The sequence below is a fragment of the Chiloscyllium plagiosum genome, unplaced genomic scaffold (genome assembly GCF_037043375.1).
Source record: "Chiloscyllium plagiosum isolate Xiang-an unplaced genomic scaffold, Cpla_swu_hap1 HiC_scaffold_13, whole genome shotgun sequence".
Classification (NCBI taxonomy): Eukaryota; Metazoa; Chordata; class Chondrichthyes; order Orectolobiformes; family Hemiscylliidae; genus Chiloscyllium; species Chiloscyllium plagiosum.
In genome coordinates this window covers 70,072,275-70,144,363 of record NW_028270151.1, presented here as the reverse complement: position 1 = coordinate 70,144,363, position 72,089 = coordinate 70,072,275, and the positions used below count along the sequence as shown (strand labels likewise).

General features: G+C 41.6%; 1 protein-coding gene and 1 pseudogene across 4 annotated transcripts; both read right to left on the bottom strand.

Moving 5' to 3' along the window:
* Positions 1-35,351: 35,351 nt before the first annotated feature.
* On the bottom strand, positions 35,352-38,206 carry LOC148148334 (uncharacterized; annotated as a pseudogene).
* Positions 38,207-45,742: 7,536 nt separating this feature from the next.
* LOC122555802 (hepatic and glial cell adhesion molecule-like) lies at positions 45,743-62,369 on the bottom strand. Of its 4 annotated transcripts, XR_015759212.1 has the most exons (8): positions 62,133-62,369; positions 60,499-60,807; positions 59,530-59,619; positions 58,469-58,825; positions 55,282-55,572; positions 53,622-54,088; positions 52,520-52,615; positions 47,514-47,553 (listed from the first exon to the last, which is right to left on the bottom strand). XR_015759212.1 is itself a non-coding variant. In XM_043701947.2 (7 exons), exons 2-7 carry the CDS (start codon positions 60,515-60,517, stop codon positions 47,516-47,518), a joined length of 891 nt encoding a protein of 296 aa, XP_043557882.2. In that variant the 5' UTR covers positions 60,518-60,807; positions 62,133-62,369; the 3' UTR covers positions 45,743-47,515. The 4 variants fall into 4 exon arrangements, 3 of the variants coding, with proteins under 3 accessions (XP_043557882.2, XP_043557885.2, XP_087849860.1); XM_043701947.2 differs by lacking the exon at positions 53,622-54,088 and having other exon boundaries at positions 45,743-47,553; XM_087993734.1 differs by lacking the exons at positions 47,514-47,553; positions 53,622-54,088 and adding an exon at positions 48,616-50,931.
* Positions 62,370-72,089: the final 9,720 nt, after the last annotated feature.

The window sequence follows — 72,089 nt, the reverse complement described above, 5'->3', positions numbered from 1 at the left end:
TAAAAGTGAAATCTTCTTCACCTCAACAACTTTCTGTCACGAAGAACTGCATGCAACAATTTTCTCCCAATCTCTCTCTCCTGACCCTCTTAATGGTAATTCAAAATTAAACAGACCTTGGTCATTCACTCAGCATTTGGAAGGAATACATTCTCATTATTCATTTTGTCCAAATAATAAAGCATTTGTAAAACCACTATGAAATCTTCTCTCAGTCCTGTCTATTCCAGTGGGAATAGTCACTGAATCTCCATACTATAGTTTCCTGTACATTCCTAATAAAGGGTTTATGCCTGAAATGTTGATTCTCCTGCTCTGTGAATGCTGCCTGACTTGCTGTGCTTTTCCAGCACCACACTCCATACTGTAGTTTCCAATTTCTGATGTCATCCTGTTGAAGCTATATTGTGAATTGTCCTATCTACAATTGTGGGCCCTCATCGCCACACAACACTCTAATTACGTTCAAACTTGTGTTGTGTGCCAATTTAGCATGGTTGTACTTTGTTACTTTTACTTGTCTCACTTAGGCACATTAAATCCCTGGGCTTTCATAAACTTAGAAATGTTGGGAGTTGTAGAATTGAGTCTGGTACAGACTACTATACTTAATGAAGTTAAAAATTACACAAGACCAGGTAATAGTCCGACAGGTTGATTTGGAAGTACAAGCTTTCAGAGCGCTACTTTTTCATCAGATAGCTAGGACTGGCTACCTGACGAAGGAGTAGCAGTCTGAAAGCTAGTACATCCAAGTAAACCCTGTTGGACTGTCACCTGGTATTGTGTGATTTTCAACTTGGTGCACACCCATCCAACACTTGCACCTTCACATCATACTTAATGAAAAATGTAACCTAATAGCTGTATAGGATCTTACTAATACCACCTTGCCAAATGTAGATTTGGTAGCTTACCCACCGTCTAAATTCAATACCAGGCATTTGGATTTTCAAATATCCTGTATGAAAATTTGATCCAGAAGTTGACACTATCCTATATGTTGGCTGTAGCTTCCCTCAGACTAATCTAGTTTGAGTTATGTTATTGGAGTAAATTATTGCAGATGCTGAAATCTATACTGAAAATGAAAAAAAATGCTGGACATCACAATGGGGTCAAACAGCATCCATGGCGTGAGAGCAAGCTTTAAATGACTCTTCATCAGAGTTATACGGTTGCTGTGATGACTCAAACAAATGCAAATTGCTTTGAAGATTTGTGGGTCTAAATTTAAATTCCATGCACTACTGCCCTTGAGGATTCAGAATGTAAAACTGTGAAGAGAAAATATTATGGGGAGATTTAATTTAATTTTAAAACACTCTCTGGATGCTTGATTTCAGACCAAGATCAGACTGGTTCTCTATGTCTACTTTAGAAGGCAATTGGTTATTCACTATCTTCCTGGGTTACTCTACCTACAAAGACAAAAGCAATATAATTTATACTGGTAAACCTTTGGTGTTTGGTGAGGATTGAAGCATGAAAAGACTGCAGGAGGCAGTGGCAAATAGTAGGGGTTGGGAGCCATCACTAACTTACCCCTTTCCAAGAGGTCTCAAAAATGTAATTACACTAACAGTACTTTGGCCAAACTCAGTGAAAACAGTGGTTTCAGGTTGGGTCCCCCAGTTTAAACTCTGATGATCTTGTGTTCCTAGATTGAAGTCAGGGTTTCATTGTTAAGTTCACTTTACACTTGGTAATTTGCAGCAAATGGTCATCATGATCTAAGATTATACACATATGTAGTTCATTTGGGGAAAAGAACTGAGTGGACAAATTAAGTCAATGATAAAGATTTTTAAATTAGCTTATACCTCATTCACAAATTATGCAATTCAATCTTAGCCAATGGGGCAGAACGTTCTATTGTTTGAGAAGAAATGGAGCAGATGGCCATTTATTTTTTTGAAAACTATTATGTACTGCTATGGAACACAAACATGTCCAGCAGAGATAAGGTTTTTTTGTGACTGAATATCAAATATTACAGCAATAGGTAGATTGGAGAAGCATAAGTATGCGTGCAGTTGAAGGTATTTAATAAGTTTTAATGTTTAGAGAAATGTTAGAGATAGGCACGATGATACAATAGAATAACTTTAGCCCTTTAAAAAAACAAATATGGATGCTGGAAAACTGAAACAAAAAAAAGTACTGGAGAAACTCAGCATGTTTGGCATCATCAATGGGGTTGCGCAGTGGCTCAGTGGTTAGTACTACTGCCTCACAGTGCCAGGGACCCAGGTTCAATTCCAGCCTTGGGTGACCGTCTGTGTGGAGTTTGCATATTCTCCACATGTCTGCCTGTGTTTCCTCCAGGTGCTCCAGTTTCCTCCCACAATCCAAAGATATGCAGGTTAGGGTGAATTGGCCAGGCTAAATTGCCCATAGTGTTCAGGGATGTGTAGGTTAGGTGCATTAGGTGCAGGTGTAAATATAGGATAATAGGGTAGGGGAATGGGACTGGGTGGGTTGCTCTTTGGAGGGTCGGTGTGGACTTGTTGGGCTGAAGGGCCTGTTTCCACACTCTAGGAATTCTAAAAAAATCTTAGAGAGCGCCACTTCATCAGAACTGCAGCTGCAGCTGTTGAGAGATGGAGAGAAAGGAGTGGCAAACAAAAAGATTGCTGTTGATTAACCAGGAGATAAATGCTGGGTAGAGTGCTAACAAGGAGAAAGTGAGGACTGCAGATGCTGGAGATCAGAGCTGAAAATGTGTTGCTGGAAAAGCGCAGCAGGTTAGGCAGCATCCAAGGAGCAGGAGAATTGACGTTTCGGGCATGAGCCCTTCCTGAAGAATGTTTCGGGCATGAGCCTTTCTTCAGGAAGGGCTCATGCCCGAAACGTCGATTCTCCTGCTCCTTGGATGCTGCTTGACCTGCCACGCTTTTCCAGCAACACATTTTCAGCGCTAGAGTGCTAACAAGACAGGTGAATCATGGAAAATGGATTGGCTGTGCTGGAGCAATCCATACAAAACAGGACCTAGGGGTGTGGGCATGAGTAATGAAAATAGAGGAGGGTGTTCACATTTTGAAATTGTTAAACTTAATTGGTCTCCATGCTCTTAGCTCAAACCCTAACTTTCTAATCAACCTGCCTACAAGGGTGGTGCTATTGTTGTCTGACACACTGACCTTTACATTGTGAAGGATGAGTGACAGCTCTCAGACACTTCCTCCTATCTCCCCTTGGACCATTATCCCACTCTTGAGCAGCAAGCTATTGTTTCCACAATAATCACTCAACATGCCTCATCTGAGGATTTCCTGACAACAGCTTCCCACCTTATAATACCCAACCCCATATAGCACACTTTAACCTTCTTCCCAAAATCCACAAACTGGACTGTCCCGTCAGACCCATTGTTTAAGCCTGCTCTTGCCCCATGAAACTTATTTATTCCTACCATGACTCAATTCTTTCTCGCCTTGTCTAGTCCCCAGCCAATATTCATCTCTCTCCTGTCTTATTTTCAGAAATCCCTTTCTTTGCTCTCCATTTTTTCTCTCCTTGACGACACTGTTGCCATGTATTCTACATGTTGCCATGGTGGTGCTGGCTCAAAGGGCCGATGGCCTACTCCTGCACCTATTGTCTATGCACTCCATCACCCACCTCCTCGCCCCCTGCCAATAATAATATAAATAGCACCTTCTTCCAGCCACTTGCAGTTCAGACAAAGGTTACCAGACTTGAAACATTAACTCTATTTCTCTCTGCAGTTGCTGACAGACCTGCACTTTCTGTACTTAATTTCATAATATTTAAAGATTTGCAAGATTTGCATCTCTATGAAAATAAATGGGAGAATTGTAGGATTCTTTTTCCAGTCTCTCACTCTTCATACTCAGCTCGGGTTTCACTCCATCACTAGTTGCACTGGAGGTTCTTTGCTATGTACCTGTATACATGATGTCCTTCTCCATTGCCAAGGGCTAACGCCAGATCTGTCCCGTTCAACGCACCATCAATGGCTCTAAATAAGGATTCTTTTCTCCAATGAAATGTGACATCTGTTCTGTTAGTTGCTGAGCAACTCACAGCAACAATTGGAGATGTACAATTACCCATCATTTTCACAATAGAATGGGATATTGGTTCTAAAACAGAGTGTGCACAAAATCCATTCTTAACAAAATATGTTTGCTTTAAATTGCCACCATCTGTAATTTTTGTCATCTTATTTTTAAGTGAATTGATTGATTTAAATGCATTAAAATTACAAAAATGTTTTAATAAACGTCAACTGGGTGATGAGTGCTTATTATTGGAACTGTTCGTGTTCCAAAGCATCGTGTTACCATTCAGTGAGTGTATCGTCCTTGGTTTATTTGCATTGTTAAATGTCCACACTGTAATCATGGTAGATAGGGCTTTAGAATGAAAGGTTACACCACACAAACCTCCACCTTGAGGATGTACAGGGAACAGGACTTGTTCTCTGACAGCTACTTCATGTGGTTGTATTAGATGTAGACAGTGTCCCTATTGTACAACAACAGGTAAGTGGAACAATGGGAAAAATATGAATAAATATCTATTGATTAGTGGTCATAATCTCTGCTAAATTATTCAGTTATGACACAATTATTACCCGGAACAAACTCTTGATGTTAGCCACAGTTGTCAAATGTCTGGACCTCATGCTGCACTGAGCCGTTTTGCCCCGGCCCATGATTTTTTTTTTCATTTCATTCAGTTTTTATAATTGTTTCATCCCATATCTTGATCTGCAAAGAGACCATTCAGGGATTTTTCAAAGTCATGTTCCATAACTTTGTTCCATGCGGTGGCTCAGTGGTTAGTACTGCTGCCCCACGGTGTCAGGGACCCGTGTTCGGTTGACTGTCTTTGTGGCGTTTACGTGTTCTCCCCAGCGTCTGTGTGGGTTTCCTCCGGGTGCTCCAGTTTCCTCCCACAGTCCAAAGATGTGCATGTTGGGTGGATTGGACATGCGAAATTGCCCACAGTGTCGAGGGATGTGCAGGCTAGTTGGATTAGCCATCGGAAATGCAAGGTTACAGGGTTGGGGTGGGTCTGGTTGGGATGCTCTTCAGAGGATTGGTGTAGACTCTATGGGCTGAACGGCCTGCTTCCACACTGTGGGGATTATATGATTCTGCAAGTTATTAAATTTGTAGAAAAATCTGATTCTAGTGACTCTTGTTATAATATTGGGGTGCATTGGGTGTCAGAAGCACATGTTTGAGTACTTGAATATAAAATAATGCATATTGGAACAGGTACCAAATGTGCGTAAAATGGAAGGCAGAAAAAGAACCATGTCTTGTGCTAAATGTTTTCAGGCAGGCTGTTACAAACAAATCATCAATATGGATGTATCTTGGAGTTATCGTTACAAATTTGCATTTTAAATATGGGACATATTGGAAGAGAAAAAGAAGAAAGAGTTGTGAAATATAGAATGTGTTACAACCAAGTGAGGAGGCTCCTCTAAGTTTAACTGCTTCCCAGCCTATCGTAATATCCCTGCCTTTTTTTGGCAGACAGTTTTACACGAATTAGTGTAGAGTGAAGCAGCCAATTAATTGCATGATTTTCTTGAGTGATAAAAAGGGGATTTTATTATCTGCCGCCCCAAAAATGAAAAGAAAATGGAAGTCATGATATGAATCACAGACAAAGACATTAAAAAGTCAGAGCTGGAGATGTCCACAGACAGGAAGATGAAAACAGTTGCACTTTGAGATGTTAGATTTTAAATGTGAGTCACAGCTGTTTCAATGTTTTCTTGTTCCAAATTTATAAATGTTGAGTTCTCAGTGACTGGTTGTTAAATGGGGGCCCATTCAGTTATTGGACCCTCCTTGTACCTCAAATCCATGGAAATATAGTTTGGGTCAAGTAAGAGATGCCTTTGGTTTGTTTGGACAGAGTCAAACTCCAAAGTTGTTTCTTTGAGACGCTACTGCACAGAACTGAAATGCATTTGTGGCTAAGTTTTTTTTGTGACTTAAGTATATTTTGAAATAAAAGGTTGTTCCAAGTAGCTTTTTCACTGGGTATTTGAGGTTGACAGAGAGACAGGCAGAATGAGTGTCTTCCAGTTTACAAATCTACTTTTCCATGTCTCTGCTGCTCAGAAGCAGCTGTTGATAGAAGTGTGCTTTATATGTTCCTAAATCTGCTCATCTGCTCATTGTTTTTCCAAATTGGTTGCTGGTAGGCACGACTTTCATCCCCAGTGTGTAAAAAATTATCATGTACTTGTGGGTAAATCAAGAGATGCCAACTCCTTTTGTCTCACTGAGTTTCAGAGCCTCTTGATTGAAAGGGGAATTCCAACATAGTTGGTTTTGAATATTCCATTTGGGTTATAGAGTCATACAATCATAGAGGTGTACAGCATGGAAACAGACCCTTCGGTCCAACCGGTCCATCCCGACCAGATATCCCAACGCAATCTAGTCCCACCTGCCAGCACCCGGCCCATATCCCTCCAAACCCTTCCTATTCATATACCCATCCAAATGCCTCTTAAATGTTGCAATTGTACCAGCCTCCACCACTTCCTCTGGCAGCTCATTCCATACACGTACCACCCTCTGCGTGAAAAAGTTGCCCCTTACGTCTCTTTTATATCTTTCCCCTCTCACCCTAAACCTAATTCCTCTAGTTGTGGACTCCCCGACCCCAGGGAAAAGACTTTGCCTATTTATCCTATCCAAGCCCCTCACAATTTTGTAAACCTCTATAAGGTCACCCCTCAGCCTTCGACGCTCCAGGGAAAACAGCTCCAGCCTGTTCAGCCTCTCCCTGTAACTCAGATCCTCCAACCCTGGCAACATCCTTGTAAATCTTTTCTGAATCCTTTCAAGTTTCACAACATCTTTCCGATAGGAAGGAGACCAGAATTGCACGCAATATTCCAACAGTCGCCTAACCAATGTCCTGTACAGCCGCAACATGACCTCCCAACCCCTGTACTCAATACTCTGACCAATAAAGGAAAGCATACCAAACGCCTTCTTCACTGTCCTATCTACCTGCGACTCCACATTCAAGGAGCTATGAACCTACACCCCAAAGTCTCTTTGTTCAGCAACACTCCCTAGGACCTTACCATTAACTGTATAAGTCCTGCTAAGATTTGCTTTCCCAAAATGCAGCACCTCGCATTTATCGGAAATTAAACTCCATCTGCCACTTCTCAGCCCATTGGCCAATTTGGTCCAGATCCTGTTGTAATCTGAGGTAACCCTCTTCGCTGTCCTCTACACCTCCAATTTTGGTGTCATCTGCAAACTTACTAACTGTACCTCTTATGCTCGCATCCAAATCATTTATATAAATGACAAAAAGTAGAGGGCCCAGTACCGATCCTTGTGGCACTCCACTGGTCACAGGCCTCCAGTCTGAAAAACAACCCTCCACCACCACCCTCTGTCTTCTACCTTTGAGCCAGTTCTGTATCCAAATGGCTAGTTCTCCCTGTATTCCATGAGATCTAATCTTGCTAATCAGTCTCCCATGGGGAACCTTGTCGAACACCTTACTGAAGTCCATATAGATCACATCTACTGCTCAGCCCTAACCAATCTTCTTTGTTACTTCATCAAAAAACTCAATCAAGTTTGTGAGACATGATTTCCCATGCACAAAGCCATGTTGACTATCCCAAATCAGTCCTTGCCTTTCCAAATACATGTACATCCTGTCCGTCAGGATTCCGTCCAACAACTTGCCCACCACCGAGGTCAGGCTGACTGGTCTATAGTTCCCTGGCTTGTCCTTACCGCCCTTCTTAAACAGTGGCACCACGTTTGCTAACCTCCAGTCTTCCGGCATCTCACCTGCAACTATTGATGATACAAATATCTCAGCAAGAGGCCCAGTAATCACTTCTCTAGCTTCCCACAGAGTTCTTGGGTACACCTGATCAGGTCCTGGGGATTTATCTACCTTTAATCGTTTCAAGACATCCAGCACTTCCTCCTCTGTAATCTGGACATTTTGTTAGATGTCACCATCTATTTCCCTACAGTCTATATCTTCCATATTCTTTTCCACAGTAAATACTGATGCAAAATATTCATTTAGTATCTCCCCATTTTCTGTGGCTCCACACAAAGGCTGCCTTGCTGATCTTTGAGGGGCCCTATTCTCTCCCTAGTTACCCATTTGTCCTTAATATATTTGTAAAACCCCTTTGGATTCTCCTTAATTCTGTTTGCCAAAGCTATCTCATGTCCCAGTTTTACCCTCTTGATTTCCCTCTTAAGTATACTCCTACTTTCTTTATACTCTAAGGATTCACTTGATCTATCCTGTCTGTACCTGACATATGCTTCCTTCTTTTTCTTAACCAAACCCTCAATTTCTTTAGTCATCCAGCATTCCCTATACCTACCAGCCTTCCCTTTCACCCTGACAGGAATATACTTTCTCTGGATTCTTGTTATCTCATTTCTGAAGGTTTCCCATTTTCCAGCCGTCCCTTTACCTGCGAACATCTGCCTCCAATCAGCTTTCGAAAGTTCTTGCCTAATACCATCAACTGGCCTTTCTCCAATTTAGAACTTCAACTTTTAGATCTGGTCTATCCTTTTCCATCACTATTTTAAAACAAATAGAATTATGGTCGCTGGCCCCAAAGTGCTCCCCCACTGACACCTCAGTCACCTGCCCTGCCTTATTTCCCAAGAGTAGGTCAAGTTTTGCACCTTCTCCAGTAGGAATCAGAAAATTCACATACAGAATCAGAAAATTGTCTTGTACGCACTTAACAAATTCCTCTCCATCTAAACCTTTAACACTATGGCAGTCCCAGTCGATGTTTGGAAAGTTAAAATCTCCTACTATAACCACCCTATTATTCTTACGGATAGCTGAGATCTCCTTACAAGTTTGTTTCTCAATTTCCATCTGACTACTGGGGGGTCTATAATACAATCCCAATTAGGTGATCATCCCTTTCTTATTTCTCAGTTCCACCCAAATAACTTCCCTGGATGTATTTCTGGGAATATCCTGCCTTAGCACAGCTGTAATGCTATCCCTTGTCAAAAATGCCACTCCCCCTTCCTCTTTTGCCTCTCTTTCTATCATTCCTATAGCTTTTGTATCCTGGAACATTCAGCTGCCAGTCCTGCCCATCCCTGAGCCATGTTTCTGTAATTGCTATGATATCCCAGTCCCGTGTTCCTAACCATGCCCTGAGTTCATCTGCCTTCCCTGTTAGGCCCCTTGCATTGAAATAAATGCAGTTGAATTTATTAGTCCTACCTTGTCCCTGCCTGCCCTGACTGTTTGACTCGCTTCTGTTCTCAACTGTACCCGTCTCAGATCGATTTCTTTCCTCACTATCTCCCTGGGTCCCACCCACCCCCACCCACCCCCACCCCCCCCCCACCCCCCACCCCCCCTCACCTTACTAGTTTAAATCCTCCCAAGCAGTTCTAGCAAATTTCCCCGCCAGTATTTTAGTCCCCTTCCAATTTAAGTGCAATCCGTCCTTCTTGTACAGGTCACTTCTACCCCAAAAGAGATTACAATGATCCAAAAATGTGAATCCTTCTCCCATACACCAGCTCCTCAGCCATGCATTCATCTGCTCTATCCTCCTATTCCTGCCCTCACTAGCTCGTAGCACTGGGAGTAATCCAGATATTACTATCCTTCAGGACCTCCTTTTTAAATTTCTGCCTTACTCTCTGCAATCTCCCTTCAGAGTCTCAACCTTTTCTCTTCCAATGTCATTGGTTCCAATGTGGACAATGACCTCCTGCTGGCCCCACTCCCCCGTGAGAACATTCTGCACCCTCTCTGAGACATCCTTGATCCTAGCACCAGGGAAACAACACACCATTCTGCTTTTTCTCTGCTGGCCACAGAAACGTCTTGTCTGGACATGTTGGATAATCACACCAGCCATTTCAGGACAGTATTGTCATTTATTAAAATCATTTTTAGTCATCAAACTCTTGGGTGTTAAACTTAAATTATGAAATTCAGTAACAATTATCCATTTTCTCTACAGTCATAAAAAATAGAAAGTGAGTTCACTTCCACTCCGACTTAATGGCCATTATAATCATTTCCACCTTTCTGCTGACTCAAAATTTTAAGAGATTTTCCCCACTTGTTTGGTCATGTTTCCCAAGTGTTCCCTTTTGTGTCCTTCACTCATTGATTCAAATGTGTTAGGTGCTTCCATATCTATTGGTCCAGTGAGACAGACTCACAACAAAATTGTTGTCAGTGAGTCAAAGGAACAGAAAAAGTACTTGATTGGGAATGGGATTGGAAATAGTAAGGACTAACTAGATAGCGATCATAAATTCTGGTTTAATAGAACAGACTATGTCCTCATCATCAATAAATAAAAGTTGTACTCCCAGAGATTTCATATTTTCTGAGTTCTTTAGGATGATGGTAAACATCATTGTGAAGAAACATGGGTAATCTCCCATTTACTTTCAGGGAATTTTCACTTACTCCCAGAAGTCCAGAACTAAGGCTTCACATGGATGGGTGTGAGTAAATGGGTATGTGAGTGAGACTGAGCTGGACACACACCCACCCACCCTCACAATTCTTGCCTTTAGAAAGCAGGCTGGGTGAAGAGGAAACCCAGGCTGAAAGGCAACTTGCTTTTATGCAAATTCCACTGATGCTAACTCAGGGTGTGACCCACCAGAGGTGAACAAAGATCATTGCTAAAAACCAACTCTTTGATTCAGTCCTGGTCCCCGCCCCTTCCACAGTGATGAAGGGCCTAGTCACTTTTTTCTCTCTTTAGCTCTGCTTATTAATAAAAAAAAAGAAAGGTCTTGTTAGTTGCCTTTGCTGTTCAGCATATTTAAATGATTTTTAAAATTAATTCTTCATTTAAATTATCAATATTTTGCTTTGGATTTTTTTTTGCTGGAATTCATGTTGACTGTTAAGCCAAAACTACTCTTTTAGAAAGTTGTTTGTTGGCTCCTTTGGTGAGAGAAAAATTGAAGTGTGAAAATTCAAAAGTATTGGGCAACCCCAATCTTCAAGTTACCTGTGGAAACAAACACTGGTAGATCGACTGTGAAGCCATCACAGCTTCTGAGACACTTGTGCAATTCCGAAATCTTCAATTCTGTCAACCTCACAACAACAGGCCTGCACTGAGTAAGAAATGAGTTCTATGCAAAGTCCATGTGTTGGTTTTTTTCATCATCTGTAACTACTTTTGTGTGTGAATATATCACGTAATTTCTTCAATTTCTAAGACTAAGATATGAAAATAAACAAACCTTTCCTTTTAAATAAATTAAGGTTTTCTGCAAGGTTATTTAAAATGGAATCTTTCAGTCCAAGGCTAAGAAATAAACAGAGCTACATATATTGATCACAGGCAATTTTGAGGAAACATCTTAAAATTGACACTGTACCCCAATTTTTGAGAGTCTTGCATGATGCTTCAAAACAACATAATTTTCCTTTGTTATTTGTTCAGGAATAGTCTTCATTCCTGTACCTTGGCCATTGAAAAACCATTGATTCTTTCAAGGGCTCATGATTTGACTTAGTGGCTCCTTTCTGTTATGCTTTACATTAATCCAGTTGAGAGTTTTACGTAATGGATAGACACTGCAGCACAAAACTAGTAGATGTTTTCACTCCCATGTATTAAAACCACAAAACATTTAAAAAGCAGAAACTTACCACAGATGCCACATTGCTGAACATTTACACATTTGATTCTCTCAACAAACTTCAACACCAGCAGTAATGCTTTACACCTCAAATTGTATAGAACGCTGAAAATGGGGTGAAGTACCCCAAATTATTTTTTTTTAAAAATTAATCATTAGGTAACAAAGATGGATTGGAACTTCTAGCAGGAAACTGGGAGGATGATTAAGAGAGGTATCTTCTCCATAGAGCATGTGTGAGGTGGATGTATCATAGGTAAGACCATAAGAAATAGGAAGAGGAATCGACCACTTGACCCCTTGAAGCTGCTCCACCATTCAATATGATCATGGCTGATCTGACATGCCTTATGTTCACTTTCCTACCCTTTCCCATAATCCTTGGTTTTGCTGTTGACCAAAAAGCTATTTCAGCCTTAAATATGCACAAAAGCTCTGCCCAACCCCCCCCAGCTCTCTCTGGCAAGGAGTTTCAAAGATACATAACATTCCAAGACAAGAAAGTTCTCCTCATCTCAGTATTAAATTGGTGCCCCTTTATTCTGTGACTATGCCCTCTGATCTTAGATTGTCCCATGAAGGGAAACATCCTCTTAACATTTACCCTGTCAAGCCCCTTAAGAATCATTTGGTGAGTAGAATCCCATTCTGTTTAATCTTTGCTCCTAGGACAATCCCTCTGTAATGGTCTTCATGCTAATGACCCTCCTCCAAAGAGCCTTCAATGAAATGACATCTCTCCTTAAATAAGGGGACCAAAATTGCTCTCTTCTCCAGATGTGGTCTCACCAACACCTTGTACAGCTGCAGTAAGAGTTCTCAAATGTTATGCTCCAACTTACTTGAAATAAGGGCCAACATTCCATTGCCTTCCCTAATTAATTCGATCCTATTGCGGACTAATTTATATCCAACAAGAGCATCGTTGAACTATGGTAGAGAAGGGAATGCGAAAAATTGTAGAAGATGCAACCATATGGTTGAGACGGTTGCACATATTTCTGGATGGTGCCTGTTTGTTAAGCTATGTTCTAGCTTTCTGTGGTTCAGGTACAGGTGCCTGAAGTCCCTTTGTGTTGCAGCTTTCTGCTTTACCAAACCCGACACTAGGAATAAAGGTCACGTAAACAAGGAATTGTGAGTGTGAAACTGTACGCTTTGGCACTGTCACACCCAAATTTGATCGGTCATGCAGCCAAATAACGTCTAATAATGAATGCTGTTCAGGTGTAATTTGTTACAACAAACTGAAAACTGGTGAACATTTGTAAGGTTTATGGATATTTTATAATTTTGCAGGACAAAATTCTTTCCTTGCGAGAAAATAAATTATACAAGTAAATTAGTACCCATTTAACCAAAGAAGGTAACTACAGATAAATCCAAAGTCAAAATTTCTTTCTCCGTCCAATATTTATGTTCAATCCGACGACCTATTGAACCTGGATGAGAATTATTGTCCAAAAAATGTTAAGAAGTTTATAGTTTTCTTTAAATAAAAAGGAAATACAAGTTGAAAGGATAGAGAACTAATCAACATCATTACTTGTGATAAAAGATGAACCAGGAGTGTTTTGTGCCTTTTCACTATTCTGCTATTTTCATTTCTATTTTCAAATTTTTCTCTAACAGTTAATTTATAATCCATTTCTTTAGCATTATCGAAGTATTATTGTAGCTATTATTTTGTTAAGGATAGTTGTGAACTCTTCTTTGTATAAGACATATTTGGAGCAGATCATTTGTTGCCATGACTGATTTGATATTACTCGTTTCCTCATTATTGCCATTTTTCATTGACTCCTTTTAGATGGCAGGTCTGGGGTGTTTACACAGGATGGTACATGGTATGCAGTCATTGAGTTTACCAATTTGTGAAATTATGAACTGACAACTACAACAATACTGAATTAATTTGCTCTGTACAATTATATATGAATGGGGATAAACAAAAAAGGCGAGAGTTAAAGTAATGAATAAAATTCTGGGTTCTGCATCATTAATGCAAAGGGTTCATAACACATCAGTTCATGAGAATGATTACAGAGTTGGGAAACTCTGGTTATGACATTTATCTTTCATCAAGACTTATTATCGTTGAAGTGAAGAAAACTGAGAGGAGGTTTAATGGATGCTATATTTTAATAGAATAAACATTTCCTCAAGAGAAATTAGCAATTTAAAATTAAATTTAATTAAAATTAAAGAAATGTTTTCATGCATTAATCTGCCAAAAAGATTTGTCACAAGGAGTGGTTGAGAGAAAAATGGTTTGCATTTTTCAAAAGGGAATTGAATAAATTATTGACGTGTAGGAAGCTCCTAGCAATGGGCAGATAGCAGAGTAATGAGAGCTTTGGATTGCTCTGGCAAAGAGTTGCCTCAGACCTAGAAATACCAACACTTCCTATAATTGTGTGAAAAATTTGGTTTGAAACACAATTTGTTTTATTTATTATAACCAGTTATCCCTGGGTGAAACGGACATTTCTTTTTAAGGTTTAAAAGAAAGGAATAACTTTTATTTAAAGTTTTCAAAATCAAGAAAGAGATTCAATTCCTCATACTTAGATATTTGTGAAGCACGATTATATTACTGCCTGTGTGTTTATTTTTAATAATTATGATTGCATTACCTGGGAGTGGGATGACTAGCTGAGTTCCAGTTACATGACTGTACCTGTAACTTGTGGACTACAGTGGTTTAAGAAGGCAGGCACACCTTCTCAAGTGAAGACAGGTACTAAATGCTGGCCCAACACAATGGCACAGCAAATAGAAAAGAACATGAAACCAAGACCTACAAAGCGTTTAGAAAATGTTTACATTTATTTAAAATGTTGGTGGAGAGTTAAATTTCTGTTGAATGCCTCCTTAAAATCTAAAGTGAATCTGGTTGAAAAGAGATAAAGTGACGCAAGAGCAATTACCAGAACTCAGTACAACCAGCTTTCTATCACACTCAACAAGTCTGATCCTAATAACTGTGTGGCAATGGTATTACATTCAAGCAATTAACATTCCATAGCCCTCACTTCTGTAAAATAAACAAAATCATTAATTTTAGGATTAATCAGTAATAACATTAATCAGTAGGGTGTTACGTTGGCTCAGTGGTTAGCACTGCTGTCACACAATGCCTCCAATTTCCTGCCACAGTCCAAAGATGTGCAGCTTAGGTGGATTGGCCATGCTAAATTGGCCCAAAGTGTCCAGGCATGTGCAGGCTGGGTGGATCAGCCCAGGAAAATGTATGGTTACAGGGTTAGGATAGGGGGAATAGGTCTGGGTGGGATGTTCTTTCTGTCTGGATTTGATGGCCTGCTTCCACAATGTAGAGATTCTATGATTCTCACAGTGTATCTTGTCCATTTTGAATAAGAATATAATTAGATTCTTTACACACTCACTCTGGATGTTGTTTTAGTTTCTACTTGGACAGAATGTCTGTTGCTACACATTTAGTTATTGTTAAACTTCAAACAGGAAAACATTTCAATCAACTATTAAGCAATATTTCAGTCCCTAAATATTGAAATTGACTCCATATGATGTCTATAATGTATGAGATATTACAGTACATTTAAGCAGACTTAAGATGACTATTCCTTGGATAAGATGTTTAGTACAGAACTGCTGTCAAACTGAATTTATGATATTTGTTGGTTCCTAGATGATACCCCTGTACAAAGCCAACATCATATCTGCCCTTCCTTGGGATCAGATATGTATTATTGCCAACTAATTTAGTTATTTTTGTATTCTAGATCATGTAAGATGTGACTTTTCTCATGGTCAGGAAGTGGTTTACAAATTAAAGAGTCTGGATTCTCTGTTTATCAGAACATGTTATCACTTTGAGAGTTGAGTGATTCTTAACAGTTGCCAAGACTGAGAAATTTGCAAAGATCTCTACGACTCTATAATTTGTTTGTATGGTATTGATGTGCAATGTATGTGGAGGTTTAGGTGCAGGTCACCAATATCCAAAATATAAGTAGGTTTAAAGAAGAGCTAAAATCACCTAGTTTCCAGTTGCTTATTCAGCTCAGATCGCTCTATCTGTTAGGGTCCCATGAATGAACAAATCAAGTCAATCATATAGATTATGTTTGCAGGTGGAGTGCTTTACAGCTCTGTGAGGCTGCTTGCATAGATAACAGTATATTCTTAATAGTTTGAGGTGTTCAATATAAATTATTGCAGTTAAAACATCCTATCTCATCGCTGTGAAGGTTGAAGTTTTGATCTTTTTTGTTTTGGTACAACTGCAGGACATGTGTCATTTTCATAACCATTTTCTAAAATATTTATGTACAGCAATACTCATATATATCCTAAATCAAACAAACAGTTTGCAGAACTAAATGTTTGAAAATAGTTTACTTTTCAGTAATGGAAGAGTGTCATCACATTATCCATGAAATTGACTACTCCGGTTCCAAAAATACACTTAAACCTAATTGAAAAAAGTGAAATTATAAACAAAGACTGACTTATTTTTTGATATTTGATTGTTAAACAATGATTTGAGTTGGCCTATTTGTACAAACAAAGTTTCTGTTTAATAGAACTATTAGTCATTGAAAACAAAGAGTAACATTGCTTGGGCTCACCTTGCTTTGATTGTTATGTAGTTAAATTCCCATCTCCTCTGTAATTTAGTGCACAGTTTATTGAGCACCATGGTGCTCCTAACGGAGTCCCATGATACCAAATGTTTGGTGTGAAAAACGGAAGCAGTAGCATTATTTATATCTGCTACAGAAACATGTGTGATTTTTATCAAGTAGTTTGATCCATTTCCTCCTATTATTGTTAATATAAAGAGCTGAATGTTATGCCCATTGTTCCTCATAACACTTTAAGTAGCCTTGCTGGACTGTTGCTAAATTGTCTAGATTTTCCCTTCAATTGAGTTCAATAGCCTTAATAAGGAATCTTGGTATTGCAGCTATCCTGCTATTAGCAAACTTAGAAAAATTAAGCATCTTCATTTGTCCTTGCTCGACCCAGCATAGATTGCTATTTTGGGGAGTCAATCACCAGTGTCTTTTAAAAGCATTTTTCCTTTATTGAAATAGAAGCCTGTCCTTGAGGCTTATTATTTGGAATTAAAATAGCAAGTTATCCTCCTTTAACAGCAGATGACTGAACACAGGTGCTCCATATCTGATGGCTGAGCTTTCACTGCGTGGCCATGACCAGTTGACCATGGGATATCAAAAACTCTGAATACGCCATTTGTTGGATGTGTTGCAGTAATTTTGGAACAGGCAGATTGAATCAGGCCAATGTTTAGTTCCTCAAGATTATTAAAATGTGGAATTCTGTAAATAAGTGCAGATTTTGAAGTATTTCAAAGCCACCAACATTTTTCCCGTAATCATAACGCTGCTATTGTAAAATTAATAATACAGTCCTCCTGGTTTTTAATTCTATGATTCTCATAACAAACCCTAGTGGTTTTGTTTCTATTTCCAATCTTTTTAACCTAATTTGCTATTTTTAAAGTTGCGTGAATCTGCATTCCTTTGCCTCCCTTACGTGCTTTATATTCTTATTTTCTAAGGAGTTATTTTTATTCCTCCGTGGGTGTGGGCATTGCCGAGCTTGGCTAGCATTTATTCCCTATCCTTTATTGCTCTTGAGAAGGTGTTATTGAGTCACCATCTTGTACTGTGGTACACCCACATCGCTTTTAGGAAGGGAATTCATTTGACCCAGCGACAGGTGAAGCAACAAATACAGTATATTGTTCCAAGTCAACATGGTATGTGGCCAGCAGGGGGAGCTTGCTGGTCATCTTCTTATTCCTCCTATCAAAATGCACCACCAGATACATTGGAACACATTTGCCATTTGTATATCCATTCTCCAAGTCTATTAAAATCTTTTTGTATGTTATTGCAATCATCCTCTGTATATACTTTAGGACTACAGTTATAACCATTTCTAACAAAAGAGAGCCACCCAGTCAGGCATTGCCAGCCAAGACCTGCCCTTCACAATGCACAACTTGGGAGAGAAACAGAAAAGAGGGCATGTCCCAGCTCACATTCAGAAGGCATCACCTATTTGGTGAACTCCAGTGACAAGAATCAAACTACACAAGCTACCCATCCTTCGTGCAATACCATGTTAGAACCCTATCTCAGGTTCCTATTTCAGAACCCTATTTCCCTAACACCTAGTGCAACCTAACATCTTCTCATTGTTCAATATAGGAGCATCATATACTGGAAAGCCTTCAAATTGTTGAAAATATTTACTTTTACTCAGAAAGAGGAAAGTGAAGGGAAAGAAAACATATATCTACATTTGTTTCAAAGAATAAGTGAGGTTTATTTGTATTTCGAACAACAACATATTTATAAACAAGTGCTCAATCTTTCAGCTTCTCTTTTGCCTACTGGAACTCTGTGCCAGTTCAATCCTAAATGGCTCGTTGTACCCAATGCTACACTGCTCTCTCATGCTGAAGGTAGTCCTGCTCCTGCTCAATGGCGTCATCTTCCTGCTCAGAAGACTGCTGCCAATCACCCAGGTCTCCAACGCTCATCACATCCCCACAGCACGCTAGCATGATGTGGCTCACGCTCTCTTTGGGATTATACTGCAAGGCTTTTCCAAATTGATCCAAGCATCAGGACACCTATCATCTGCTTCACGATGGCATGGTTGAAGAATAGACAACATAGCATCTACCCTTAGCCACTACCAATGGGCTGTGTAGCAGAGTCAACAGCTAGGTTTGAATAGGGTAGCCCTTGACTCTCAGTAACTGTCCTTAGAAGGCACCCAGTCCTTGAAACGAAGCAGGAACATCAGAGTTCTTAAAGGTGCAGGTATCATGAGAGCTTTCAGTGTATGTTATGCAGGGTTCTAAGATGTGGTGTTTATGATCATAGTGGCTTGTACATTGTTAGATTGAAAACACTTCTCTATTGTGAAGTCAGTCACATGATGATAAGGCCCTCTCAATGTGACGCGTACAATCTGTATCACCCTGCCCAGTGGGAAGCCATCTACATTGGTAAAGCCTACTGCCCAGGTTGCAGCGCTGACTTCCTCACTGGGAAATGAGCTAAACTGGTTTGGACTGGTACAGAGTGCATTGGGAATAGCCTCGGTACATGTGCGGGTTGAGGTTTTGAGGTAGTCCCTTCCAGGTCCCCATTGGATCCTTGGAAGCACCATTTGCATTGCAATGTAGCAAAGTTGTCACCTTGTCAGCCACTAGGACTGACTGGTGGCTCATCCTTTCTGGTTGTTGTTCCCATTTCAGCAGCTGACACACTTCTGGTGACAGACTGCTGGATCTGTAGCAGTCGGAGACGGTATTGAAAATGGTCGACTCTTGAATTCTTGTACCTGATGACTCCTTCACATTTCTTCACATGGAGGCTGTTCAGCAGTAGATGGAGGTCCTGCAGTTGCTGACATATCTGTTGCTCCTCCATTTCTCTGTGCTTTCTTAGCACTGCAGCCACCATGACCATAGTACCCTGTTGTGGCTGGATCTATTGGTCACACTCCCAATGAACCTTTGTGAGGAATATAAGGAACAGAACAGGTCCTCCGTAACGTGAGCAGTCTACATTCATATCACTGATAAATAACAATTTAGAATAGTCCTTGGTATAATGGTATTCTGTCAAGGAGAGCCATGGAATGCCTCTACATCGACCTTTAACATAAAGGACCTCATTCTGGTGCATATAGTACAAATCATTTTCCAGTTCCAGCCCTCATTGAAGAGTGACTAGGCTCCTGACTGCTCTTTGTGCAGCTCTCAGACTGACATACTGAAAATTACTGGATGCACTGGACCTGCAGGACTGACCATGGGCTGCTCTCCAGACTGCAGTGATACTGAAGCTCTCCCCCAGGACACAGCAAGTGGCCCACTGACAACGTCTAGTCCTGGATGGAGATGGTTCCCGGAGGTAAGTCGTCAATAAACTCCATTTTCTTTCCCTTGAGAAAGCCTTGTCATATGGGTCCTTAATTTTGATCAAGTTAATTTAATTTAATTGTAGTGAGTGTTTAAAAAAATGTAATACCATAATTTCATAGAATACCTCCAGTGTGGAAATGGGCCCTTCAGCCCAACAAGTCCACACTGACTCTCCGAAGAGTCCCTATTATCTTATATTTACCCCTGACTAAAACACCTAACCAACACATCCCTGAACACAGTGGACAATTTAGCATGACCAATTCACCTAACCTGCACATCTTTGGATTGTGGGAGGAAACCCACGTAGACATGATGAGAACGTGCAAATTCTACATAGACAGTCACCTGAGGTTGGAATCAAACCTGGGTCCCTGGCACCTTTGAGACAGCAATGCTGACCACTGAGCCACTGTGCCACCCTCACTTCCGTCAGGTCGAACTTTTATATCTTCTGCCAATGAAAGAGACTATAATGGTGTAAGTGGCAATGCTTACCCCAAATAACACTATTCCACAAATTAGTGATCACATTAATTTTGAGCCTGGAGATATTGCTTTAACTGCTTTAGGGACCGTCTTGGTGAAGCAGTGCCAAGTTTCCAAGAAATTTGACAGAATTTGACAGTGGCACAAATCACTTGTCATAATTTCCAAGTAATTAAACAGATTCATTCATGATAATTTGTTGAGACAACTGAGAGGGGCTTAAAAAGAGGGAAGGTGATTCTCCCTCACCCAGTCATTATAAAAAAAGGGGGAACCAAACAGAAAATCTGTAGAGAAACTGGAAATCTCAAATACTGAGAAAGGTTGAGACTAATATTGATTTTTTACTCTCTCTGGTAATTACTTTGAATATTTGTAATACACACAGACTGATAACTGAATGCTGCACTTATGCAAATCATTGGAAACCCACAATGTACCGTGTAGAGAAATATTAAATAGTTTTTCTAAATTTGTAGTTTAGAAGGAGCATTGCCAAGAGTGGGAAATCGCTAAATGCTAATTCTGATTGCAGTGTACATATGGGAAGGAGTAAGTAGTTCAGTAGTAACAGAAGGGGAAAAGCAAAATGTTAAATGCAAATCACAAAAAGAGCATCAAATCATTTACATTGTGTGCCCAACTGCACAGGGATCTGTTCATTTGACTAGCTGCAAACCTCCTTCACAGTTGAAGGGCCATGCCCAAAACATGGATTCTCCTGCTGCTCGGATGCTGCCTGACCGGATGTGCTTTTCCAGCACCACACTCTTTGAACCTGATCTCTAGCATCTGCAGTCCTCACTTTCTCTTGGTCACTTCCTTCACAGTTAGGCAAGCAGAAACGAAGAACACCAGTCTAAACTTACGTAATTCTCTCTCTCGGAAACATCACTTTACACTTTCTTCTAGGCAACCTCCAACATGCAGACATGGAACATTCCACTACAAAGACTATTAAGATTACTAGAATCATACTATAAGAACTAAGGACTGAGGTCTGAGAAGTGTCACAAAAACTGCCTTATATGTCATTAATAGCCAAAAAACTCTTCTGATATATTTATCAACGAAAGTGAGAAGTATTAGACAGTTTAAAACTTTCTGGTATTAATCATCTCACAAAACTTTGTTGGTTCCAATAACGTTCTACAAATCCATGAAGCACCAACTAACCCGACCAACCAATGAAGTCTGTTGTTTTATCCCTATCTTCTAAGACTCATGTAGGTTTAGTCTTTATGTATCTGTTTACTGAGCCAGTAGGGAGCCTGTGGATTTGATGACATGTACAAGGCCTGCCCAAGACGAGGGGCCGCCACCTACACACAGATGGCCGGAGGTGGCAACACGAGCCGTGGACCGCCCAAGACCAGCAAGGTACCACAAAACAGCACGGGAACGGTGAGAACCAAGAGGTACCCACCGGCCCACAGCTCCAGGTAACTGGGAGCAGCAATCCTGTGACAGCCCCGTTGTAACCTACAGGACGGGCAGCGGGCTGGTAAGGGAACGTGGAAGCTGAACACCAAGCTGTTGACCCCGGGAAACATTGAGGAGCTCAAGAGGGACTACGCAGGTTGTAGAACCGTGAAGCCCCTCTTTGAGTCCCCAGCGGACTGGTGGGAAACAGTAAAAGGGAACATCAAGAGGTTCTTCATCCTCAAAGGTGTTCAGGAGGCGAGAGAGAGGCGGGGAAAACTGTCCCAACTCCAGGAAAGTATGCAGAACCTGCTCCTGCTGCAGACGATGGGGGTGGATGTCACGGAGGACCTCAAGGAGGTGAAGGGCCAGCAAGCCTCGCTCTTTGCTTCGGAGGCCTCCAAGATAATCTTCCGGTCCAGCCTGAAGAAAGAAGAAGATGGCTCGCTAACGTCATCTCAAGCTGACATCATGAGGATCAGTAAATCCTTCTACGCCAGTCTGTATGACGCGAAGCCGACCGACAGCGCGGCCTCCCAGTCGTTCCTGTCCTCTATCACGGAGGTCTTAGACGACAGAACACGGGAGAGGCTGGACCAGCCGCTATCTCTGGATGAGCTGACCAAGGCCCTCGAGTCCTTCGAAAAGAATAAAACTCCCAGAAGCGACAGCTTACCGGTCGAGCTCTATTCCGCTCTGTGGGACTTGATTGGCCAGGACCTGCTGGAGGTGTATGTCAGTATGCTTCGGGCAGGTACCATGAGTGAATCCATGAGGAAAGGCATCATCACCCTCGTCTACAAGCGGAAAGGGGAGAGGGAGGAACTCAAAAATTGGAGACCAATCTCACTGTTGAATGCAGATTACAAAATTCTGTCAAAGGTAATCGCCAACCGGGTCAGGTCTGCTCTAGGGTTGGTGATTCACCCTGACCAAACCTGTGCTGTGCCGGGCAGGAAGATCGCTGAGAGTCTCGCAATCCTCAGGGATACGATCGCCTACGTGCAGGACAGAGGGTTGGACACCTGCCTGATCAGCCCGGACCAGGAGAAAGCCTTTGACAGGATATCAAACACGTATATGAGAGATGTTCTCTCCAAAATGGGCTTTGGGGAGGGAATCTGCAATTGGATCAGACTGCTCTACACCAACATTGTCAGTGCAGTCTCAATCAACGGGTGGGAATCAGATAGCTTCCCAGTCAGATCTGGAGTCAGGCAGGGCTGCCCCCTCTCTCCTGCCTTGTTTGTGTGCTGCATAGAGCCATTTGCCAAGTCCATCAGGAAGGATGCGAGCCTGAGAGGGGTGACTATTCCTGGCAGCGGGGGCCTGCAGGTTAAGGCCTCCCTGTACATGGATGACGTCGCTGTTTTCTGCTCGAATCTGTTCGGAGGGGCTGGGGCATGCGCCAAGTCTTGGGAGGAGCGTATCAGCAAAGTGAGGCAGATGGAAGCTACGGTTGCTCTCAATCGCGGGAAAAAACCTGGTCATCAGGTGTGAGGCACTGTCATTGCTATTATACGTGGCACAGTTCTGGCCTATTCCCAGAACCTGTGCCGCTGCAGTCACCCGGGCCATCTTCCAGTTTATATGGAGGTCAAAGATGGACCGGGTCCAAAGGGACTCACTGTATAAAGATCTGGGCAACGGGGGAAAAAATCATCCAATGCCACCCTCACCCTGATGGCCACCTTTGTGTGTGGCTGCATCAAGCTGTGCATGGATCCCCGGTACGCAAACACCAAGTGTCACTACGTACTGAGGTTCTACCTGTCCCCGGTGTTGCGAAGGATGGGCCTGGCCTCGCTGCCGCGGAACGTTCCAGGTAGTTGGACCGTTCCGTATCACCTGTCATTCGTGGAGAAATTTATGAAGAAAAACACCTTTGACCACAAGTCCATTAGGAAGTGGTCAGCACGTAGTGTCCTTGAGACCCTTCGGGAAAAGGAGAGGGCGGATCCTGTCGAGCGGTTCCCTGAGCAGACTGTCAAAGCCATTTGGCAGAATGCCTCATCGCCAGAACTTTTCAACAAGCACCAAGACATGGCTTGGCTGGTGGTGAGAAGGGCTCTGCCTGTGAGATCCTTTATGCACGCCCGGACTCTCAGCCGCACCGCACGCTGCCCTCGAAGCGGCTGCGGGGGGGACGAGACTGTCACACACCTCCTTCTGGAATGTGCCTATGCAGAGGAAGTCTGGAGAGGAATGCAGTGGTGTTTGTCGAGGTTCGTCCCGAGCAGCGCCGTGACGCGGGACTCCGTGCTCTACGGTCTGTTCCCCGGGACGCACACCGAGACGAACATCAACTGTGCCTGGAGGATCATCAACTCGGTGAAGGACGCTCTCTGGGTGGTCCGAAACCTGCTGATCTTCCAGCTGAAGGAGTTGACCCCGACTGAGTGTTGCAGACTGGCACATTCCATGGTCCAGGACTACGTGTTGAGGGACGCGCTGAAGCTTGGGGCAGCTGCCGCCAAGGCGCGGTGGGGAAAGACCACTGTGTAAAGTCTGCCTGCCTAACGAAGAACAGGGGGCCCATGCAGTCATTTGGGCTCTGCTGACGCCTCAGCTAATTATATGGGCATATGATCAAAAAATGTACAGACCTGTATAAAAATGATAAATTCTGATCTCTGTATGTACATGTTTACATATGTATGGCATGACCAACTGTACAGACCATCAAATTATTTTATGAATAAAGTATATTTTTGAAATAAAAAAAGAAGTGGTTGCCTTTGTGGAACAAAAGCACTTTGATTGCATTAGACATTGAGCTCTGATTTCTACCCTGGAAGGTTCAGTGGCACAGGGTTGTTTGATGGGATGCCAATTCTTTCCCAACCATGTGGAGGGCCTGAGGCAGTCATGGAGAAGGACAAAGCTTTCACCCCTCAGAGGGCCCTTTTGGTTACATTTCACCTTGTTGGCCTCCCCAAGACAGTAGAAACATCAGTACAGCATGGCCCAGTGACGGAGGTTACCCCTGCAATGATTCAGATGGAGCAGCTGCTGGGGATCCCCTTTATGAGCACCTGCACATTGGGGAAAACCACTCCTAGTAACTCAGCTCAGCTTCAAGCTAAACCTGGCAAGCTGGCTGACTCCATCTCCTCTGAACTCACAAAAGGAGCACCATGTGGAGGTGGCTGATTGTGAAGCCACAACGTCACACAGCGGACTGAGTGAGTCACCGCAGTGTCATCATGAATACTGTGTTAACAATGACACTTCAAATCACACCAATCAGACTTCTTTTATACCGCAATTACGCCAGCACCATTCCCCACCTCCAACCGCACAGCATCAATGTGGATTTCACCACTTTCCTCATTTCCCCTCCCCCCATCTTATCCCCAGTGCCAACCTTCCAACTCAGCACCTCCCTCATAACCTGTCCTACCTGTCCATCTTCCTTCACACCTATCCGCTCCACCCTCTTCTCTGACCCATCACCATTACCCCCACCTCCATTAGTCTATCGCACTCTCAGCTACCTTCACCCCCAGCCCCAACCCTCTCCCCTTGACTCACAGCCTCATACCTGATGAAGGGCTTTTGCCCGAAACATTTATTTTCTTGCTACTCGGATGCTGCCTGATCTGCTGTGCTTTTCTCGACTCTGTTTAGAGCAAGTAGTCAGTCAGTTTTGAGGTTTCTGGTCAAAGAAACAGCTATATGGAAGAAGGTGTCCAATGCTGAATCTCTCTGACATCTCTCTCGTAAGGACCTGTGTTTGACTTTTCCTTTTTTGCCAGGGGGTGTTTATAGGAATTGTTGCAAGTATTCGGAACAGCATCATTAAGTTGGGATAATCTGTTGGGTTTTCAGATCGGTTACATTATTCCATATTCTGTTCTCTTTTGACGGGTTTCATTCGGTAATCTTTAAAATAAATACTGTTTTGTTTAAAATTGAGTGGTTGGGTCACACCTGGAACATCCACTATGCACCTGCTTAAGACAACTATCAAAGTTAAGATCCAGGCTACTTTCTTGAAACGTTTTGAGGGTGTCTGGAATGATCCATATCAACATGGCCTTCTGAAAGGCATGTGATTCAGTGTCAAACAGCAGACAATAGGCAAAGCTATAATCAAGTGACACCAAGCACAATGTTTGTCATTGGCCTCGGTACTCTTTAAGCTGTTACAGCTACCTGCTGGTAATTCCAGACAGCTTGTGCATAGCACGTCTATCCCACGACATCCCTACAACCCCATTAACAAGCTATTAATGAGTTCCTCAGCTATCTTGATTGAACTTCATCAGAAAAGCAGAACCATGATGTTCTTGTTCCTCCATCTCCCCACCCGTGGCTGGCATTGGGAAACCTGTCAGGCTGGCCCCAGCATTGTCGGGGCCTCGCCCATCCTTGGAAAATTCTTAAATTTTAGCCCACTATATGGGAAATCATCATTGCAAATCCTATGACCAACCTTCCCATATGGAAGTGCAGATAGCTCTATTATTACTGTATATTGAGTACAAGTTCTGTGTAACAATGGCAGTGCTAGGGAGTAAGTTCCACACAAGTGTTTGACTCATTTTGCTGCTACTATAGGTCCCTCTGCTGGTCAGTTCTGTAAATACAGGCACTGTCACATTTGGATTTATTTATCAGAACCTTTATTTGAAGTGAACCGCTCTGCTGAACTTCAAGGTCAACTCCTCTGGCAATGTTTGACCTTCCTGAGCATTGCTTTTGTGGGCACAAGGCCTGATTTTGAAGTAAGCTTAGAGGGTAACCTGGGGTTAAACAGGATAGAGTGGGGCAAGGTCTGAATTGAAGTAATGGTAAATCTGCATTACCATCCGAGGACTAAGAAGGAAGAAGCATGAATTGAACCAGGTTATACTGGGATAGGAGGCTTGTGTTCAAAGCAGCTACAAAGCAAGGAATGAGGCTCAAGCTGAAGCAAGAATAAAATATAACATCTGAGGCATGTGAAAGGCAGACACAAGCCTCAGGCTGAGTTGGGAAATGAGCTATGACTGAGATTGAGCTAAATTGAAACATGGACTGAATGAGATACTGGCCCCAAATTGAAACACAGATGCAATTGGTCATGAGGCCAAGGAGGGACTAAGAAGTAAAGCCGGAAGAAGAGAGATGGCATTTGACAGAAGGGCTGCTATGAAACTGCATTGGAACAGAAAAGTTTGGAAGAAGGGTCACTGGACCCAAACTGTTAACTCTATTTTGTCTCCACAGACCTGCTGCATCTTCCCAGGAGCTTCTGTTTTTTGTATTGGAATAGCATTTGAAGCCACGAACTGCAGCATGTTTGAAATGGGATGAAAGTGTTGAATTTATACAAGAAAGATCCTGACACACTTCCTAAAGTTGAAGAAGTTATAATGATAGCCTTGACTTAGTCTTGATAAATTGACTTATATTTGAAGTGGAACAACACATCCTGAGTTGCAGATGCAGGGATACAGTGGAAAATAAAGGTGTATTTAAAACATTGATGAAATGCATTATTTTTACACCCATGCATATCGTGTAAGCCATCAATCTGTGAAAATTGGAATGTTTAGGGAAAAGAGCAACTTAAGGGGTTGCTGCATTTGACTGTTCCAAAGTACTGTATTAATGATATACAAACCTATCCAGGAACAAGGGTTTTGATATCAAGAATCACTGAACAATAGTTCAATTTGCAGTCAACTGGGGACAGTGAGAGAGAGAAAAGGGAGAGACAGCCAGATTCTGTTCATAAAAGAACGTGCAAGGTGTGATACTTGATGAAGCATCACAGGGAGTTGGACCACAGCCTGTGAAGCTTTGTTTCTCATCCACAACGACAAGCTCCTCTCATCATCTGTCCTTGGCTTATCCAAATTTCCATCTTGCTGGCATGCTGGAAACCGATGCTGGGTTCCTTGAGTGAGGAGCAGTGCTCTCACAGGTTCAAGGGCAGACAGGAGTGGTAATCATTTACGTTAATCAGAGTCTCCAGCCAAATGTGAGGAACATGGAGAATAATTCCAGTCTGAAGCACATAACTGCTGGCTCTGAGGTGGACTATTTGCCAGAGCTTCGGAGATATTGTGATTGGTGCACGTGTTCAAAGTGTTCACTGGCAAAAATGCACCATGCTATGTTCAAATGTCTACCAAGCTGGCATCAACTGAAACCCAGTGGACCTTCAAATCCACTCGGTTTCAAATCCAAATCCAGGGCAGGTCATGGAAATATGATACAAATGCTGATGCCCACTGTCGGCAGGGAGAGAACTCACCCCTTCCCGGTTTGGCAGTGCTGTGGCTGAAGCTACGCTTATGGCCAAGTCAAAGTCCACCTTCTGCCCCGGTTTCCTTTTACATTCGGACTAAGATTCAGTAGAATGGTCACCGCTGCGCTTATGTAAGAGCCAAACCAGATCCAGAGGGGAGAGTAAAAGTGAAACCACACCTGGCTCTACTATCTCAAGAGAGAACCTCCAACAGCTTCAGCTAGTTGAGCTGGGCATCAGTCAACTCCACCATTACTGGAAAACCCAAAATCCACAACCCAACGCAAGCTGATGAGGGAGTCCAATCAGGCACAGAAACGGGTAAAGTGCTGGAAGAGGATCAGGGAGGAGGATGGAGTGCTCAATCACTTGTTTCTTAGCAAGGAGTGAAAGAGAGAGAGGTGCAACCTACTTTTCCTGACAGCCTCAAGTGTCGAGTGTTGGCCATAGTTCAAGCAGGACACCAAGCATCAGAAAGGATGGCTGCATTAACCACAGAGTGGTGTTACAGAACTGGGCAGCTGCTGATGCTATCAAATGAGGCCAAACCAGGCGTTTAAGATGGCACCAAGAGGACTGAGAGAGAAGCACCGAGCATGGAAAAAAACCAGCTGCCGGCATTGACCTTCTAATCAATGCAAGCGTATTCTTCCCAGATCAGCATATAAATGGTTTAAAAAGGACCTGAGGGGTATGCAAAAGGTGGTGTGTGTATGTTAGAGGCAATTATGGAGGTTGGAACAATTACAACATTTAAAAGATTTCTGGATGGGCATATGAAAGGAAGGATTTAGATAGATGTGGGCCAAATGCTGGCAAATGGGACTAGATTAGAATGGAATGTCTGGTCAGCATGGATGAGTTAGACTGAAGGGTCTGTATCCATGCTGTGTAAGTGTATGCCTCTGTGACTCTATAATTTTTAACCTTTATTTCAAAGCAGATGGAGTTTAAATATAGAGAGGTCTTGTTAAAAAAAAAGATATGTGGTACTAATCAGACCACACTGGAATAATGTGAACAGTTTTGGTCTCCTTATCTCGGAAAGATATCGGAGACAGTCCAGTGAAGATTGTTTAGGTTTATTCCAGGCTGGAGGCATTTTCTTATAAGAGAAGTTGTGTCGGTTGGACTTGTAGTCACGGAGTTTAGAAGAATGAGAAGCAATTTAATTGAAACTTGTAAGATTCTTGTAAGTGGAATGGAGTGTCAGTTGTGGTGTCTATGTGCTGTGAACAGTTTGTCTTTCTGGCTGCTATGCCATTATCTTGCATGTAAAAGGCAATGCTGATCACCAGTGCTTGTCTGGGTGCACTACAACCTTTTAAAGATAGCATGGGCACCAAGGATGCCAGTCTTTTGATGGACATCCAGTGACAGGGACATACATTTAAGGCAAGAGGTAGGAGACTAAGAAAAGAGTTGAGGAAAATTTATTTTCACTCAATAGTGGTGTCTAGAATTCTACCTGAAAGAGTGGTCAAAACAGAAACTCTCATAACATTTAAATGGTATTTAGATATTCACTTGCATTATCACTCTAGGACTATGGGCCAAAAGCTGTAATATATGATTATTATAGCAATACTTTTGTTGACCAGCACAGAAACAATGAGCTGAATGGCCCATTTCTGTGCTTAAATGTCTTTGAGACCATGAGAGTGACAGGTTTCCTGGAAACAGCATATTGTATTTAGAATGGGGCTAGAGGTGGGTGAGAGGACTGTTTTAAAGGCAGGGCAGGTAGTAGATGAAAAATGTTTGGTAGATGTGGCAAGGGATCTTGTTAGCTCTAATGGAGAGATCCTCAATGAAACCTGACAAAACTGACAGCCAAAGAAATGTATGATTCAGCTCCTTGATTATATAAACTCTGACAGTTGTCTGACATATATTCCCCATTTATTTTGTCTTGATGAGAGCTGTCATTATGTGAAAGTGCACTAAATTAGTATATAGTATTGCCTGCACTCAATGTGAAGAGAAGTAAGTTTCCACACAAATTTCAATTTGCATTCCATTGTTTTAATTGTAGTAATGCATTTTGAGAACTAATTGATGTTGTATCATCCATGCAGTTAATAGTAGAAGGCAAGACAATCTCTGAACCTTTTGGATTTGTGTTTTGTCTTTTGGACTTTGTCCAAATGTAAACACTGCTGAAGTATTTGACTAACAATAGCCTTTGTGAAATTGAAATTTTAACACTGAAGAAAACCTGAATATTAACATTTAAAAAGTATTTGTTTGAACTGATTTCATTTTAGCCGGAGGAATTTTGATGTTTGAAAAGTTTGAATTTACCTCGTCGATAATTTATATTTTTTTAATTCATTTATGGCATGAGGGTTTCACTGGCTAGGCAGCATTTATTGCCCAGAGGGTAACTGAGGGTCAACCACATTGCTGTGGGTCTGGAGTCACATATAGGCCAAACCAGATAAGTCTGACAGTTTCCTTCCCTAAAGGACATTAATGAACCAGATGGGTTTTTCCAACAATTGACAATGGATTTGTGGTCATTATTAAACTATTTTCCAGATTTCATTTTTTTTATTCAATTCACAGTCTGTCATTTGCTGTGGTGAGATTCAAACCCAGGTGCCCAGAACATAACCTAAGTCTCTGGATTAACAGGACAGCAATAATACCACCAGACCATCACCTCCCACTACTTAATCTATTCAGCGATAATTTCAGTGTTGTAAATAAATCATGTAACTCAGTTTGTCTTAGTCAAAGATCTCTGTAATGTGACATTTCTTTATCCTAAAAAAAGTTATAGATGTAGCAGGTACCCTCCATGATTCAACAACCCACTGTAAACAGACCAGGGCTATGTTTAATGATGATGGTCGGAAAGCAAAACACAAACATTTGTTTTTCCGAAATGTGATTCATGCTAAAAAGTATCAGCCATCTGATCATTTTAGCCAAAAGTATAAAATATAAAACTTGCACCTTGGTAGCTTCTTAAAAAAAGTATTGTCAAAATTCAATAATGTGACCTAATCATCTGTCTCACAGGCATTCAGTTCTGGACTATTTGCTGGAAGGCAAGTAAACATCACCAACATGAAAATCTTGTTATGAGTCAAATGTTCTGACTGCCACATTTAGCAATTAAACATCCAGTTTCCCTACAAGTATCTCCACAAAATAAAGTAATAGATCATCACTGGGCAGTGTCATCCATGCTAACTTGAAATGTAGTACATACCATTTTTACCAGAGGGAGTTCAAGAGGTACACAAAGAAGTCAGAAATGATACCACCAAAGGGATCAGGAGTATTAAATAGTTCCTTTTACTAAAAACAGATTTTATAAATATTTACAAAACAGGAAGAGACCATTCAGCTCATCATCATAGATCTTATGATCTTGACTTAGTGCATTCCATGTCCTTTCCCCATACCCTTACATAAGTTTATTGTTTAAAATCCACCCATTTCTCATGTTAAATGTTTACCATAACAAATGTAAAGAAATGGTCATTTCCAGTATCTGAACATTCATAATCATTTCAAACTTCACTCTCAAATTTTCTTCTGCCCTTTCTAAAGAAGACAGCTCTGGATTGTCTAGAGTCCCTCATGATTCTTAATTCACTTGTGGGACCTGGGTGTCTTTGGCTGGACCTGCATTTATTGCCTGTCCCTAGTTGCCCTTGCGAAGATGGTGGTGAGCTGCCTTCTTGAACCATTGCAGCCCATGTGCTGTGGGTTGACTCACTATGCCATTAGTGAAGGAATTTCAGGATTTTGTGTGAAGGAACGACAATAAATTTCCAAGTCAGGATGGTGAATGGCTTAGAGGAGAACCTACAAGTGGGTGATGTTCCCAGGTATCTGTTGCCCTTGTCCTTCTAAATGGAAGGAGTTGTGGATTTGGAAGGTGCTGTCTGAGGACCTTTGGCAAATTTCTCCAGTGCATCTTGTGTATTGTATACACTGCTGCTATTGAACATTTATGGGGGGATGGAGGGAATGAATGTGTCTGTGGTGCCAATCAAGTGAAGTGCTTTGTCCTGGATAGTGTCAAGCTTCTTGAATGTTGTTACAGCTGCATTTATTCAAGTAAATAGGGAGTATTCCATCTTGCTCCTATTTGTGTCTTCAAAATGGTGGAGAGGCTTTGGGGAGTCAGGAGATGAATTACCTGCTGCAGTATTCCTTCCCTCTGGTCTGGTCTTGTAGCTACTATATTGAAATAGCAAATCCAGTTTAGTTTCAGGTCAATGGTAACCCTCAGGATGTTGGTGTTGGGGCTTCAGTGATGGTAACGAGATTGAATGTCAAGGGGTGGTGGTTAGATTGTCTTTTGTTGGGGATGGCCATTGTCTGGCATTTATGTGGTGCAAATGTTACTTGCTACATTTCAGCACAAGCCTGGATATTGCCCAGATCTTATTGCGTTTGGACATAGACTGCTTAAGTATCTGAGGAGTCATAAATGGTGCTGAACATTGTGCATACATTGGTAAACATTCCCATTTCTGACCTTATGATGGAGGGAATGTCATTGATGAAGCACCTGAAGATGGTTGGGCCTGGAGCACTACCCTGAGGAACTCCTGCAGGGATGTCCTCGAGCTGAGATGACCGACCTCCAACAACCACAACCATCTTCTTATATGCCAGGTACGACTCCAACCATCAAAGAATTTTCCCCTGATTGTCATTGAATCCAGTTTTGCCAGGGCTCCTAGCTTGACACTATTCAGGACAAAGCACTCCACTTGATTGGCACCACACTCGGTCGAATACAGTCTTGATGTCAAGGATTGTCACTCTCATTTCACCTCTGGAATTCAGCTTTTTTGTTCATGCTTGAACCGAGGTTGTAATGAAGTCAGCAGCTGAGTGGTCCTGGCGGAACACAAACTGGGCATCACTGAGCAGGTTATTGCTGAGCAGGTACTGCTTGATAGCACTATTGATGACACTTTCCATCGCTTTACTGATGATCAAGAGTAGACTGATTGGTAATTGGCTCTCCTGCTTTTTCTGTACAGGACAAACCTGGGCAAATTTCCCAGTGTTGGATAGAGGAGGTAGAAGTTCTGGAGCACAAGTCTTTAGTATTATTGCCAGACGGTTGCCAGGGTTCATGGTCTTTTGCAGTATGCAGTGCTGCCAACCTTTTCTTGATATCACCTGGAGTGAATTGAAATGGTTGAAGACCGGCAACTGTAATACCAGGGACCTCTGAAGAAGGCTTGGATGGATCATCCACATGGCACTTCTCCCTGAAGCTTGTTAACAAGTGCTTCAGCCTTATCTTTTATACTGATGTGCTGGGCTCTTCCATCATTGAGGATGGGGATATTTGTGGAGCCTTCTCCTCCATTTGATTGTCCACCATAATTCACAACTGGATGAGCAGGACTAAAGAACCTAGATCTCATCCATTAGTTGTGGGATCGGTTAGCTCTATCTCACATTTGCTGCTTATGCTGTTTGACATGCAAGTAGTCCTCTTTGGTGACTTCACCAGGTGGACACCTCATCTTCAGGTCTGCCTGGTGCTGCTCCTAGCATGCCCTCCTGCATTCTCCATTGAACCAAGGTTAATCCCCTTCCTTAATGGTAATGGTTGATTGGGAATACGCTGGGCCATGAGGTTACAGATTGTACTGGATTACAACTATATTGCTTTTGATGGCCCACAGCACGTCATGCATGAACCATTTTAATTTATTGGATCTGTTCAAAGTCTGTCTCATTTAGCATAGAACATAGAACATTACAGAGCAGTACAGGCCCTTCGGCCCTCAATGTTGCGCCGACCTGTCATACCAATCTGAAGCCCATCTAACCTACACTATTCCATGTACGTCTATATGCTTGTCCAATGATGACTTAAATGTACTTAAAGTTGGCGAATCTACCACCGTTGCAGGCAAAGCATTCCATACCCTTACTACTCTCTGAGTAAAGAAACTACCTCTGACATCTGTCCTATATCTATCACCTGTCAATTTAAAGCTATGGCCCCTCGTGCTCGCCATTACTATACTTGGAAAAAGGCTCTCCCTGTCCACCCTATCTAACCCTCTGATTATCTTATCTGTCTCTATTAAGTCACCTCTCACCCTTCTTCTCTCTGTTGTGGTTCTGTTCGCCGAGCTGGAAGTTTTTGTTGCAAACGTTTCGTCCCCTGGCTAGGCGACATCATCAGTGCTTGGGAGCCTCCTGCGAAGCGCTTCTTTGATGTTTCCTCCGGTGTTTATAGTGGTCTGTCCCTGCCGCTTCCGGTTGTCAGTTTCAGCTGTCCGCTGTAGTGGTTGGTATATTGGGTCCAGGTCGATGTGTTTGTTGATGGAGTTTGTGGATGAGTGCCATGCTTCTAGGAATTCCCTGGCTGTTCTCTGTCTGGCTTGCCCTATGATAGTAGTGTTGTCCCAGTCGAATTCATGTTGCTTGTTGTCTGCGTGTGTGGTTACTAAGGATAGCTGGTTGTGTCGTTTCGTTTCTTCTCTCTAACGAAAACAGCCTCAAGTCCCTCAGCCTTTCCTCGTAAGACCTTCCCTCTATACCAGGCAACATCCTAGTAAATCTCCTCTGCACCCTTTCCAAAGCTTCCACATCCTTCTTATAATGCGGCGAATAGTGATAGTGTCACATAACACGATGGAGGGTATTCTCAATGTGAAGGCAGGATTTCATCTCCACAAGGGCTGTACGGTCATCGATCTTACCAACATTGTCATGTGCAGATGCGTCGGTAGCAAGCAAATTGGTAAGAATGAGGTCAAGTATGTTTTTCCCTCTTGCTGCTTCCCTCACTACCAGCTGCATACCCAATCGAGCAGTTATGTCCTTTAGGACCCGACCAGCTTGATCAGTAGTACTGATGGGTGATCAACATTGAAATCCCCCTCCCACAGTACCTTTTGTGCCCTTACCACCTTCAGTGCTTCCCCCAAGTGTTTTTCAACATGGAGGAGTACTGATTCATCTGCTGAAGGAGGACAATATGCTATAATCAACATAAAATTTCCTTACACATATTTGACCTGATGCCATGAGACTTCATGGGATCCTGAGTCAATGTTGAGGATTCCCAGGGCAACTCCCTTCTGACTGTGTACCACTATGCCACTACCTTTGCTGGATCTATCCTGCTGGAGAGGCAGCACCTATCCAGGGATGGTGGTGGTACAAAAACAGAAGTTGCTGGAGAAACTGAACAGGTCTGGCAGCATCTGTGGGGAGAGAATCAGCATGAACATGTCAAATCCAGTGCCCGTTTTTCAGAACAGTTCTCTATTTACTCTGCACTGATGCTGCCAGACCTGGTGAGTTTCCCCGAGCAGTATCTATACATGTGGAATCTTAAACACAGCTCCATCTACATGCCATACATACAATGGCTTTGCAATGCCATTTTATAAATGTCACAACATTTCCCGAATGTCCACAGCTGTGTTATTAAAGTTAAAGGTTCTATGTAAATACTTGTTAGGTTTGGAAGATTTTGCAGTTGGATCAACCATGTATATATGAGGATATCATAATTTTACATTCTCAGCTCAATTGCCCTGAAAGAAAACTAAGTAGATTTGCCATCTTAGTTCTCACCATTGGAACTGTTTCTGCTGTATTGATTAATAGTCATTTGTTAACTGGTTGGATGTCTGACTGGGTTTTCTGCTATGTATCTGTATAAATATTGTTTCCCTTCATTCACACAGTCTAGAAGAAACACACTTCCGTGAGATGTCTCAGTGAAAACTCCAGACACGGATGCCTTCTCCCAGTGAACTGTGATACTAGTACCTCTGGAGACCAAGCAGTTCAGAGTGATGTTGAGTGAATCCACACAGTTGCCATGAACTCTTATCAAAGGCTGGGAAGTGGTTCTGCAACACAGAGGTAATAATTAATGGACATAACACAGTCATTTCCCTGTACTGTCATAAAGACACATAATAAACCAAGGCATGCTGCAAGTCTTTTACTTTTGTGTTTTGTGTTTTAGCGTTCAGGAGTCATTCCACACAAACCACTCTCATATATAAAAGAATTGCCTCTCATGTTTTTTTAAACTTTCTTATTTTTAAACTGCCCCCAGTTTTGAAATCCCCACCCTAGTGAAAAACCACCTGCCATTCATCTTAACTATACCTCTCATGATCTTATAAACTTCTACATAGTCACCTCTTAACCTCATACGCCCCAGTGAAAAAAATCCCAGACTATCCAGCCTCTGCATATAACTTTGAAGTAGACTAACGTTAAAGCTTGAAGTTCAAATATAATACAACTAATGCATTATTCCCGCTCTTCTGAAATACATCCAGTTGATGCATTGTGCAACAGACATTAGATTTCTTGAGAGCATGCTGTCACAGCTTGGAGCTTCTTTCACTTTGCTGCATTCCGTGGAAAAGGTTTATTAAAAGCTCTGTCTATACATGGGATCACAGGGTCTCACTAGAAATTCTAATAAAGCTTTTGCAGCCAACCTGCGAACCCCAGGAAAAATTGCCAGTGATTAAATTGACCCTATGCATGAGAAAGGACCCAAATAATAAAACATAACATTGAGCATTCCCAGAGTTGATATTTTACTGATGTCATATTTGGGAAGGAATTAGAAAATATTTGTTGGACAAAACAATAGCCTAAAATATTTTCACCTATATTTAACTCTCTACTTCTTCTTATACAAGGTACGTTTTCAATCTGCTCATCGACTAAACCCAATGGTTATGTGACTGAAAGCCATCTAGGTTGTTTTTCACAATTACAGGTTTTGCCTCAGCATCAGTTCATTATACTCAGGGGAGTGTCAACCCAACTGTAACTTTGAACAAGTTGTTGGTGGAAAATCAATCACCATTTGCTTTCACATTCTATTGACTTCATTCAAGGCTGGTTGGTAGTTATGTTAACCTTTTGTTTTAGTTTCACTTGAGAGAGTTGAAATTATACAGACAGGAGGCTGAAAGAACACAGCAAGCCAGGCAGCTACAGGAGGTAGAGAAGTCGACATTTCAGGTGAAACCCTTCTTCAGGGACACTCCTGAAGAAAGGTTACACCCAAAACATTGACTTCTCTACCTCCTGTAGCTGCCTGGCTTGCTGTGTTCTTTCAGCCTCCTGCCGGTCTATTTTGAATTCCAGCATCTGCAGTTTTGTTTGTCTCTGAAATCACACAGAAGCTGCTAGTGAATGAACCTGGTTAAATAAAACTAGTGATTAGATTAACCTAATAATCAAGCCAGTTCTTTCGAGTGGATTGAAAATGGCAAATGGCTAATATGTATATTGAACTCTTGACAGCAAATGAAGCTTTTGACTCAGCTTTTTGCATAATACAGAAACTGTTTCAAAATTATGAAATACAATTCACATAATGAGTCAAATTTCAATGAAAAACCTATTTGGAAAGTTACAACATTAGTACAATTCTGAAAGTTAACAGAAGTTGCTGCACTGCAACACCTACTAAATACTTGCTTCCTGAAAGTACTTCAATCATAGTTCCTCAGTTCACTCCCATAGTAGTCAATGTGCACACATAGTTTCCAGTATCATTAACAAGCACATGATTCAGCACCACAAAATTATTGTCAATTCCAATTCTGTGTTTATGCAGCAGATGCACAATCTGCAGCATTTCTGGATTACTGGATTTCCATCTAAGAATATTAAATGTCTGTGGAAATATCAAATTAAATGATAAATCATTCTGATCTGTGCTTTGATGCTGTACATGGAACTGGACCTGTCCCCCTGCAGTGCCATTAGTGATGGTATCTGATCGGGTGAGCAAAGTTTCTCCAATCACTGCAAACAAATGGAATACTGGAAAACACAACCGTGTTTGTACACAATTTGCTGGTTTAAAGACATAAAGATATATCAACTCATGGTGAGTGAGATTGGAGGTAAAGGTAGATACCCAAGTTTTTTTCATCGTTGAGTTTGTTTCAAGACAAAATAGCAAGTCATGATGAGTCTGCCACATAAGAATGAGCCTATCAACTAAATCACGGGGTTAGAGGAGTTTGAAATTCTCTTTTGGTTTGTAAATGACTTTGATTTGGGTAATTTCAGCTCCCAATAATAACACTACAGACAATTGTGACTGGGGAGATTTTCTGATCCTTTGTCTTTCCCTTCAGCGACTACAGGCATAGATAAGTGGATATCTTCCTCTAGATGTGGAGGTTACACTCATTATGAGATCAATGTTACATCTCCACATGCAAGTTACCCAGTGATATTTTTCCTTTTAAACACAAGGATAGATCATTATGATGAACATGTATTACCTGAGGTGTGTTTGAAGATGTAAACTTCTAGTGAATCTGAGAAATTCATTCTGTAGTTTTACATCAACTATCTTTTATCTTTTGCACTGGAAGCCTTTGTATCCTTTACTTCATGAAGATCCTAAAAAAGGAGAAAAAGTGTTCTGACAAATGACAATATGGTCAGCAGACCTGCTCCTACACCTAACTCAATATAAACGTGGAGAGACTTGCAGAACAATATTCACCTAATACGTTGTACATTTTTTTTCCTTTATGATTCACTAAGTTCAAGTCTAAAATATGATATCCATTTTGTATTTTGAATCCCCAATGCCTACATAGTGTCAATAGAAGCATTCCTGCAATCTGATCCTACTGTACTATGGACTGCATAACTGAAGTCACCATGAGTGTTCCCATCCAGTTCAATGACAGATTGCAATGCATACAACTATTGTTGCACAACTTCACTTGTGGGGAAGTTGGTGATGAAGTATAGGATGTCTGAAGAAAGTTAATTGCAATAATATACTACTGTGCAGCAGCAACCCAAGAAAGACTGGTTCTAATTGAAGAAGCTGATTTCAGTTTATTGAAGTTTAAATGTGTCTCCACACATAATTGAGCAATTTTGTTTTTTTGTATTGAATGTTAACCTATGGAAGAGCCACTTGGCTAGTCCTAATTCCCTTTCTTTGTCCATGGTCCTCACTACACTCCCCAGGTGAAACAGCCCTCTCATTAATATTTAGAGCTGAGTATAGGTTGGAAGCTGAGAAACTGGAAATACCTCCTTAACTGGAGAACAGCTAGCCATTTCCTCCCTGATTGCATGCCCTTAATCAGTAGGGCGACCATATCCAGAAATATGTTGCCAATGTAGCTCTCAAGAGTTGTGGAAACAGATCAACCTGGTTCAATTGATGACATTTTAAGCTCACCCCTGAAAAGTTACATTTTTGTCCTGACTTACGGTCAGTTTGTATCTGTATAGAGAAGCTGACTAGAAATCTCATTGAATGTAATAACTGTAAGTCAAATTAAACCTCTTGTAATTTTGTGACAGGGCCAAGAAACTTCTGGATATTTCAAAGCCTTTCCTAACCATGCATTATCCAGGATATTAGCTCCAATTTCTCTTCCAGATGGATAGTGTTGTGTACCCAGCAGGAACGCCATGGAATTGAATAGAGTTCTCAAGGATCCAACTAAAGTTTGGAAAAAAAAGTTCTTTTTCAATGGCAGCCACTTGTTAGGGTGGTGCATTATAAAGGGGCTAGATTTGCTACTGCCATTTGGAATATTGTGTGCAATTCTGGTCTCCTTCCTATAGGAAGGATATTGTGAAACTTGAAAGGGTTCAGAAAAGATTTACAAGGATGTTGCCAGGGTTGGAGGGTTTGAGTTATAGGGAGAGCTGAATAGGCTGGGGCTATTTTCCCTGGAGTGTTGGAGGCTGAGGGGCAACTTTATAGAGATTTATAAAATTATGAGGTGCACGGATGGGGTAAATAGACATGGTCATTTCCCTGGTTTGGGAGTCCAGAACTAGAGGGTAATGGTTTAGGGTGAGAGGGGAAAGAGTTAAAAGAGACCTGAGGAGTAACCTTTTCATGCAGAGGATGGTGCGTGTGTGAAATGAGCTGCCAGAGGAAGTAGTAGAGGCTGGTACAATTATAACATTTAAGAGGAATATGAACAGAAAGGGTTTAGAGGGAGATGGGCCAAATGCTGGCAAATGGGATTAGGTTAGGTCAGGATATCTGGTCAGCATGGATGAGTTAGACCGAAGGCTTTGTTTCCATGCTGTATATTTCTATGACTCTATGACTCTATATACTCAATGACAGACTCCAAGTTGTAGTATTTGGGATCCTCTGGTTGCATCTTTCACATTGTTGCCCTCCCTCAGGCCGCAGTCACTCTGGTTACATCCTCGCACTGTGACCAATGTCTCCTCCTGGCACCTACAGGAAGACCAGAATATTGGCACGAGTTATGGAAGCTCAATGTTAACCTGTTGACCCCAGATGACGTTGAGGGACACTCAAAGAATTACAAAGGTCGGAGAACTGAGGAGCCCCTCCATGAGGCCCAAGACACTGGTAAGGAACAACTAAGGGAAACATCAACTTCATCTGCAAAGGTGTTCAGAGACAATCAAAGGAATATATCCCAACTCAAAAAAAAGAATCATCGCTGGTGTAGTTGATGATGGTTGATGTCAAGGGGTTCCCCAAATGGTGAAGCACCAGCAGGCCTTGCTCTTTATTGTGGAAACCTCCTAAAATCATCCTCCAATCCAGGGCCACTCTGTGAAGCAGGTGGTATATGCTGCTATTTCTTTTTTGAAATCAATGAGCAGAGAGGACTCTCTAATCAATACCCTGAAGGAAGAGGATGGCTCAGTACTGTCATTGCAAGTCCTGGAATGTGAGATTGCAAAGAACTGCTCATATCTTCACAAGCAATCATTGCTCTGCTCAAACCTACCCTTCTTTTCACACTGCCCCATGTTTCTGGCAGACTCACCAGTGCCCAGCTTCACCAAAAATGCCTGTCGTGAGGGGACTCTGCCGAAACGATGACCTGGAAAATCAGTTGGAAACAGCAAGTACTAGGTGACTGGTAGAAAACTAATACAAGATACACATGGAGATAGGAAACAAACAGCACTCAGTCTCTCAGCAGGAAGCATTGGAAGAAAAAGACAGCAACCACTATTAGACAACCCCAGGGTCTGAAAGCACATGAAAGAGGCGATTTCAAAATAATTTCAGAAGCGCATAAAGTGAAAAACAGGCCACAACAGTCTACAAGTATCCAGGGATTTGAGGTCGTTCAGGGCAGAATCAATTCTCCTTGAATAATCTAACAGAACCACTAGACATGGATTTCTGGTACCTGATATAAGATACCACTACAGGATTTTACAGACACACAAGATGAATTAGAAGGACAGGTGATTTCCAGTTTGCTGACACCTTGATTAACAATGAAGAAACAAATGTCTACTTGGAGTTGCATGTTCTATTTTCTTGAATTCCACACTATGACTGAAACTTTTTCAATCAACTTCAGGGTCCAAGATCTATTCCAGTAAGAATATGAGGGGCAGATTCTTCATTCTCATGGGAAAGAAATCACTGATACATTGTGTGCTATTCCTATTGCAAACATATGCCTCACAGCGCCAGAGACCCGGGTTCAATTCCTGCCTCAGGCGACTGACTGTGTGGAGTTTGCATGTTCTCCCCGTGTCTGCGTGGGTTTCCTCCGGGTGCTCCGGTTTCCTCCCACAGTCCAAAGATGTGCAGGTCAGGTGAATTGGCCATGCTAAATTGCCCGTAGTGTTAGGTAAGGGCTAAATGTAGGGGTATGGGTGGGTTGCACTTCGGCGGGTCGGTGTGGACTTGTTGGGCCGAAGGGCCTGTTTCCACACTGTAATGTAATGTAATCTAATAACCTGATCTTTAAATTAAAAACATGTGATTGAAAGCATTTTAATCCTTTTCTCCAGAAATCCTAATCCTCCCCTTCCCCCTGCCGTATCCAATTTGTTTCCATCTTTAGAAAAAGTACTTACATTTATTGACTATGTATCAGCACATGTGAAAGTTCTTCAGTCAGTGAACTACTTTTAAGTATAGTTGCTGCAGTAATAGATGAAAAGTAGCACCTAACAAGCTCAATCCCAACAAGCTCACACAAACAACAGTGATAATTAACAGGAACTACTTTTTGGGAATGATTATTGTTCCCACTTACATATTTTAACCCACTCTTCACATAACTCCCTCTTTGTGAATCAATACCTCAGTAATCTGCCAAGTATTTCATAGCATTCTGTTATAATTATTGTAGAGCTAATACCATACTGTACAGAAGAAAACCACTATGTGCATGTCTCTTAAGGAACAAATCATGTACTATCACTCTCCGACCCTTTCACCACATGCTTGTACATTCCTCTTTTTCAGGTATATAGAATAACTAGAAAATATAGAAGAAAAGTTAGACTATTGTAGGTGACCACTCAGCCATCATGTCTGTGCTATTGTGAAATCAACTACTCAGTCCACCCCCATTCTCCTGCACTTGGTCCCTATCACTGGAAGTTATCACAGGTGCACAGGTGCATACCCACATACCTTCTAAATTAATCCTTAAGCTTTCCCTAAAAATTATTTTTTAAAACATATTTAGTCTTTATTGAGCTTGGTTTCACCTGGGAGAATATTGATGAGAATATATTGCTCATATTTCACTTTGTAAGCATTTAGGTTGAGCGACCATTCAGGACAATTATGATTTTAAGCCTTTTCTCAGTTCCAAAGGCATGGAATTTTAACATTTCTTATAATCTTGAACCTGTTGTTATACAGAGAACATTTTATATTTTGCTCACTTGTAGCTGTTTTTCTTTCCAAATATTGCTGCCTCTATAATTACTCTTAATGCATTTCTCTGTATTCCTAAATTTATCCCATTGAGTTGCTTCTCCTTTCTATCTGCAGCCTCTACAGAAGATATTTTTATTTAAACCTTAAAAATGAATAGTTATTTAAAACCTTCATCTTTTTAGGCTTTTGCTGATGCACATAATCAAAATTCCATTCATTAAAATTTTTCTTCCAGGTCCAGTAAATAAAAGGCAGTGGAGTCCATAAAAAGACAGACAGCGTGGATGCAAAATATATGTATTGATTTTTTTCTGTGAAAACATACTTTATTCATAACATTTGCAAAGAAACATTTCAAGTTTATTATTCCAGAAAATGCAGTGGAAATCAATTTTTCTCCAAACAGTGTGTTCTAATCTGAGGTGCCTTGGTGCATTTTCAACAGCTTTGACATCCATGCTATACATTTCATATCAGGGATCCAACCCAACGCATTATACATAGCTTCAAATGTCACAACTTTCAATAAGGCATATTCCATTGAGAAGGGAATGAGGAATTAATAATGGAAAACAATGAAATGGCTGAGTATTTGAATAAGTATTTTGTATCTGTCCACGTGATAGATAATACAAAAAAACATTAAAATATTTGAAAATCAATGGGCAATATGGAGAACTAGTTAAATCTATTACTGGATAAACAAAATTAATAGGAACACAAATGGGACTAAAAGACCGCACAAATATAAGAATATACAAAATAGGAGAGGAAGTAGACCTTTTGATTTATCAAGGGAAAGTGAGGTCTGCAGATGCTGGAGATCAGAGCTGAAAATGTGTTGCTGGAAAAGCACAGCAGGTCAGGCAGCATCCAAGGAACAGGAGAATCGACGTTTCAGGCATGAGCCCTTCTTCAGGAAGCCTTGAAGGGCTTATGCCCGAAACGTCGATTCTCCTGTTCCCTGGATGCTGCCTGACCTGCTGCGTTTTTCCAGCAACACATTTTCAGCTCTGATTTATCAAAGCCTGCTCTGCCTTTTGATAAGGTCATGGCTGATCAGATTGTGGTTCCAACTGCACTTCACTGGTGACCCTTAACTGCCTTGTCAATCAAACTTCTGCCTGACACAGCCTTGAATTATTCAGTGAGATTCTCCGCTGATTATTTAGGAAGAAATTTCTGGGAGTCGCGACCCTCTGAGAGAAGAACTTATTGCTCATGTAAATCTCAAATGAGAACTCCAGTATTTTCAAATTATACTTCCTGGTTCTAGACTCCCCCCATGAGTGGAAATAATCTCTCTGCACCAAACCCACAACCCCCCAGGATCACATGCACCAGTAGAAATGATCCCTCATTCTTCCAAATTCCAACAATTGTGGGCCAAACCTGCTTAACATTTCCTCAGAAGACAATGCCTTCATCCTAGAAATCAGCTCAGTGAATCTCCTCTGAACTACTTCCAATGTAAATACATCCCTTCTTTACCTTTGGTAAGGAGACCCAAACCATTCACAATGCCCCAAGTGCATTATCTGTAGGGCAGTAGCAGCAAAACTTGCTTAATTTATATTCCATTGGCCTTGCATAACAAGTCAATATGCCACTTGTTTTGACTAATTTCCTGACCTGCGTGCTAGCATTTTGTGAGTCATGCAGGAAGATAACTAGATTCCTCAACACTGCAGCATTCTGCAGTCTTCCTCTATTTGAATCATTTTCTTTCTTTTAAGATATTAATTCATCCATGGGATGTGGACACTGCTGGTTAGACCACCATTTATTTCCCATCCCTAATTGCTCTTGAGAAGGTAGTGATGAACCACCTTCTTGAATTGCTGCAGACGATGTGGTGTATATACAGCCACAATTCTCGGGGGGGGGGAATGTTCCAGGATTTTGACTCAGCTATTCTTAATGGATTGTTCCCCCAGGGCTGATTGTCTGAAATCGCTGCAGTAGTTTCCACGTCCAGTGATAACATCCAGCTCTACCACAATACTGCCTGTTTTGACATTTGCACTGTTGTTAAGCTAAAACTGCTGATCTGACATCCAATACTGAATAAGCAAATATTTCTTCCAATTAAACACTGGGAAGATGACGCCATCTTTTTCATTCCTTGCTCCATTTTCTGTTTCTCTGCACCCACTGGCAGCAGTCTGATCATAATTATGGTCAAAGTTAAAAATCACACAATACCAGGTTATAGTCCAACAGGTTTATTTGGAAGAACTAGCTTTCAGAGTGCTGCTCCTTCATCAGGTAACTGTGGAGCAGGAAAATAAGACACAGAGTTTATAGCACAAGATCATTGTATCAATTGCATGACACTATGATTTTGTGCTATAAATTCTGTGTCTTATGATCCTGCTCCACAGCTACCTGATGAAGGAACAGCATTCCAAGAGCTAGTACTTCCAAATAAACCTGGTGACTATAACCTGGTGTTGTGTGATTTTTAACTTTGTCCTCCCCAGGCCAACACCGGCACCTCCTCATCATAATTATGGTTTATATTTGACTTTGAGACTGTTCCTACTGTATAGTTGTACCTTTGCTAATACACTCCTTTACCGCTTTCCATAAGATTGCTTAACTTCATTCCTGTCTCAGTTCATCGCTGAAACTTTTATTCTGTCCAGACTTGACTAGTCCAATATACTCCTGGCTGGTCTCCCACATTCTACTGTCTGTAAAGCTAAATTCATCCAACACCCTTTTGCCATGTCTTAACACGCTAAACCCCTAAGGCCTTGTCAACCAATCACTTGTACTCTCTGATCTACATTTGTTCCTAGTCAAGCAATGTCTTGATTTTAAAATTCTCTTTGTTTAGATTTATTTTTGGGCATTGACTTTTAGGTTGTGATTTTTACAACACTCTTCCTATTTTAATAAGGAAACTGGCCAAACCAAGCCAGAGTTAAAATATTAACAATTGTTCAGTCATTTTATACAGACTCACAGCGCCAGAGACCCGGGTTCAATTCCTGCCTCAGGCGACTGACTGTGTGGAGTTTGCACACTCTCCTCGTGTCTGTGTGGGTTTCCTCCGGGTGCTCCGGTTTCCTCCCACAGTCCAAAGATGTGCAGGTTAGGTGAATTGGCCATGCTAAATTGCCCGTAGTGTTAGGTGAAGGGGTAAATGTAGGGGAATGGGTCTGGGTGGGTTGCGCTTTGGCGGGTCGGTGTGAACTTGTTGGGCCAAAGGGCCTTTTTCTACACTATAACTAATCTAAAAAAAAATCAGAGACAGAGCGATAAAGACTTACAAATACATAGTGTAGTTAAGAAGAAAATAGTGACCAATATTTTATTTTGTTTAAAATGAAAGTTTAAGGTTGTAAAACAATAGGTTATATAGATTAAATAACATACCTCAAAATTGAATTCGTCAATATGAGTAAAAGGTGATGCAGCCAATACATTTCTTTCACACACCCGCTATCAAAGAATTAAAAATGCGGTTTTCAATAAAATTGGCAGCATTTTAGACACTGAAATTTTATGAACTGTTATCTAAAATAATCCTTCTTTATAACATTTCAGCTTTGCTCCTTTAAAAGGACAGGTGTAACCATATAACTGTCTTAGCAGTAGATTAAAACACTGTGCACTGCACTCATTATTATAAAACAATACCTTCTGAATTATAAGCAACTCCATGTGAAAGCCAATATCGTGCAAAGTAACATTACAATATTAACACATTACAAACCTGAAAATACAAACAATATAAATGATAATGAAACAAACTTTGTTGAAAGTTCAAAATAAGAAATACATTTTTATGCTGCTAATGTTAGGACATACAATTTTTAAAAAGTTGCCTTTGTTTCAAGTTTTGACTTTCTGAGAGATGAATCTGCAAAATATTTGAACTTCTCAAGTGCTTGCTTAGTCCAATTTTGAAGAAGCTTGTGAGCTACAGGCACAAATATATAACCCAGATCACAAGGGAGTGTTATTATTCCATTTGCATTGCTCCATTACGCAATGGCAGTATGATTCATTTCTTACAAGAAGTCAAATAATTGGACATCTTATATAGCTGCTACTGAAACCACAAAGGTATTGAAGGCGGACCCAAGCTTGTAGGTAATACCTTATAACAAATGTGTGAAATAAAGGAAAATATTATTAAGGCAGCTCTATATGAAGAAGATAGTTTGATTTATTTAATTTCACTCCTCGGTGTGGTGAGAATGTGAAACCTGCTAGGTGTTGTGAGGTTCATGTGAGTAGCACTTAAGAGGAACACAAGGGAGAAAGGAATAGAAATGTGTTGCTTGGGTGAGATTTCATGTGGATTTCAGCATAAATACTTACACAGACAAGTTTGAACAATTGACCTATTTCAGTGTGCTATTATTTTTCTTGAATGGCAGTGTTGAACCACTTTACATGTACTTTACATATTACTTTTGTTGCCTATTATATAAACTGCAGTATCAACTGAAAAGTAGATACGTATATTACAATAATGCAGATAAAGTTATGAATGTCGTAACAACTTTAAAATGCTTACCAGATACTGTGCGCAAGAATGTTTGACATTTTTTGAAGTGAGCTGCAATTTTTTTAATATCATGAACATATTCTGGGAGTGCATTTCAGGAAATACCAAACCAGAAGTTTAATTTGACATACTACTTAGCGACATTCTAATTTTTGCAGAGTTAGTTTCTCAGGAGGATCTCCAACTTCAGATGAATAAGTTCTACTCAGTGCTTTTTTCCTGCTTTAAGGCAATACTACCATCTGCACATTGAGATACTGGTCTGGAGTAGCTTGAGTTATAGGTGTCTGCACGTATATGGTCCCTGAGGTTTCTTGTTCCTTGAACACTAAATAAGGGTCTTCAAATTCTTTTGTCACTCCTTTACTTATCTCTGTACGTAGTAAGTTCTCGAATATAGTGTCTAAGACCTCTCTCTCCACATGCTTTTTCTAGACTGGTATCTTCCATATTACTGTTAGATCGTCTGTTGATAAGTTACATCATCATGATTTATGTGAATCTTATTACATCACACTGAAAACTGTTGGAGATAACCAATTTACGTGAGGTCGTCACTTGGTGATCTGTTACTTGACCCTAAAAGAAAATTAATTTATTTACATTATTAACATAATTCAGTAGTTTTTTAATCCAATTTTTTCTTCACATATTAATAAAACAATACAAAAATTTGCAACGGTTATGAAATCACTTCCTCTGGAGTCATTGTGTAATTAGTTTGATTGAGCCACAATTTACTGCATGAGGGAATTTAGCATTATTTTCCATTATTAGATTTTAATGGTTTTGCCTGGCAGCATACTGCAAGTGTGAACTGACTGTCACAAACAGGAGAAACAAGAAACCTAGATCCTCAGTGAGCAAGTATGCAATCCTTAACCATTCAGACAATGGGCTTGAGAAGGAAGTATAGATTAGAATGGAAGAGTTTGATGTCAAATCAGATAGAGAATACTTGCAGTGATGCTAGTCACAATGGCCAGAGGAATTATCCAGTTGTTTCTGTTCTCATTGAAGGTGGTGGCATTACTAGTTACAACCCTTTCTGTTTGACTCTAAAATTGATAATGCACTGTATTTAATTATAGCAGGCATTGGTTACTTGATTATAGAGATGTACAGTATGGAAACAGACCCTTCGGTCCAACCCATCCATGCCGACCAGATATCCCAACCCAATCTAATCTCACAAACCATGGGCTGGATTTTCCCCTTTCAGGCAGGAATCACATTAGGTCATTTCTAGACATTGTAAAAATACCTCCATAGTAGTAGCCTGTTAGCTTTGTAGTAGTGACAGGCTCAAGACACAACCTGCCATGACAATTGATCAGAGCCTCGAAATAGTTATGGACTTATTGAACTTCAAATTCCAACATTTGCTTTTATTTTAAGAAGAACTGCTACAGTTAAAAGATAACTGTGATATAAATTCATTCACTGTCTGGCAGCATCCTCTATGGATCCATGGAATGTCACACCTATACCAAATGTGGAGCTTCAAACAGTTTGAGAATGGCCATAAAGCAGCCCTGCACTGCAAGTAAAAGAGGAAAAAGTTGCTCTTTTCATTAGAATGCTGTTGGCCATTCACAGTTGAAAGGAACCACAAAGAGAACTTCAGTCAACCTGCAAATAAGACGAGGATCTCAAAATCAACTGTTCAACTATCAATGTCAATAGTACTCGTGCTATCCCAGGTAATAGCTGTGACATTGTACCATCTACTTTTCATGAATAACTCAAAAATAATTCATACATATTTAACTTTTACCTTTATTTGGAATGACATTCATTCCTCATCAGAATGTGTGTGCGTGTTCCTCATGATTTCTTCTCCTGTTCAGTAACTAATTTACTCATTTTTGTTAAATCAAGAAAACCTGGTTAAAATGGCTCCTTTTAAAGCATAAATTCAATCAATCTGAAAGAAAGGTATCCACAAGGGAAGAGTTTCCTTTATAAATTAACCCTGCTGTGATAAACTGAGAGGTGAATACATAGGATTTTAATAATTTGGGGCATCTTGTTTGGAACTATAACAAATAGGGGATTTTCATCTGGGTTCTGGTCATGACGTTCTTCCTGAAGCAGGTCTGTAGTTGGAACAAATGCAGCAGATGCTAAGTCACGCATTTTGGAAGGACTGCCTCAGTTAATTCGCCCATTGGTCTAGTTAGGGGTATGAGTGAAAGCCAACCTACCCCTCTTCTTCGTAACTCACACAACCATTCACCCACCATAGATCCCACGTCTCCTCCATCCTTCAGTAGCCCATCCATATCTTCTCTATAGTTGCCATATGGCCTTCCATTCCTCCTCAAACCCATTCATTCAGTAATGATCAGAACACACAAACTTTATAATAACATTAAGTCGTCTTTGGGATGATCATGAATCTGTAAAATTTAACAGAACATCCAATCAAAAACCTCTGATAAAATTATTCTTCTTAGGAGCTCAAACTTCCAACACACAGCCATTCAAATTCCATTTGAACAAAAACATTAATCTTCTTGTAAGCATCAAGCCAGGAGATCAAGACATGGTTGAAAAAACTATGCAAATGGACAGCACCAGGCATAATGGAAAATGAGGTGTCAACCTTGTGAAACTATAACATCCATTTCAGCCAAAAGTGCTGAGTGGATGACACATCCCATCTTCCTTCTGAAACACACAATATCACCGCTCTCAGTCTTCAACCAATTTGATTCAATCCACATGATATCAAAAAATGTTTCTAGTGTATCAGGCCTGACAACATTATGGAAATCATAATGGGAAGTGTACATGGTCAGTTGGGTACTCAAGGTGTTCAGCATCATGGGGTTCTTTTCACAACATAAGAGTGAGCCATGGTCAGGCCTATGGGTCCAACGTAACCAATCCATGGAATCACAGGAAGTAGGATCAGTCAGGGGTCTACTCACTCAACAGTCAGGGCCTCTCTCCAAGTTAGCTGAGATGCGGACCAGTGTCAGTCCTGAATGTTTGCCCAGTGAAAGTGAAAGGGGCCTCTCCTATGGTAGGGCAACTGGTGAACTCAGCTGTGGCAAATGGAGGAAACAGGCTGGGATGCAAAAGGGATATGAATTGTAAAGGGGAGCAACTCACGGTATATGGCTGGAGATGATAGAGCATGGGGATAATCCACAAGGGTGGGATCAGTATGTCTAGGACTCGGGGGTAAAGTGAGGAGATGAACTGTTAAATAAACAGATTGGGTGGGCGTGTGGCAAGATCAAAGCCAACTGAGTTGACATGGTGGGAGTTAACTCGATTGAGAGGCTCAGTCTGTGACTAAATCATGAAGCCTCTTGCCCAAACAGCAAGAATGAAATGGCTGCCATCTTACCCAAGAGTGGGTGGAGTATGGGTTTCATTCTGTGAGGGAGCGGACTCCATTTTTATGTGATATGGGACCTTTCAAGGAGCAATAGTATTAGACAGACAGCCACACAGTATAGGTGAAACACTCCTGTGTTCACTGTATACATTGACTTACTGTGTGGACTAAACACAATCATGGTCCAAAGCTGCCTTGAACATATCACACGAATCAAGAATCAAGCCTTTTAATGGATGTGATGCACAAGCAGTCTGCAAAGATTCACTCCAGTGACTAACTAACCATCATCGTCTAAGTTCCCATTGCCTGCACATGGTGCATTCACAGCTTACTTCATATCTTGGGTCATAAAACATCACAAGGATGGCCAGTCTCTTCACTTTCATTCTTGTTGTTGCAGCTAAGATATTATTCAGTCACACAACTGATGAGGAAACGTGAACAGATATTTAAAAGGAAAAGTCACCTGAAAAAGTCACCTCTGTGCACTCAGAAAGTCATCATCTTCCTTTTGCCATCGCTATGTCTTAGCATAGTCCTAGCCTCTGCAGCTGGGGTGGTGGTCTCTCAAAAAACCTCAACCAGCCACTTTGTACAAAACCCTGAATACAGTGTTGAACATTATATGTTATTCAAATATTGAATAGCACCTACTAAATAATCTGGACTGTGCTAAGAATGACTTGGAAACCAATTTAAGATAATCAAGTCGGGCTTGCAGTGTGATTCATATGTATGTGCTAGAAGCTACATGTATTCACACTGATGTTCTGAATACACAGGGGCATTGGAAGAATTCCTCCATAGAGTCCCCAAAAAAACTCCAAAAATTCAGTCACAGCAAAAAGCCTCTCCTGGATATAGCTTGGAAAGAATCGGGAATAAGTGCTCCTCAAATCACAGGCTGGTTCAATCTGACAATCTGTAATGATTGGGAATAGTAAACCCATCAGCAGCAAACATGGGAGAGGAGCTGCCTGGGATTGAAGGAGGAGCAGGAATGTGAGATGTGATTGGGCAAAAGAAGCTGGGGCAAGGAGCCAGTGAAGCTAGAGCAAGTGGGGATGGAGGAAGCTGAACTATCAAGGCTGGAAATAGTGAAGCCAAAGCTCAGGGGATGGGATTGGATGAGATAGGAAGTGAAGAGATTGAGACTTGGGAAACAAATCCTGTGAAGAAATTAAGTTGCAAAGAGGGGTGACCAGGTGCAGGGACTGGGCATTGCAAAAAGGTTTACAAGAGCCTTGGTGGGGAGGTGGGGGAAGAGGAGTTGCAGGAGTAAGTGAGAGGTTTTAAACCTTTTAACAAAGCAGTGGTGGATGTGATTGTAATGAACACTGTGTCAATTGAATAATTTAACACTGAACAGGTTTATTCCATAGCAATTTGCATTTCTGCTCTGTCACATCTCAAATGGCCTTGCGTACAGTGAATTATCTGAGGTGTAGTGACTCTGTTAGAAATAAACCTGCAACCATTTAGCTGTGACCTCACCAGCTGGCAGAATGTTATCATAGAATCCCTACAGCGTGGAAACAGGCCATTTGGCCCAACAACTTCACACTGACCCTCCAAAGAGTATCCCACCCAGATCCACTCCCCTATTACTCTACATTCCCCCTGACTAATGCACATAACTATACACCCCTGAACACTATGGGCAATTTAGCAAGGCCAGTTCACCTAACCTGCACAGCTTTGGACTGCAAACCCACACAGACATGGGAAGAATGTGCAAACTCCACACAGACAGTGGCCTGAGGCTGGAATTGAACCCGGGTCCCTGGCACTGTGAGGCAGCAGTAATAACAACTGAGCCACTGTACCATTGTTATGTTTAGCATGATGACTTTTGGTGTATCAAAGTTTGTCCGCATTGTTTTCTAAAAAATCTTTTGTTTGTAGGTATAAATATTGTTTTGTGCCACTTTAAATACAGTGAGGACCAGGAAATTAATGCTGTCTTTGAGTGTTATAGTTTCAAACTTAATGGTGTAATATTGAAGCTTGAGGACATTGTTGAATCCGTGCAATTCTGCTTCTGTGTGACTCTACGTCGCTCATATGCAAACGGTAATCTTGCTATGCGACTGCATTGCCAAAATGTTAGTGAGAATATTAAAGGAGTCCCTTAAAGTCAATTATCAATCCCAAAAAATCACAGTGATTAATTTGTAATGTTGCACTCACCAGTTTTACAATGGAAAACATTCCAGCGGTAAACAATGGTTGAAACCAGAACTACCATCACCACAGAAATCAGGACCACAAAATGATTTCTTTTACCTAAAATTGATTCACAGAATTTAATGAAATAGAAGGAGACTATTCAGTTCAGACTCATGGAAGTTCTATGATATGATCTCATTTATTTATTTCCACCCACCTTATTCCATACACTTTTAAATCCTTTCTCCACGTCTCTTAAAAACATTCTGAAGTTGCCTTGCACCATTTTCTAGTGAGGTATTCTATATCCTTACGCTTCTGTTTTTAACTCTTTCATGACAGGTTTATTTTATCTTTTACTGATTAATGTAAATATTCCTTATGTGAATGTAAGATGTGTGATTTATAAACAGATTAATATTGCTTATTTTAGTATTTGAATTTTGAATTAGTGGGAAGAAGGTTTTGGTATGCGTGTATGAGAGGTTTTAACAATTGAACTGCCAATATTTCTGGAACCATGAATTTTTTTGAAACTAGTAAGAGAATGCAAATTAATGCAAATTTGTTTTCATTGTCAGAGTTTTATGATTGGACAGATATTGAAAAGCATGAGTTTGCTTTTGGTTTCAAACAAATGATAATAAGCTGTAAATATCTAGATTCAATTCCCTACAGTATGGAAATAAGCCCTTCGGCCCGACAAGTCCACACTGACCCATCCAGGCGCATTCCCCTACCCTATATTTACACCTGACTAATATACCTAACACTGGGCAATTTAGCATGGCCAATTCACCTGACCTGCACATCTTTGGATTGTGGGAGGAAACCAGAGCACCCGGAGGAAACCCACGATGATGGGGGAGAATGTACAAACTCCACACAGACAGTCACCTGAGGCTGGAATCAAATCTGGATCCCTGGCGCTATGAGGCTGCAGTGGGGCAGAATTTACATGTTGAAATTGTTGAACTCTGCGAGTCCAAAGGAAGTGAGTTTCTAAATGCTTGCTATTCATAAGGGAAATGGTACAGGGGTACTCAAATTTTGTCTTTGGCAAGAGTCTTGTATAATGCACTACAAGAACAATAGTCATCAACATTTAAAAACAAGCTCTTACCTGCTGCTGCTGCAACTCCAATAAGTTAAGAGATTTGAAAGTTAAAAGTTTCAGTCTTCTATCTTCAGCCTCTAGAACACCAACTCTACTATTGCAGCCACAACCCTATACCAGGGTTCCTTTAAATGGGAGGCCATGATCAATCATTTCTGGTTTATGACTTGTTCCCTCTGCTCCTGAATGTTCTGCCTTCATTAAATGCACATTGCACTTACTGGACCCAAAACGTTCATTCTACTTTCTCTGCACAGATGTTGCCAGACTGCTGAGTTTCTCCAGCAGTGTTTATTTTGGCTTCAAATTTCCAGCAATCACAGTTCTTCACTTTATTGCACTCTGCTGGTGGACACCTTTCTATAGGGTGGCCATTAATTGACCACAACATACTATATCTGGTGTCTTTAAAATGCAGGAGTTGGGGTCAACAATCCATGAACTTCTGGGATGAACTCCTGCCTGTAAGTAATCTTGAGATTTAGATTTTAGTTTTAAGATTTTGCTCGATTATCTTGATAGATTTAGTGATCTTTTACACATTCATCGACTTTGCTGGTCTAACAAAGTAAAGAAGAAATCCTGTGCTGGCACACAGCCACAATTATCAATTCCAAAATAGTGACAAAATAAATTGAATAACAACCAGCAGCAAAGCAACTTCAATGATACTAGTTTTATTAATCGTTGGTGAATATTTGATATATTTTTATTAATTTATACAAATTAGTTTTAGTAATTATTTTAAAGTGGATTTTAATCACATTCTGACAAACAGTGTGTGAGAATGGGAGTGACAAGCTGCACCCAGAATCTTATCAGCTAAAACTGTCCTTGTGTCTTAAATACATAGACACACAATTCTCTGATGTGGTCACCTTAAAGACATAGAAAGACCAGTTAAATTAGACAGTTAGCAATAATATAAAACCAAGAACTACAGATGCTGGAAATCTGAAACAGAAATATAAATTGCTGCAGGAACTCAGCAGGTCTGGGAGGATCTGTGGCGAGAAAGCACGTTTCGGGTCGAGTGACCCTTCTTCAGAGGTTAACAGGCAATTAACAAATTGAGTTTTCAGAACAATTTTTAACGAAGTTGGGTTGAGTTCCAAGTGCCATGTTTTGAGTACTGTGTGTATCCTGATGGCAACTGTGATCTTATACTAGGTTGGGTTTAGATCAATCTACAAATGGGGACAATTAGTCAGGGACTTCTGTCTGATTTTCGTCAGGGACATTTGTTAGTGTGAAAACATAAGGTGTTTCATGCCAAGGAAAGAAGCAATTTTCAGTCCATAAGCTGGGTTTTGGATACAGTGGAAGATTTTGAATTTCTGAAAAAATATAACCTTTGTGTCCTTTGTATGTTACATAAGTTGTTTAGATGAGTGACCTACTTGGTGTTGGAATACTAACCTTTCCATCATTCTAATCTGTCTTTTGTACCACCCTCCCACCCTGTCACAGACCTCCCTTCTGACTTTTTCCCACCCTTTGCTCAAAATCTATCATATCTCCAACATAACCCAGTTTTGGTGGATGATCACAGACCAAAAACATTAACTATATATTTCCCTCTCTACACACATGCAGAGATGCATTTTCCGTTTTTTTATATAAATAAAGAGTCATTATAGTATTGGTCATTGTTCTAATTTCTCACCCTTGAGATTGATTCCTTCACGTAGGTCGAAAGTCACTTGGTTGCTGGTTGCATTACTGACTGGATTTTCTGCTATACATCTGTACTCATGTTGTTCCTTTTCACTCACACAGTCGATCACAAGTGCTTCTCGTGCTTCTCGAGCATGTATTTTGCTGCAAACCCCAGACAAGGACATCTTTTCCCAGTAAATTGTGACATTAGTTCCTTTGGAGACAGAGCAGCTCAAAGTGATATTTGGCGAATTCACACAGTTGTCATGAATCTTTATCAGGGGCTGGGAAACTGGTTCTGCAATACACAGATGATAATTAACTTACACAACATAGTCATCACACTTCAGAAATTGATTGAATATGCTGTCTTGTGGGACATTCCTGAGAGCTGTGATTTCCCAGAACCCAAACGTACGCCTTTCCTTTTCATTCAGTGTCTTGAATGAATTAACATTAAAGACTGATGGTCAAATATAATAGGAGGTCAGAAGATGCATTGAGTGGAAGATATTGGGCTGAACCTTATAAGTCTCTAAACGACATGGGCTTTGGGGAAAAATTAGAGAGAATTGCATGAGAAGTCAAGTGAGACCTTGATCTCTCACTCAGGAACAGAGAGTTGCCTATTAACAGGGATTATTGCTCTTTATCAGCCTCAGGAGGACCGAACCTTTCCTCATTAAGGATGCAATTTCCTATTCTACTTTCCACTTCACAGAAACAATCCACTGAGAATTATTGATATGAAAATCAAAGCAGGTACCTCTAGCTTCCAGCTTGCCACCTGCTTGTATAGGCCTCCATTGACTCAGAGTCACAGGGGTCTACAGCACAGAAGAAAGCTCTTTGGTTCATCATGTCTGCACCAGTCAAAAACGACCACATAACTATTATAATTCCATTTTTCCAGCACTTGCCTCGTAGCCTTGTATGCCTTGGCATCTATCTTGGACACACACACCCAATCGCAGTGACTAGCTGCGGCTCATGTCCTTGGATGCTGGCATCTGTCATCTGCCAGTCTCTTTGTATCATGGCCCATCTCCACAGCACTTACAGAACACTGTCTATACCTCAGAAATGCACTTTGGGGCAGTGGCCATCATCATAACAAAGTTGAGTCAATAGATGTGAGGCTGGAAAAGTGGAGCAGGTCAGACAGCATCATAACAAAACTGCTAGAAGTATAGTTTGTATCCTGGGACAGACCAGGGTGCATCTCAGGCTGCTCATTTGCCCTATGAGCACCTACCAGGATACTCTCAATATTCTTGCCCTGTTTTGCCCTTTAGCATGCTATCTCCTCAGCCAGAGCTTAAAGGCTCTGAGTACTGCCATCTTAACTTTCTTTTCATGCAAATATAGAGTCTGGCTGCTTTTAATACTTGCCAGTGGTGATCATTGGAGGGATGGGTAACAATGCTGTTGCATGGCACAGTGCTGTGTAATCTCAAGTGCTGAAGAGTTACCACATATAGATGTCACACTAGAGGTACAGGAGGCCTTATCACTCTCAGTGTCATTTCCCACAGACAAATGAGGCAAAGTATTGATTCAAACTGAGCACTGCTCCATGGCAATATCACAGACTTATACTAATTGCTGGAGCAGGATGTGCAACATGGAGTGGGCATCCATCCTACCCTGGTGGCCAGCTGCATTAAACTTTTATGAAATGGGCTCCTTCTGCCAGCCTACTGGAGACCTTTGTAGCTAATTTCAATCATCCATTGACAAAAGTGTCAAGGCTGTTACTGATGCCATTTGTGCCAGGTCACATTATTGTAGCTCGTTTCCCTGTGACAAGGTCAGTGCGGAAGTTCATTGAGTTGACTTTGGCAACACAGGTGGCTTTGCCCAGGTTTAGGTGCACACAGAATTCATGGAGGGAGCCATATCATAACACAGCTGAGTTTATCAAACAAAAAAGGGACCAATGTGAAAATCATTTATGATTAGGAAGTCTGCGCCAGTCACCACGAAGTTGCCATGATATATATTCTTGAGAACGCTCTTGTTCCCGCTGCATTTGAGGGGCCAGATGCCTTGCATGGACAGTTACTAATGGACAGAGGATTTCCTCTGTGACCATGTTGATGACTCTATTATGCCACATTGAAAAAAGTAAGATGCTGGGTTACACTTGGCGTTGGGGAAAGAGTAGCAGTGATTTAGAAAGGGTTATAAGATGGGATACAGCCAGCTAAGGTTAGGTAAGCTGTATGCCTTGGCGATTAGTGTGATGTATGTGGGAAGGTGCTGTGTTAGGTGTAATGATGTGTCAATCGTGCTATATGTGTGCTCTGAGAAGCCTTGAGTTTTGGTTGCTATCCCACGTTGTGAACAATGTTTGGCATCTCCACACTGCCAATCATTGATCATGTGCATGGCTAGCTTTCAAAGATGGCACCAGCCTTAAGCTTCCCAGGGTATGATGGGAATGGTGAGTACCAGCCTATGATGAGTGAGAGAATATAATGAGTGGGATGCCATAATAAGGTGAATTTGGGACAAAAATTTAGGAAAACCCACTAGGCCTCACATAGGCCTTGAAACTCACCAAAAGCTACATTAGTTGATTTCTGGTAAGTTTCAGACCATAATCCAAGTTTTAATAGGGAATACTGAATTAATGTTTGCATTAAAAATATTCTTTCCTTTCAGCTAATATGTCTTTAGTAACACTAATGCTCAATGCCACTCCCTACGGAACAACAGTAGATTCATCATGCTCCTTTGTTAAATTAATGGGAACTTGATCAAGGGCTATATGGATTGACCACTGAAGCATGAAGGTTTTGCTTCACAGAAAGAATTCAATAGCTCTTTATGAAAAAAACAATCACTATGCTTCATGGTTCTGTAGTTTGTGCCAAATGTTGGAAGTTTTGCATGAATAAGCCGGAATCTCGCTGAACCCATCTGTATGAAATAGGATATATCAAAGATACCCACTAGCATATTAATGAAACTACTGCTTTTAAGTTTGTGGCAAATGATTCATTGATTCAAAATGTACATATTTCACTATTGATATTATGTGCAGCTTTTGATTCATTTCTTTAATTAATAAAGAAATAGATTTTTAAACATCAGTACAGTTTACATCGTGAACCCTTTAAGGTTTCAATGAAAGGTTGACATTACTAAAATTATCAAATTTAGCAGACAATCAAGTTTTAAACACTTACCAAATACTTGGATCCTGAAAATACTTTGATCACGGTTTTTCAGTTCTGTTCCAAAGTAGTCAATGTGTATTTCATATTCACCGGTGTCATTAACTTGTACATTATAAAGCACCACAAAACTTGCATGGATTTTAACTCTGTACCTGTACAGTGGGTGCACAATGTGCAATTTCTCTGGATTGCTGGACTTCCATGTGGAAATTTTAAAACTTAGTGGAAATCTCAAACTAAAGGTTACATCATACTGATCGCTGCCTTGGTACTGCAAAGGAAACAGGACCTTTTCTCCTGTTGTGGCATTGGTGATTGTATCAGGTACAGTGAGCAATGATTCACACAGAGCAAACAAATGAACCACTGTAAAACATAAACATCGATTGTGCAAATCAGTTTTTGCTGTTAATCAAAGAATGATAAAATGCATTATCAAATTCTAACAAGAGAGGGTGGAGGAACAGGTTTTTTAAGCTTGATTTTGTTTAAAGATAGAATACCAAGATAGGAGATGGGTATATGCTAAATCTCTGATGGAAGATGCAATAATTTAGCGACGAAACCATGGGGGTGTTTAATGAGAGCTGAAGGGATTCACTGGTTAATGGATTCTGAATGTAGTTCCTGAACTGGTGAGCTCCAACATGGGAGCAGCTTTGACTCCAGCTGCAATGCTATGGATATTTGTTAAAAATTACATAACACCAAGTTATAGCTCAACAGGTTTATTTGGAAGCACTAGCACTAGGCAGCTACCTGATGAAGGAGCGTCGCTCCAAAACCTAGTGCTTCCAAATAAACCTGTTGAACAATAACCTGGTGTTGTGTGATTTTTAACTTTGTCCAACACAGTCCAACACCGGCTCCTCCACATCATGAATATTTGTGGAATAAGTGGAGAGGAAGTGAGCAGGATGGGTGAGTTCTTATTTTTCCATTCAGCAGCCACATTTTACTGGTTCAATTAAACGTATATGTTGCTGTTGACCGATTAACCTTCCCTCTACATATGCATTGTAAATTGTAGGATGGATTGTCACTATTAACATTATATTGACATGAGGTACCTGTGGTAAGTTTGAAGTTCTGAAGGTTCAACAAAGTTGAAGATTTCATTTTCCATTTCTTGTCCCTTTCTTCATCCAGGAAGGCTGATCCTTTAAAAAGAGAAAATATAACAATAGTGCCTCATTCTGCTCCATCAGCAATAAGATCTTGATGACTGTTCAATTGTAACACCAATTCCTCATCCTCCAGTCTCAGATCTCTCAATCCGCCTTTGTGTCCAAATATATAACGATCTCATAATTGAATATACTCAATAGCTGAGCAAAATACCCCAGAGTTTGAGAATTTTAAACATTCACAACCATTGACAAAATCTCTCACTATCTCAACCTCAATGGCGAATTTCCCATGCTGAGACTATTACCCTTCTCCTCCATAATAAGATTATTATCCCTAACCCCTATGCATATTCTTCCTCACCCCTGTGCTGGGACCAATCCCCCTCACCCTTATGCTGGGACCAATCCCCCTCACCCTTATGCTGGGACCATTCCCCCCTCACCCCTGTGCTGGGACCATTCCCCCTCACCCCTGTGCTGGGACCATTCCCCCCTCACCCCTGTGCTGGGACCATTCCCCCCTCACCCTTATGCTGGGACCATTCTCCCCTCACCCCTGTGCTGGGACCATTCCCCCCTCACCCCTGTGCTGCGACCATTTCCCCCTCACCCCAGTACTGAGGCTATTTCCCTTGTCTTCATACTCTTCAGGATGGAGGGGCACGTCAAATCCTTTCAGAATTTTGCATCTTCAAACAAAAAGACAACCTCTTGCCTTTTGAAATTCCAGGAAAAAGAATCCAATTCAACTAAATTTTATTCACAGGAAGCCCCATTAACGCAGGAATCAATCTAGTGAATCTTCCGTTCCAACCAATAAGGAAACAAAAATTACACACACAACTCCAGAACTGGTCACACTAAAAGCCACTTAGAGCTAGATTTAATTACTCTCAAACCCCAACCCACCTTTAAAACAGGACGGCATACCATTTTCTTTCTTCTTTAACTTCCTGCGAGTTCCAGAACTTGCGAGCAGTTTAAGAGTTCAAAGTTTGAGAGAAGATTTGGAGCTCGGATGCTCGTTGCAAAATCGGCGAACAGAACCACGACAGTTTAAGAGTTGGCATGGACGAATGCAGTTACTTTGCTGCCACGTGTAACATTCATCTTTGAAGATGGCGTAGTTTCTCCCATGTGACAGAGGAAAATTAATAGATCACCACATTTGTGTTGAGCGGAAATTTGAAATCACTTCAAACTTTGGTGCGTGAATCACTGACAAAGAAAAACAGCAAAATATTGTAGATTTTTTATCCCTTCACCAGAAAGGTTACATTTTGGATCAGTCGCTAACACTCACTTTCCAATCACAAGGTTCTGGTCTCAACGGCTGGAGGACAATAATCAAGGTTTACACATTCACACACATTCATATCGCACTCACTCAGAGTCTCATATACAATGTGATACAATTAATAGCCGCTTTCATTCTGATGTGCTCTCTCTCTCACACACACACACACAAGCAATGGGAATGTGGCTGATGAGCTGAAAATGTGTTGCTGGAAAAGCGCAGCAGGTCAGGCAGCATCCAAGGAGCAGGGTAATCGACGTTTCGGGCATGAGCCCTTCTTCAGGAATGAGGAAAGTGTACCAAATTGATGACCCGAGAAAACGGGTTTTGGCTCACAGACAATTCGTTATGTTGACACAAACTATAAATTATTGGTTTTTTTAAAAATCACTACTTGTTTGATTGTATCCGGTTATTGAATAATGCTCCACACATCGCAAACAAATAGAACACTGAGACACAAGTCCAGATTGCGCACAAACACACAGACACACACAGACAAGCACAAACGATTAACACAGCCAATAAAGTACTCTCGCAATCTCTCAGACTGACAATCACTTGCATTCTCTGGTGTACGCAGACTGAAACTCACGCACAATTACACAATTTTAATTATTTTTAATATATTTTTCCACTGTTCTGTACCTCTTATTTCTTGATTGTCTCTCTTTCCCTCGCTCCCCACTCTCTCATCACCTTTTTCCTCTCCTCTTCCCCATTTGCTACCCTTCTCCCCTGTTTTCCATTGTGCCTCTGCATCACCCATTCCCCACATATTTTGTCACATCGCACTGGCTTCAGCCTTGGTCATTCACAGCTCCTAATCTCCCCATAATCTCTCTATGCACTGTCACTATCACCTCTTTATAGCCTTTGTTTCAAGAACCGTGACTCACCTTCTCTCAGCCGAGTATAATACCTGCCTATTTCTCCTTTTTTTTTAGCTTTGACAAAGGGTCAGTTAGACTCGAAATGCCAGTTCTTTTCTCTCCTTACAGATGCTGCCAGACCTGCTGAGATTTTCCAGCATTTTCTCTTTTGGTTGTAAATTGCTTTGAGATGTCCCAGGCTTGTGAAAAAAAATAAGTGCAATTATGTCTTGCTCCTACAATCTGTTAATGCCTGTACGATACTGCCCACAGAGTAGAATTAGCTGAGCCTCTCTTCCCTTCTCCGTCTCTCCCCGTTTCCCTTTTCCCCATTTCCTCCTCCAAGCGCAACGAGAAACATTGTGGAAACTCACCTGAATGTTTTCCTGAAATTTTGTCTTTCTACTAGTGGTTTTCTGTCAGCTCCTTTGTTAAATGTGTAACAAGTCTGTGAGTGGCAATGACTGAGCAGGAACTCAGACTCACGCTCATTTCTGTCTGTTCACACCCACCAGCTCATGTCCAGGGGCTGTTCCCAAGGTCCAACTCTTCCATTTGCAGTATATCCAATTGAACATCATGTAAACTGGTCTGCAATTTAACAATCTGCAGCTCCCTTTTCAACTTATTTTCAGTTAACACATATTCAGTTAGGGTGTAACCTGGCATTGTTTCCAAATTTATTCTGAGCTGAGCTTCCTGTCAATACCTACCTGGGATTGGTCAATTCACTGTAAAAGACTGAGTAAATGAAAAAGTAATTTTAAAGGATTCAGAATTCTTGTTTTACAGAAATAGTTTGTTTAGTGTGTGCTTTGGAAGTGGTGTCATTAGTTTAGGATCCATGGGCTGAGTCTTTCCAAAAATTGGTTAGATGTCATTTTTTAAAAATGTGTTGCTGGAAAAGCGCAGCAGGTCAGGCAGCATCAAAGGAACAGGAGAATCGACGTTTCGGGCATAAGCCCTTCTTCAGGAATGGGGAGGGTGTGCCTCCTCATTTTTGTCATGTTTCATGGGAGGTTTCTCTCTGCGAGGCCTAATAGGTTTGCTCACACTATTGTCTCAAACTCACCTCGTTACCTATGCAGGGCGAAAGTGAGGACTGCAGACGCTGGAGATTAGAGTCAAGATTAGAGTGCTGCTGGAATGCACAGCAGGTCAGGCAGCATCCGAGGAGCAGGAATCCTGATGAAGGGCTCCTGCCTGAAATGTCAATTTTCCTGCTCCTCAGATGCTGCCTGGCCTGCTTTCATTACCTTTGCATCCTGCTTGTTGCATTTTCTTACTCACCATAGCACTGTAGACTGAAGTATTCCCAACTGCCAGAATATTTTGGATCTTTGGTATCAACACCATCTTTAAGATGTAGCCATGCACCTGGCCAAGGACTGGCAGTCTGGAGTTGCTAATCAATGTGCAAGTAGTGAGTGAACAACCAAAGCTTCTGGCACATGGATGTCACAGCTGACCATTCACTGCACATAGAAGTGCATGTTCTTACATCTATAAGGGGCGGCACGGTAGCTCAGCGGTTAACACTGCTGCCTCACAGCACTAGGGTTCCAGGTTCGATTCCAGCCTTGGGTGACTGTGTGGAGTTTGCACATTCTCCCTGTGTCTACGTGGGTTTCCTCCGGGTGCTCTGGTTTCCTCCCACAGTCCAAAGGTGTGCATGCCAGGTGAATTGGCCATGTTAAATTGCCCATAATGTTAGGTGCCTCTAGTCAGAGGGGAAATGGGTCTGGATGGGTTACTCTTCAGAGGGCAGTGTGGACTTGTTGGGCCGTAGGGCCTGTTTCCACACTATAGGTAATCTGATCTATAGCTATTTAAAAGTCCAAGCCCTGCAGTTTAAACGTCCCCTAGCCACATCCTGTCTTACAATGCTGTTGAAGTTAGTGTTACTCTTTCCCCAAAGCCCACTATAGCACAGCTGCTTCTCATTGTTCACTGTGGGACCATCATATACAAGAAAGCTTTCAAACAGTGCCAAACAATCATTTTTATTCAGCCTCAAAAGCGACTGAAAACAGACAGCAGCAGCACAGAAAAGAAATGGATTCCTTGACTTTCAAGTACCAAATGATTTATAGTCAAAGAGTGATCATTGAACCAAACTTTTATTTTCTGCAACTAGGTCTCAGTTAAGTTCTGTCTCGATTGTTATGACTGAAGCTGCAGAGCTTTATCATACAGAAGGTGATGTTCATCTTCCTCAGTATCCTCATGGAGTCATATTGCATGAAAACCGACCCTTTAGTCCAACCAGTCCATGGCAGGGCCTTGTGTAATAATGTGGAACAGAGGGACCGAGGGGGTCAGGTACATAATTCTTTGAAGAGTGCATCACACATAGACAGGGTGATTAAAAAGGCATTTAACATGCTTGCCTTCATTGCTGAGTGCTTTGAAGTTAGGATTTGGGAAGTCGCAATCCCAATCTAAACAAGCCCTACCTGCCTGCTTCTGGTCCATATCCTGCCAAAACTTTCCTAGTCATGTACTGATCCGGATTGTAATCGTGTCCTCATCCACCACTTCCTCAGGAAGTTCATTCCACTCACAAATTGCCCTGTGTAATAAAATTTTCCCCTCTTATCTTTTATTAAATATCTCTCCTTTTACCTTAAAAATGTGCCACCTAGTTTTGAAATCCCCCACCTACCTGTAACTAATTAACCTTGTCTCTACCTCTTTATAAACTTCTATAAAGTCACCTCTCAACCTCCTATACTTCAGTAAAAAAAGTCAGAGCCTATCTAGTCTTTCTTCATCACTCAAACTTTGGCAACATCCTGGTAAATCTCTTCTGAACCCTCTCTAGCTTAATAATATCCTTCCTATAACTCAGCGACCAGAACTGGACACAGTATTCCAGAAGAGGCCTCACCAATGTCATGTATAACTTCAACATGACTTCCCAAATCCTAACCTCAAAGGACTGAGTGATGCAGGCAAGCATGTTAAATGCCTTTTAATCACCCAGTCTATATGTAATGTAAACTTTAAAGAATTATGTACCTGAACCCCTAGGTCTCTCTGTTCTACAACACATCACATGACTTACCATTAGTTGTGTAAGTCCTATCCCTGGTTGTTATACAAACTGCCTCAGAAGACTGCTGCCACTTTATCAGTTTTTCAGCGTCCATCATATCCTTTCTTTGCCTGCCCCAGTTATACAGCGCACAACATGCAAGGATTAAGTGGCGGAATTAGTCCGGAGTGTAATGGAAGACACTCCACCCAGACCAATCCAAGCATTGAACTTCATCTATGTGTTACTGAACATCTGCTCCACTATGACCCTGGGGAACACCACCCCTGCTCATGACTCCACCCCCATTCCCCACACCACCACACCCACTGCAGTTACAGGCTCTGCCTCCTCTCCCAGCTCCACACCTAGCTCCCAGCCCTGCCGAGTTTTCACCATCCCTCCAGACCTCCCCCTCACGGAGGATGAACAATCAGTCCTCAGCAAAGGCCTTACCTTTATCCCCCTCTGTCCACGCATCAATGAATTTAGTACGCATCGTGACGTCAAACACTTCTTCCGCTGTCTCCACCACTGAGCTTACTTTCACAATCAGGACTCCTGCCCATCTTCTGAGGACCCCTTCACTCGCCTCCAACACACTCCATCCACTTGGACACCCCACGCTGGCCTATTACCCGCTCTCGACCTCTTCATTTCCAACTGCCGAGACATTAACCGTCTAAACTGTCTAACCCCCTCCCCCACTCCAACCTCTAACCCTCACAATACGTACCCCTCCACTCCCTCTGCTCCAATCCCGACTTCACCATCAAACCAACAGATAAAGGGGCTGCAGTGGTAGTTTGGCATACTGACCTCTACACTGCTAAAGCCAAACGCCCCTCGACCATGACCCCACCCCCCATCACCAAACCATCATCTCCCAGACCATGCAGAACCTCATCACCTCAGGAGACCTCCCACCCACAGCTTCCAACCTCGTAGTCCGGGATCCCCACAATGTCCAGTTCTATCTCCTTCCCAAGATACATAAGCCTGACCACCCCCGCCAACCCATTGTCTCAGCCTGCTCCTGCCCCGCCGAACTCATCTATACCTACCTCGATACTCTCCTATCCCCCCCAGTCCAGGAACTCCCCACATATGTTCGAGACACCACGCCCTCCACCTCCTCCAAGACTTCAGTTTCCCCGGCCCCCAACACCTCATCTTCACCATGGATATCCAATCCCTCTACACTACCATCCACCATAATTAGGGCCTCCAAGCCCTCCATTTCTTCCTCTCCCGACGTCCCCACTTCCTCCAGACCAAAGGGGTAGCCATGGGGACCCGTATAGGCCCCAGCTATGCCTGTCTCTTTGTTGGCTATGTTGAACAGTCCATCTTCCGTAATTACACCGGCACCACTCCCCACCTCTTCCTCCGCTACATTGATGACTGCATTGGTGCCACCTTGTGCTCCCGCGAGGAAGTTGAGCAGTTCATCAACTTCACCAACACATTCTACCCCAATCTTAAATTCACCAGGACCATCTCTGACATCTCCCTCCCTTTTGTGGAACTCTCCCATCTCCATTAATGATGACCGACTTGACACTGACATTTTTTTTACAAACCCACCGACTCCCACAGCTACCTGGATTACACCTCTTCCCACCCTACCTCCTGCAAAAATGCCATCCCATATTCCCAATTCCTCTGCCTCTGCCGTATCTGCTCCTAGGAGGACCAGTTCCACCACAGAACACACCAGATGGCCTCCTTCTTTAGAGATCGCACTTTCCCTTCTCGCGTGATTGAAGATGCCCTCCAACGCATCTCATCCACATCCCGCACCTCTGCCCTCAAACCCCACCCCTCCAACCGTAACAAGGACAGAACCCCCCGGTCCTCACTTTCCACGCCATCAACCTTCACATTAATCGCATCATCCGCCAACATTTCCGCCACCTCCAAACGGACCCCACCACCAGAGATATATTTCCCTCCCCACCCCTTTCTGCAAAGACCGTTCCCTCCATGACTACCTGGTCAGGTCCACGCCCCCCCAACAAACCACCCTCCTGTTGTTGCACCCGCCCCTGCCATTGCAGGAATTGCAAAACCTGCGCCCACACCTCCTCCCTCACCACAATCCAAGGTCTCAAAGGAGCCTTCCACATCCATCAAAAGTTTCACCTGCACATCCACCAATGTCATTTATTGTATCCGTTGCTCCCAATGCGGTCTCCTCTACAGTGGGGAGACTGGACGCCTCCTAGCAGAGCGTTTCAGGGTTCATCTCTGGGACACCCGCACCAATCAACCCCACCACCCCGTGGCCCGACATTTCAATTCCCTCTCCCACTCTGCCGAGGACATGCAGGTCCTGGTCCTCCTCCACTGCCGCTCCCTCACCACCTGACGCCCGGAGGAAGAACGCCTCATCTTCTGCCTCAGAACACTTCAACTCCAGGGCATCAATGTGGACTTCATCAGTTTCCTCATTTCCCCTCCCCCCACCTTACCCCAGTTCCAAACTTCCAGCTCAGCACCATCCTCATGACCTGTCCAACCTGCCAATCTCCCCTCCCACCGATCTGCTCCACACTCTCCTCTCACCTCCATCCCCACCCCCACTCACCTATTGTACTCTTTGCTACCTTCTCCCTAGCGCCTCCCCCCATTTATCTCTCCACCCTAGAGGCTTCCTGCTTCTATTCCTGGTGAAGGGCTTTTGCCTGAAACTTCGATTTTCCTGCTCCTCAGATGCTACCTGACCTGCTGTGCTTTTCCAGCACCACTGTGATCTAAACTCTGGTTTCCAGCATCTGCAGTCCTCACTTTTGCCTCCACTATGACCCTGGTTGAAGGATGGATGCATTGTATCTACAGTCCTATTCAGTCAGCAGGGTTGTGTAATGGAGTCATCAGAGATGGAAATGTGTTGCTGGAGAAGCGCAGCAGGTCAGGCAGCATCTAGGGAACAGGAGAATCGACGTTTCGGGCATTAGCCCTTCTTCCTGAAGGGCTAATGCCCGAAACGTCGATTCTCCTGTTCCCTAGATGCTGCCTGACCTGCTGCGCTTCTCCAGCAACACATTTCCATCTCTGATCTCCAGCATCTGCAGACCTCATTGTCTCTTCTAATGGAGTCATCAGCAATACTTGCAGAGGGTAGAGCTTTTTTCTCAGTAACTATCTGTGTAAGGCAATCGGCTCTTGTAATGAATCTAGTACATAAGAATTCTCAAGTGTATTGATGTCCTTTACCTGGTGCAGACTTCTAAGATGTGTTACTGATGATCACAGATGACTTGTTCATTGGTGGAATGAAACACCTTTCTCTTGATTAATACTGTTTGATTATGGTATGGCCATCTCCAATCAATGCATATCTCACCTATAAAATGTTATATCTGGGGAAGCCAGCAATATTGGCAAAGCCTACAGCCCGGGCTCCAATACTGGCCTAGTCACAGAGAAATATATTGATTCAGTGAGATCAGGAATAGGATAACCAATCTGAGAGGGCACAGGTCCTGTTCCACAGGTTGGCACAGTTCTGGAATGGTGTCCCAGAACATCCTCAGTCTGTGCTTCACAGATCCAGAGGAAACAGAATTAAGGATGATAGACTCTGTGTCTCCTCCACATCCTGAGGGGATCTTCAACTCCTTCTTGTGGAGGTTGTGCAGCACCAGCTGGAGCCTGCTGCTGCTCCTGGGCTTCTTGGTACATCTGTTCCTCCTCCATTTCTGTGCACCTTTATTGGGTTACAGCAACAGCAACGATAACCCGTGCTGTCGATTGAAACATAGCAAGCTGCCTGCAAGGAGCCTGTATGTGGAACTTAAGAAACAGAGCAGCTCCTTAGTAATGTGAGCTGTCAGGATTTGCATCACTCACTAATAATAGTTTAATATTGTCTTCCATAGAGTGGGACATGGATCTCTCCAACAAGTGAGCCATGGAATGCCTCTGTATGGAAATTTGATGTAGGGAACTTATTCTGATGGAAACAGCAGCAGTCATTTCATAGAGACAGTTTGAGACTGTACACGCTATATGAGTCATGAGACCTTGTGCTCCCAGCCAACATCACCCATCAATCTGCATAAGAACAGGTTGCTAAATATTTAGAGTTCAAGGTGAACGGGAATCAGTTCTTTGTCTAGTGCAGCCTCTTAGAAATACTTCAGACAAACATTGCTAAGAGAAAAATATTCATGTACTGACCCAATCAACACTTCTCTGACCCTCACTAAACTTACAAGATACTAGATCTTACCCATAACGTTTAATCTCACTTTGTTGTTTTAGGTTTTCTGTTCATTTTTTTCCTTATACAATTTACATAGCAATCTTATTGTCCAATCTTGCGCAAAAGCATTGACGAACATGTCCTGTCCACTATAAAAAAAGATTTGTTTCTATTTTGCAGGAAGCAAACATACTATCTGATTACAGGCATTGATTACAAATGACTTCACCCTACAATGTGAAAGGACCTAATTAATGCATTTGAAATGACTCAAATGAGGATTCCTCCCATTATTCTTTTAATTATTAACCTATTGAGAAACAATCACTCTTTTGTCTTTGTAATTGCTGTGTGGATCCAGACTAGTTTGAAACAGAAGCTAGTGTTTTTTGTATCTTAATGCATTTTTAGTTCACTTTTAAACATTCAGTCTTTCAACAAATGCTTTTGAACATTACCTAAATCATTCTTAGAGCCTTTATTTTCCCATCAGACAGTATCTTCATCCTCCATCAACTCCTCATTTTTGTTGACACGGTTTTCTTTTCTCAAGTTCATGAATTCCTTTGTTCCTGAGTGGTGTGATCTGCACAAACTTTGCACTTAAAATGTCAACGTCCAATGCATAATTAAAAATAATAAAAACCCATTGTTATTCTTCATTACAACTTTATTGCAAACCACCTGAGTTAAGCAAATCCTTTATCCATGACCAGAACACTGTCAATTCTCAAGCCATGAACATGCAAGCAGATTCAACTAAATCAAATGTTACGTTCATTTGTTCTTTGCCTTTAAAACTGTAACATTTTATGTGTTAGCCTAGAAAATCATTCTAACAATGTTTCCATATAAATTATCCCAACTTTAAGTAATAGTATTGTTGCCTGTCAATAGTTCAATTTATTTCTCCTCAAAACAAAGAATTCTATCTTGATACTCAGATATTCTATCTATTGCTTTAAAACACATATTTTTTTTCTCAACTATCAATTTAAATATCAGAAACAATGATCAGACTTTATGTTTATTTTCAATTTGTCAAAGATGGAAATGTCTATAGTTGTAGGAAATTGAACTACAACTAATTTATAAACACTTCAAATCTCAAAAGATAATGAGTAAAGCATCTGAAACCCCACAACAAAGAACATTGCTTGGAAGGCAAAGTTTTCAGTCCAAACTATTATACTGAAATAAAGTTCTATGACTCTTAAATCTGTTTAGGTATTGGTTGTTGCGCTATGATAGCATGTTCTCACTATTACAACAAACAAAATTCACTTGGCTCAAAACGGAATCATTTTTGTTCAGTTGAAAGGTAGGTGGAGCTATTCAGTTGAAACAAAGAAAGCACATGGTTTGCTCTCAAACAAAGAAAGCAGTTTTTCCAAATCACGAGCATTTTTAAAAAAGGAAATTGAATGATCTTTTCTGTACTAACATTTAAATTCTTTCCACTCCAATTATCCTTTTCTTTCTCTCATCCGAAACTTAAAAACAGACTGGATGTTTCTAAGTTCCATTTAACAGCATCTGAACTGAAAACTCTATGTGTGAATTTATATTCAGATTAAAGTCCTCATATGTCTAATGAAACAAAATTTCATTTGAATTGCAGTTTTGAACAGAAATTTCAACTTGAATTTATAGTTCAAAATATTTATTCTGTTTCAATTACAACTTAATCGAGAATTTTGATTGTAAAATTTCATTTAAACTCAAAAGTACGATCATTAACTATTGCAAACATCACACTTTCAGAATACAAAAGTACAGACATCATCCACACACAATATTTAGTACTCATTCTCTCATCTTGGGATGTATTCCACACTCAATCTGCACAGCATTCATTTAACTTTATTTATTTATTTATTCAAGTCTTAAAAAAAACTAAAAATAGGCTTAAGCCATTCTTTCTTCATGCTATCATTTCAAAGAAATTTAATTAAAAACTCAAGAAACAAATGTGAATTTCCATACAAAAAACATTTTAACTTGACACAAAACATTGTCCAGGAGGTAAAAACAATGACTGCAGATGCTAGAAACCAGATTCTGGATTAGTGGTGCTGGAAGAGCACAGCTGTTCAGGCAGCATCCAAGGAGCTTTGAAATCGACGTTTCGGGCAAAAGCCCTTCATCAGGAATAAAGGCAGAGAGCCTGAAGCGTGGAGAGATAAGCTAGAGGAGGGTGGGGATGGGGAGAAAGTAGCATAGAGTATAATAGGTGAGTGGGGGAGGGGATGAAGGTGATAGGTCAGGGAGGAGAGGGTGGAGTGGAGAGGTGGAAAAAGAGATAGGCAGGTAGGACAAGTCCGGACAAGTCAAGGGGACAGTGCTGAGCTGGAAGTTTGGAACTAGGGTGAGGTGGGGGAAGGGGAAATTAGGAAACTGTTGAAGTCCACATTGCCCTGGGGTTGAAGTGTTCCGAGGCGGAAGATGAGGCGTTCTTCCTCCAGGCATCTGGTGGTGAGGGAGCGGCGGTGAAGGAGGCCCAGGACCTCCATGTCCTTGGCAGAGTGGGAGGGGGAGTTGAAATGTTGGGCCATGGGGCGGTGTGGTTGATTGGTGTGGGTGTCCCGGAGATGTTCCCTAAAGCGCTCTGCTAGGAGGCGTCCAGTCTCCCCAATGTAGAGGAGACTGCATCGGGAGCAACGGATACAATAAATGATATTAATGGATGTGCAAGTAAAACTTTGATGGATGTGGAAGTCTCCTTTAGGGCCTTGGATAGAGGTGAGGGAGGAGGTGTGGGCACAGGTTTTACAGTTCCTGTGGTGGCAGGGGAAAGTGCCAGGATGGGAGGGTGGGTTGTAGGGGGGGTGTGGACCTGACCAGGTAGTCATGGAGGGAACGGTCTTTGCGGAAGGCGGAAAGGGGTGGGGAGGGAAATATATCCCTGGTGGTGGGGTCTGTTTGGAGGTGGCGGAAATGTCGGTGGATGATTTGGTTTATGCAAAGGTTGGCAGGGTGGAAGGTAAGCACCAGGGGTGTTCTGTCCTTGTTACGGTTGGGGGGATGGGGTCTGAGGGCGGCGGTGCGGGATGTGGACGAGATGCGTTGGAGGGCATCTTTAAC

Excerpts from the sequence above, each read along its gene's own strand:
- LOC122555802 (XM_043701947.2), bottom strand. Across the intron at positions 58,826-59,529 it reads GAACTTCAAACTTACCACAG|TGGTTCATTTGTTTGCTCTG; the intron begins GTACCTCATGTC and ends TATGTTTTACAG. Across the intron at positions 55,573-58,468 it reads TTTCAGGATCCAAGTATTTG|AACCAGTTTCCCAGCCCCTG; the intron begins GTAAGTGTTTAA and ends TGTGTATTGCAG.